Source organism: Cervus canadensis, chromosome 3, assembly GCF_019320065.1.
Source record: "Cervus canadensis isolate Bull #8, Minnesota chromosome 3, ASM1932006v1, whole genome shotgun sequence".
Classification (NCBI taxonomy): Eukaryota; Metazoa; Chordata; class Mammalia; order Artiodactyla; family Cervidae; genus Cervus; species Cervus canadensis.
This window is the reverse complement of record NC_057388.1, coordinates 33,533,159-33,605,247: the sequence shown is the minus strand read 5'-3', so window position 1 is coordinate 33,605,247 and position 72,089 is coordinate 33,533,159. Positions and strand designations below refer to the sequence as shown.

General features: G+C 34.8%; 1 long non-coding RNA gene across 2 annotated transcripts; it reads left to right on the top strand.

Annotated features, from left to right (window-relative positions):
• Positions 1-14,507: 14,507 nt before the first annotated feature.
• Positions 14,508-62,057, top strand: LOC122438242. 2 transcript variants are annotated; one of them, XR_006268495.1, is made up of 3 exons: positions 14,508-15,037; positions 51,378-51,516; positions 61,998-62,057. It is a non-coding gene; the product is annotated as an uncharacterized LOC122438242 (long non-coding RNA). The 2 variants fall into 2 exon arrangements; XR_006268496.1 differs by lacking the exon at positions 14,508-15,037 and adding an exon at positions 50,257-50,313.
• The last annotated feature ends 10,032 nt before the right edge of the window (positions 62,058-72,089 follow it).

The following is a 72,089-nucleotide window of genomic DNA, read 5'->3' as shown; positions in this document are numbered from 1 at the left end:
GTTCAATCTCTCAATTGTGTTGACTCTTTGGCCCCATAGACTGCAGCACACCAGGCTTCCCTGTCCATCACCAACACCAAGAGCTTGCTCAAACTCATGTCCATCAAGTCGGTGATGCCTTCTAAGCATCTTATCCTCTGTTGTCCCTTCTCCTGCCTTCAATCTTTCCCAGCATCAGGGTCTTTTCCATTGAGTTAGTTCTTTGCATCAGGTGGCCAAAGAATTGGAGCTTCAACTTCAGTATCAGTCATTCCAATGAATATTTGAGACTGATTTCCTTTGGGATTGACGGGTTTGAGCTTATTGCAGTCCAAGGGACTCTCAAGAGTCTTCTCCAATACCACAGTTCAAAAGCATCAATTCTTTGGTGCTCAGCCTTCCTTGCTGTCCAACTCTCATATCCATACATGACCACTGGAAAAACCATAGCTTTGACTAGATGGACCTTTGTTAACAAAGTAATGTCTCTTCTTTTTAATATGCTGTCTAGATTGGTCATAGCTTTTCTTCCAAGGAGCAAGTGTCTTTTAATTTCATGGCTGCAATCACCATCTGCAGTGATTTGGAGCCCCCCAAAATAAAGTCTGTCACTGTTCCCATTGTTTTCCCTTCTATTTGCCATGAAGTGATGGGACCAGATGCCATGATCTTAGCTTTCTGAAGGTTGAATTTTAAGCCAACTTTTTCACTCTCCTCTTTCACTTTCATCAAGAGGCTCTTTGGTTCCTCTTCGATTTCTGCTATTAGGATGGTGTCATTTGCATATCTGAGGTTATTGATATTTCTCCCAGAAATCCTGATTCCAGCTTCTGTTTAATCCAGTTTTGCATTTTGCATGATGTACTCTGCATATTAGTTGAATAAGCAGGATGACAATATACAGCCTTGATGTACTCCTTTTTTAATTTGGAACCAATCCATTGTTCCACGTCCGGTTGTAACTGTTGCTTCTTGACTTCCTTACAGATTTCTCAGGGGACAGGTAAGGTGGTATGGTATTCCCATCTCTTTAAGAATTTTCCGCATTTTGTTGTGACCCGCACAGTCAAAGGCTTTAGCACAATCAATGAAGAAAAAGTAGGTATTTTCTGGAATTCTCTTGCTTTTCCTGTGATCCAACTGATGTTGCCAATTTGATCTCTGGTTCCTCTGCCTTTTCTAAATCCAGCTTGAACATCTATAAGTTCTCGGTTGACCTTAGATTTTCACCTTAGCTGCTCACCTTAACTGCATCTGTAATATTTCCTGTGACCCACCGTTGTCTTTAGTGAGGCAGCACAAATGGAGTTGACCAAATTTATTTGCCTGAATAGGGCTTGTTGACCAGACAGTTGTTAAGCTGACCAAGGTAGCAGATGAGATTTGAGTATCCATCTAAATCCTCATTATAAACATTTTCAACCAATCTGCCTTACTGAGATTTATGGCAATCCATCTTCAAAAAACCTCTGTTTTCAATTCCTAAGCCATGCAGAGTTTTAAAGCAAAATCAGAGAGCTTTTGATTACTAATCTCTTACTCTGTTAACTGAAGGAGGATTTGATAGTTTCATCAAAACATTATGGTTAATAAGTCAGAGAGATAAGCCTGAAAGTAAGGCTTCTAAAACCTAGCAGGTACTTTACCACCCCTATTTCAAGACAGCCAGCTTCTTCAGTAGGATTTACCTAACAAATAGACCAATTCTAAACCACACAACACTAGATTTGGGTTTTCATGAGTTATTCTCTGTCATCCAAGTGCTTTTTCTCTGGAGCGCCACCTTTCAGAAAAACGTAAAACCTGTATCATTACCAACATTACTTACTAAACATTCAGTTACTGACTATGGCACGTGGAAAGCGTGTAAAACATACAGATACAAAGCAAATTAAGTATCTGCCTTAATTTGGTTTCTACCTTTCAGAAATTAAACTTAAAATATACCTAACCCTATCATATACATACTTTCTAAAGTCCCAGAAAATAAAGTAAAAATCTATGTTTAAAATACTATAGACAATTTTTTGTAGTGGGTACTGAGTAGTTGGAAGAAAGTCAGCATTTAAATCCTAATAGTAATTGTTTGGTTTCCCAAGTGGCTCAGATGGTAACGCATCTATCTACAATGCAGAAGACCCAGTTTGATCCCTGGGTCAGGAAGATCCCCTGGAGAAGGAAATGGCAACCTACTCCAGTATTCTTGCCTGGAGAATCCCATGGACAGAGGAGCATGGTGGGCTACAGTCCATGGTGTCACACAGAGTTGGACACAACTGAACTTCAATAATTGTTTGAGTCAGCATCATATAACATGCTGCAGCTTTGGAATCTAACAGATCATAGTCAAAGTTGAAATTATGCCACTCTTTCTTGAAACTGTAAAATGAAGTTGATAAGGGCATCCATAGTTGTGAGAATTATGAGAATAAATGTGCTGTGCCTAACGTTTTTCTGGTATATAGCAGGTGTTTTGTTAATGCAAGGTGGTATTATTTAATTCATTCAACAAATAGCCCTTCTGCAACTATTATTTGTCAGGCTCTGTGTTATATGCTAGGGGAAAGCAAGCTAGGATCGATGTCTAATCGGATTTCTTGCAGAAGATTCAATATCACTGATCATTAATTTATCATTTTATTTTGTGCTCTTTGCTGGGAATATGGTGCTGGATAAGAGAAACTGGTTTTTTTTTTCCCCCTACTGGAGAGGTATCAAACATGAAATTATAGAACTATGATAGGAAATTCAAACATAAACCCAGTGTTTAAAAGTAGGGATTTGGTATTAGAATCTAGGAAAGAATTCATTGGGAAATGACATTTATACTGGGTAATGTGAAAAAGATAAATAGGCATTAGGTAAGTGAAGGCAATGGCAACACAGTTCTAGAACAATACAGACAACTCAAATAAAAGTTGTACTGAGAGAAAATGCATTGTGCTTCAAAGAAAGCACTGGCATTTCTGGAGTCACTGGATTATAGAGGGGGTGTGGCTTGAGACAGAGATGCAGCAAGAGCCAGATGAGGAAGAAAAATGTACATCAAGTTAAGCACTTTGGATTGTGTTCTAAAAATAATACATAGTCTTTGAAAAATGTCCAAGAGGAGTGACATGATTTGATTTGCACTTTAAGATTGTTCTGTCCGCTGAGGGGAAAAAAATAGAAGAAACAAAACAAAGATGCAGGGAGACATGTGGAGAGGTAATTTCAATGTTTCAGGCAAAGTAGGTATCCTGGATGGTTAATGGCACTTATAAGTTCTGTGAGTTTGCAAACAAACTGTACGTAGGCACAAAGGAAAGTTAGAACTTCTGACTAAATTTGGGTTTGAAAGGACTACTTCTAACAGTGGGTTCTATCTAGGTTCCACTTAATATCATGTGGTACAGATTAGTTTGGATGTCATATTCCTTTTCCTTTTAAGACCACCCCCTCAATACTCTTTGGGGAAATTGTCTCACTCTAATTTTGTGAAATCATTGGATTTCAGGCAACATGCTGTGCCTTTGCTGACCAAGGTTAGAAGAACTGGACTATTTCCTTGAACTCTGACTCATTTTAGAATACTCAACAAAAGGAAGAGAAAGTTTGGCTACTGATTTTTCTCAGCGGTAACTGCCTGATAAAGCTACAAGTTAGCTTCCTCCACTTGTAGCCTTAAGATTGTGTACTGAGGGATGAATATCTTGTAGACTAAACTCAAGGACTTGCAGATAGAAATGTTGAAGATCTTGTTATAGTGCAAGTGACTCTTAACTTTCTGCAGATGTAAATGGCCATGATCTTCTTCCTATAAAAATTCATTTATGCACAAACACATGATACTTTGCATAAAATTTCAGGGAGTTCATGAACCTCCTGAATCCCTTCCCTGGAACTCCTAGGTGTCAATGGAGCCCAAATTAAGAACACCTGTCCAAATATACAATTTTCTCCTCAAAGTAGTAAAAGACTAAGATATGTTTCACATTTATTTAATTTTGAATCCGCTTTCACAAAGTAGGTGATGTAGGATGTGAATGAAACCATAAAATAGCGATTGACCTAAAACACAATAGTTTTAGGAGCAATTTTCATTTCAAAGGAGAATTTTAAAAAGAATTATTAGTAACATCTTTCTCCTTCTCCTTGAAAAATATTTGAAGTACTTGGATTTATTTTACATGATGTGCATATAAACTTTACCTGAAAGAGAAATTATTCACACTGCCTAGTATTATATCAAGGTCTTCACAGAAAAATGTTGAATATACTTAGAAACCACATGAAAAACAATGAGTGTGTGTAGAAATCTCTGTAAACATTATCTTCCATACTGAGTATTTTAAGTATAACTATTTTTAGCACCTCTGTATCAAAGAAGAGAAAATTTCAATTCTAATTGTCCTGTGCAGTTTAGGAGTTTTGCTAATCTCAAAATTGGAACTTAGAAGTCTATTAGTCATCAATAGAGAAATTTCTGACACTGTGGTGTAGTAACACTATTATCATTGCTATAATCTTTGAGACACCACATACTGCATTAAAGTATTTAAAAGATGGGCATTTATAAATTCAATAAATGACATTAAATTGGAGACTTGGAGAAAAATGAAGGTAGACTTTTCAGTTTTACGAAAAACTGGAGAAAACATTGTAGCAAAATATAGGTGGAAATTATTGTGTTCTTGATTTAGAGAAAGCTTTTTCAACCAATCTGTCTGTCATAGGCAAATCCAAATTGACAATCAACTGTGATCCCACCTGCAGAATTTCAGTGACATTTCACTGTCATATTCACAAAATTGCTATGAACAAGATGAAAGAAAAATCCAAGTATCTCAAAACTATACTTGTTCAATATCAAATACATTTGATATTTATATAAATGCATAGATATACAAATAAAATCTATGTAATTACATGTTCATATTTACAAAATTAAATACATTAGATTTAAGCATTTCTATCACAAAGAGAAGCATCGCCATATGTTTAAAATGCTTCTCATTTTTTGAAGATCATGAAAGTTGTCAGTGTTGTAATTCTATCACATACTTAAAATAAATATGTGAAATGCATTTCATTAGACATGCAACATATGCAGCCAATGGAAAATAAAGATTGTTTCCGTATGGGACTTTGTATTCTGACTGCCTTCAAACAGATAACTCAAATGAAATAGATTAGGATCATTTTACAGCCTGTATGGTAGCATTTGGATTTGAAACAGAAAAAAAAAAATTGCTTATTGAAATGACTACATTACTGCCACTGTAATTTGCACAAGAGATCTGAAAGCTTTGATGCTTAAGATTCTATACCTATTGCTTGAAAAACTGAAAATCAGGTTAATTATCTCCCTGCCTGCATAATTCAGAAGCATTTGGTCTTTCCACAAAAAAAAGATGTACTTATCAGGGTGATGATTTACAGGTTATCAGAAAACATCTAAGATTCATTTTCTTTTTATAGTTAAACTAAACTGTTATTCCAGAAATTCGAGATCTTGCAAATCAGCCCCTCCAGAGTCTGGGAAAAGCTTGTAAAGTTTTTTTAATTTTTTTCTCTTCACCTCTTTGAATTGAGAATGAGAAGCAAGTGTGAAAGTGCTTTAATATTTCAAATGTGAAAATCAGGACTTTGATCAAAAAGAAAATCTAATCAAGATACACAGAACTGAAACATGGTTAAAGGTATAATATTTTATTTGGAGCAGGTCTTGGACTAAAACTAAAGTTTTGCATGAAAGAAGAACATGAAAAACTATGAACAAGTAAGATATTTAATCTCTAGGCAGTAGGCAGGCATTCTTAAATTTAATAGTTCACCTCTAAGAATTCTTTATTCTGTTGTTCTAAGGAAAAAGTCCTATCATTTTTGCAACAGATATATTCCATATTTCATGAATATGTTTCCATTGTGCTGTCTTTAATCATGGATCTGGTCTCGGCTCTAGTCTGGGATTTCAGGAAATTGCACAAGTAATTGTCATCACAGACACAGCTTAATTTCTAGTGTAGTGATGACACAACAATTTGCCCAAGGCCAAACTGAAGCAGAAAAGTCTTTTATAAAATGATGGGTGGTTTGTTCTATAGCTTGATGGTTCACTGTAATAAGATTAGAGGATGTAAAAAATGGAAATTTAAGTTTATGTTGAGCTTCAAAATCTTAAGGCAATTGATTGCTTGAGAATTATTCAACATTATTATGATAAAATAAACCTATATTGCACCCTTCCTTACACATGTGAACTTTATTTTTTGAAAAAAGTAGATCTAGGCAAAAATAAAGGGGAAAAGTATACATAAAAGCAAGACATTGAAAATTAATATCTAGGGACTTACATACAATTTTAATCACATTTGGAAGTCAGAAGCACATGTTTCAAGTACTGCTTTGCCACTATTTAGCTGTAAACTCTTGATAAATTTATGAAATTCATGTTCTCAATATCAATCTTGCAAGGTTCTCATGATTAAAAATGAGATTAAAGGAAAAAATTGGTTTGTAAGATATTTAGTATAATACCAGTCACCTATTAAGGACACAGTAAATGACAGCTATTAAATATTTATCAGAAAGTGCTTCAAGTAGGTTTTTGAGCTATACTTACACTTAGCAGAATTTAGAGCCCTGAGACCATTAAAATTGGATGTGATCCAAAACACAACTTTTCAGAAAAAAATAATTATATACATAATCAACAATCTAATGTATTTTAGGGATAATAAGAAATTGTGTTCTTTAAACAGGAACTAATTCTGATTTTTATCATGTAACTTCAACCCTTTCTTTTTTCTTCAATGTCCTAACTCTGGAACTTCATTCCAATGCACATTTTGGAAACCTGAATGATGTTGATGATCTCTCTTAAACCAAGTCACATAGTTTAAAACAAATAAACAAAGGACAGACAAAACAACAACTGGGGAGAAGACTCATCAAAATCTTATGTTAGTAGAAAGCACTTAAAAATATTACCAGAGAGAAAGTTCTTCAAAGTTGGAGTTTACAAAAAGAAATGTCCATTAAGAGATTTTTGAAATCTGAAAGAATTATAGACTTGCAAAAAAGGCTGGAAGGTAATTTATTTCACTTTTCTACCTTAAAGCAGAACTTCCTCTAAACAATACATGTCTATCTGTCCTATTTTAAAAGACCTCCAATAGAAAATTTTCACCATTTCAATAAATAAACAGTTATTTCGTATGATAAATTTTGCACATATTTAATGTTAAATTTCAATCCATTTGTCAAATGACTTTGACATGATAAAATGACACTATTGTTTCTCACTAAATGGGGTGGTAATGTTAAAATTTTGAGGCTTACCAAATTATATTGTTTTGCTACATACTTGCATTGAAATTATCTGAGAAGCATCTTGGGTTAGTATTTTAGTATCTGAGAAGTCAAGGAGAAGAATATTTCAAGATGGAAGAAATAGTCAAGTGTATTGGAGGCAGTTGAGAGGCAAGTAAGGTAACGGGTAAGTTCCTCTTGGAAATTATTGGTAAACATATCAAAATCAGTTTTATGGAAAAGTTTGGGGATTGGGACAGAAGGTAGTTGGAAAAAGGGTTGAGAAGTGTACAGGAGGTGAGAGGAGGAGAGTAAATCTGCTGCTACAGGAAAGGTTTTAGTGGAAGGAAAAGTAGAAGATACTTAACAGAAAGGAAATGGGGAAGGGATGTGTTCCCAAGGGGACCTGGAGAAATGGCCTATGACAAAAGGAGCAATATTTCCTCTATGATTTAATATTAGCAGCTGAGAATGAGAGAGGAAGATGGGTCACCTTAGAAATTGGAAGATAGAAGTAGCTAGAAAAATATTAATTAAGATGTCTTCTAAGTGACAAGGAACTTGTTACAATTATGTGTTCTGATGGCATGTAGATAGGAAATGTTTTGATTTAAAATTTTATGAATTAGGATTTAATCATGCTAGGTTAGGTTATTTGTACACAATGAATCCCAGCTTGAAATCAAAGAGGATGTAGCAAGAGCACAATGGATAGGGAGAAACTGAACAGGTCAAGGGATCATAAATATCCTTTGGAGATGGAATATTATTAACAGTGAAAGATGATCAAGGAAGCTGCAGCTTATGGTCAGAGAGTGTGTTTATATGTACACATACATTTACATAATTGGGATACAGCTTAATATATGGCTTGGATCTTGTCACTAAAAATTCTTTGATCATATTTTAATGGCTGAAGTATCTACCATGTTGATATATTTAACCATTTCCCCTTTGTGGTTTTCCTGATTTTTGAAATTCTAAGTAATGCTGTGATGAACATTCTTGTACATAAATTTAAGAGCCATTATAAGCAAAAAGACAACTGTTTTTATTCTCAGTAGCTCAATGCTTTGCTTTTCAGTATCCAAAACCCCAAGAAAGGGAAAGAAAGGAAAATGCAATAGAATCAACATCAAACTCTAGTAGATCTTCATCTTAAATATAATTTTTGTAATGCTGACATTTTTAGCGTGGTAGTGAATAAGATTTACATATAAATTATTCCTGATTACATAATATTTGGTAGTGAATGAGATTTACATGTAGATTATTCTTGATTACATAATATGTTTGGTCTGATCACTACTTTTGGCCTGATTATGTATGTGCAGGCAGCAAGAACATTGCTTCCCTAGCAGCTCAGATGGTAAGGAATCTCCTGCAATGCAGGAGACCTGGGTTTCATTGCTGGGTTGAGACGATCCCTTGGAGAAGGGAACGGCAACCCACTCCAGTGTTCTTGCCTGGAGAATTCCATGGACAGAGGAGCCTGGCGAGCTACAGCCCATGGAGTCACAAAGAGTTGGACACGACTGAGAGACTAATACTTTAACTTTCAGCAAGAACATTAATGTACTATACAGTTCTGCAGTTTACTTTGCAAATCTAGAGTTATACAATACTTACAATTTCTGAGGTCACAGGATGAATGCTGTCTTGACAATTCATAATAAAAAATTCAGATTAGACTTTTAAAAGTCTCTAAATTACTATGTAAAGTCTAGGAAAACAAAACCCACAAATTTTCTCCAACTTGCTTTCACCTGTTATACTCATATATTAAGGCAAATTCTTCTCTTCACAAGGTTCCCCAAATTTAGTAGGTTCCTCGAATACCAGCCAGTGACCTTTGTTACTACCTATAAAGATGAGACCCAGTAAAGTCTGATAACAGACCAGATTTCCTGGGAGGACTTTGTAAGCATTGACTTCATAACTAAAACCACCTTTGTTCCATAAAAAGTGGTTTGTCAAACCTTTTTAAATGAGCATTGTTCTCAAATGGGACACTCCCACAAATTTCCTCGAAAACATCCTGGTTAAAAGGAAGACAGATTCTTATTAACCTATGTAAATAATTATTTTGCCCTGAAAGTGACTTAGTAAGAGTTTTTGAACTCTGAGGGAATCAGTGAGTATCTGATAGTTTAAAATGTTTTGTTTTATTTCACAAAAGCTGAGCTTATGATTTAGTAATTTTTTCATATAACCAGAAGATATAACATTAAGACAATGTCAAAACTATTCCAAAAAAAATCAATAAATGTCTCTATCAATTAACTATCATATAATTAATTCCTGTGCATTTTGGTTCAACAGTATTTTTTTGTGAAGCTATCTGTTTCTAGATAAAAATGGTCCTGGAAATCCTACCTCAATCGACTGGTAGAAGTCTGAAAGCTGTTTAAGAGATGCATGTTCAGAAACCTATACCCATGGAGTCTCATGGAAGCCTGTATCCAAGAGTCTGTTCTTTGAAGTGTTAATCATTTCCAGTTTTTTAAGGAATCTCCACACTGTTTTCCATAGTGGCTGTATTAGTTTGCATTCCCACCAACAGTGTAAGAGGGTTCCCTTTTCTCCACACCCTCTCCAGCATTTATTGCTTGTAGACTTTTGCATAGCAGCCATTCTGACTGGTGTGTATCAGTCATTGAGGTTTTGATTTGCATTTCTCTGATAATGAGTGATGTTGAGCATCTTTTCATGTGTTTGTTAGCCATCTGTATGTCTTCTTTGGAGAAATGTCTGTTTAGTTCTTTGGCCCATTTTTTGATTGGGTCATTTATTTTTCTGGAATTGAGCTACAGGAGTTGCTTGTATATTTTTGAGATTAATCCTTTGTCTGTTTCTTCATTTGCTATTATTTTCTCCCATTCTGAAGGCTGTCTTTTCACCTTGCTTATTGGAAATACAACTGCCATATGACCCCAGCAATCCCACTGCTGGGCATACACACTGAGGAAACCAGATCTGAAAGAGACACGTGTACCCCAATGTTCATCGCAGCACTGTTTACAATAGCCAGGACATGGAAGCAACCTAGATGTCCATCAGCAGACGAATGGATAAGGAAGCTGTGGTACATATACACCATGGAATATTACTCAGCCATTAAAAAGAATTCATTTGAATCAGTTCTAATGAGATGGATGAAACTGGAGCCCATTATACAGAGTGAAGTAAACCAGAAAGATAAAGACCAATACAGTATACTAATGCATATATATGGAATTGCAAAAGATGGTAACTATAACCCTATATGCAAAACAGAAAAAGAGACACAGATATACAGAACAGCCTTTTAGACACTGTGGGAGAAGGCGAGGGTGGGATGTTCAGAGAGAACAGCTTCGAAACATGTATACTATCAAGGGTGAAACAGATCACCAGCCCAGGTTGGATGCATGAGACAAGTGCTGAGGGCTGGTGCACTGGGAAGACCCAGAGGGATGGGATGGGGAGGGAGGCGGGATGGGGGATCAGGATGGGGAACACATGTAAATCCATGGCTGATTCATGTCAATGTATGGCAAAAACACTACAATATTGTAAAGTAATTAGCTTCCAACTAATAAAAATAAATGGGAAAAAAAAGGTGTTAATCATTTAGAGCTCCTTTCACAGTCCTTTTCCACAAGGCTCAGAGACTACCTTTTTTTCTGTGGAAGACAGAAATTCTGTCATGTTGCATATGTAGCACATGACGGAGCTTTCAGATAAGTATGAGAATAAAACTAATTCTACAGTCTCTACTGTCTGTAGATGACAAAAAGATAATGGCTATTGTAATTTACTACTGGTAATTTTTCAATATGGTCTGATGAGGAATTATAAGAATGATGCAATAAGATATTTTTATTAGAATAACAACAGAGATCAGGGATTGTATATAAGAATAAAATGGTTAGCTCTGAAAATTGTTGGCTGAATGAAAAATTATTGTTGTAATTATTAATATGAACTGATAAAATAAAATGACTATTTTGTATAGCTATCAATAGTTTTCATTTATATATGAATATATTTATTTATTGAATAATTGTTTATTTTTTATGTTTAGGTAAAAGAACAGAAGCAATCCAAATCATGATTTCTGGTATTGTATCATTTGGTTCATCTCCTTCTGAGGCTGCCACCTCCATAAAGTCTTAGCTATTACCTTAATGAACACCATCACATGTATGACAATGTTCTAAGAGATATGCTAAAATTCTTCTTATTTTAAAGATTCAATTCATTAAAGAGGAAAAGAAGATGTAATTTCAACTAATCTTCCCTAAACTGGCCCAACACAGTAACTTATATTACAGTCACTAAGTCTGACATTCTTAAAATCAATGGAACAGAAAAGATACGAAGATTTTGAATTTCATTTTCATTCAATTCAGTTCAGTTCAGTCGCTCAGTCATGTCTGACTCTTTGTGGCCCCATGGACTGCAGCACGCCAGGCCTCCCTATCCATCTCCCAGAGTTTACTCAAACTCATGTCCATTGAGTAGGTGATGCCGTCCAACCATCTCATCTTCTGTCGTCCCCTTCTCCTTCCACCTTCAGTCTTTCCCAGCATCAGGGTCTTTTCCAATGAGTCAATTCTTTGCATCAGGTGGCCAAAGGATTGGAGTTTCAGCTTCAGCATCAGTCCTTCCAATGAATATTCAGGACTTATTCATTAGTTAACTTCTAATTAGTGCAACATAACACTTGATATTTTTTAAATTATTGATTAAATTAGATACATTAATAAGGCTTCATTTTTTAAGAGCAGCTTTAGGTTCACAGCAAATTTGAGGGGAGGGTACAGAGGATACTCTTCTATTTCCTTCTCCTACATGTGCATCTCCTGCCCCATCATCAACCTTACTCAACAAAATAGTACACTTTTCACCAAGGATGAACCTAAACTGACATAGCAAATCACCCAAAGTCCATAGATTATGTTAAAGTTCACTCTCGATGTTGCACAGTCCAGGAATATGGATAAACACATAAAGACATATATCTATCATTATAATTTGTACATAGAATTTTTAGTGTCCTAAAATTTCTCTGTTCTCTTTTTAGTCTTCACTTTCTCCCTCAACCCTCTGCTTAATAGCAGAAAGTCATGTGTATTCATTATTTCCAAATTATCATTATTCATTTATTCTTTACTATTGAAATAGCAATGTTTACCTTCAGTCTTATTGATATTTTCTGTATTCCAAATGTAATAGCATTTTTATATAAAATTCATTGATTAGTAAGGCAAGTATTTCAAATAATCAAGAGAAAGTAATATAACTTCTTTCCCAATGGTTGTTATACACATTTATGATTAAATATTGGTGACCATTTGAAACTTTAGCTTTATAGGAAAAAAGAACTAAGAATTTCCTTAATGGGGTTCACTAAATTCCACAGATATTTTCACCACATTCAAAGTAATCGTGGAGAGATAAGGCAACCCTCTTCATTGACGGTAGATAACTCAAGTAATTGTCAATTGATTGTTGTGTGGCAAGCCCACATGTATGTTTGGCCAACTGTTTGGTTTCTTCCTCTGTTTATGGTTATAAATAGTATGAGGAAATTTAATCCTTATGTTTCTGACTCATTTACACTTGAATTGCGTTGTTTTAAAGAAACATACAAATTCAAGTAGGCCTTTTAAGTCTTTTAGTTTATTTTTGAGAACTAGGAATCCGTCTATCTGTATTCTCTCAGCTATAAATTAATTTAAGAAAAATGTAAATATTTTAGACTTTATATAAGACATTTTCTATCCTTGGAAGTCCCAATAATTAGTTTGCTTTTTCTTCTGTTCCTGAAAGCCAACCTACTTAGTTCCCTCTGAAGATTGAGCTTGTGCTGCTGCTCCATAAACAACCATATATCTGGAAGGATTTCAGACTATCTAAAGCAGGTAGAAATTTTAAAATGAAAGTATTAAATTTTATGAGCAAAATGAGAGAATACTACTTTTCTTCCAAATTAAAATAATTTATTTTTATCTACATAGAAAGTGTGTTTTATCAATGTGAATAAGTAATCAGATTCACAGTCCTTACATCATAACTTATCTGGCCTTTTCATCCTACATCTTCTGATGCCAAAGGAGAGGAATTATGAAGACTATTCTGTAAAAAGAGGTTAAAGAAGGAACTCTAAGTAGCAAATACAGCTTAAAAATATCTACAGGTTATACTCACCCTGTAAACACTTGAATTAAGTAATTATAAAGAGTGAATTATAAATTGGAAAACTCTGTAGAGATAAGCATTTAAAAGTCTCATATATGTGGACAAAGTAGTCTAGTTATTACTGTATTGTGATATGTGACATTTTTAAAAAATGACAATCATAAACCCTAATTCATTTTCTCATGTGTTCTTTAAATGCACACTTTAAAATGCCAATTAAATTAAAACATATATTTACTAAAAAATGCATATTATACTATTCTTGTTTGTAAGGAAAACATGGGCTGGCAGGGATAAAAACAAAAAATCCAATTTTTTAATACTTTTGAGTATATAATAAAAATAGTTATAGGAAAATAACTCCCTTGTGGCTAAAATGAATAATTTTCTCTCAAAGAATTAATTTTAATTTCAATATTTCTCTGCTGAACTTTCCAAAAAATGATGCCAATTGGTATTTTATATATGAATAGAAGTTTAGGTGTAAGCATTTATCTGGTAGGAAATAATAAGTTTCACTTGACTTTCTAGTAGTCTTCAGTGACCTCTAGTTATCCAGATGGAATTGAGCACCAAGATGCTTTTCTATTTCATGGGATAATGAACAGTTAGTTAAATGAGCTGTAAAGTACATAGCAATTGTGCCAGAACAAGTTTTATTCTTTAATGACTTTTGATATAGCAAAATTATTCATCATTTCTCCTCTTATCCCACACAATTTAACACTGATGTGAAAAAAGATAAATTGTTTTTCTATTTTTTTTTCAGTTTGTTAACATTACTGCAATGAACTCTTCAAAAAAAAAACCTAAAAGTACAGTATTTCACAGTAATGTCCCTGTAACTTCATGCAAAGTTGAGAGACCTGCAATGTCCAGCATGGCAACCACTAACCATATGTGGTTGAGGATCAGAGTTTTCAAATTGCCTACGTTGCTGCTTCCACCTAAAAACATATTCAAATTTTTAATCCTATGACTCATCTGTTGGTTGAATGAGTCTCCCCCCAAAGAAATGTTGAAGTCTTCAACTCCAGTACTTGTGAATATGATCTTATTTGGAAATAACGTTCTGTGCAGATATAATCAAGTTAAGCTGAGGTCTTTGTCAGTTGAAGTAGGCCTTACCTCAACTCTATGCTTGATATCCTTATAAAAGGAGGGTACTCTGGACACAAACAGATGTGTTTCAAGCAGAAACACAGAGTGAAGATGGCTGTGTGAAAACAAAGGCGGAGATGTGGATTTTCTGCCACCAGCCAAGGAATTTCAAGGCTTGCTGGCCATCAACAGAATCTAGAAGTAACATGGAAGGATTCTTCCTTAGAGCCTTCTTGGTTTTCAATTTCTACCTTCCAGGACTATGAGAGAATAAATGTCTGGTCCTGTAAGCAATGGATTTGTGGTAATTTATAATGGCAGCCCTATGAAACTAACAGAGAACTCTGACAGTTTATAAAGACTGATTCATTGAGAATCAACTTTGAAAGACACAAGGTTTGCCCCCATGGAACATCCTTAACTGAAGTATTTTCTTGACCAGCCCTAGAAGCTCTTCTGCCCTTAGAAATGATATAAGGTGGGTAAAGCATGACCTTATTTCTACTCATGGTCATCAATGTAATAAATTCAGTGAATATTAAAAATCTTAATTAAATTAACTGAATTTGATACTACTTTAATGTCTTATTATTTCCATTTGTATAGTGCTTCACAGATTTGGAAGCATTTTAATGTACATGTTCATTTGATCCTCACAAGAACCATATAAAGCAGACTAGACAGAACTCATTGAAAAAATAATAAATGTTCATTCCTTAAAGGCAGGGCTTTATATTTCTCTGTTTTCAGTGAAAGACATTAAAAGTACTAAGAAAATGTTTTCTTCTGCTTTGAATGAATCTCCATTTCTGAAATAGAGAACTAGGTTTTGAGAAGCTAAGTATATAATGGTAGACATGAAATTTGGACTCTGTTTATCTGACTCTATTTTATTTTTTGTTTATTTTTGTCTTCCTGGACTGCATTTGGGAGTAAAGGTGGTAATCTCTCATTAGAATTAGGCCATTTCTGCTATGAATTCATGGGTATCAAAAACAGCTTAGCTTCTTCCTCAGTTGTTTCCAAAACTTCTTTTAAATTTATTGATGAAATATAAAGTGAAAGGTCCACTAATTTTAATAAATCAAGAATGCTTTTCAAGCACAATATCTCCAACTCTCCTTTATTTATAAAAGACTAGATTTTGACTTTGGTTTACTTTTATAAAGTTCTAGAACAGGGATTACTAACTCTGGTCTTGAGACCTAAGGAATTTCAAAACTAAGCAAAATAAAGTTTCCTTAAATGTTTAAGACAATCCCATGCAGTGTTGTTTAGGTAACAAAAAGGGATATTTTTAAGTACAATAAAGAATTTATTCAATAAGGGCAATAATTATTATTCTAGGCATCTCTACGATCTAGTATTCATCAGGATACAATCAAATAACCCATATTTTGTTTATTTGCCTGAGGGAGCTTTCCTATCCTAACAGCAATTGTATAAAGGGCCTAAAGTGCATATTCTGTGCAATATAATTTCACACAAAACTAAAGCACAGAGGTCTTATTACAGCAGTGCATGGCAAATGGTAGGCTTTCTCTAGACATAAAGTAAATAGAAGTGGAAATAGATGAGAAACAGCTGGAGTTCAGCATTACATGGAGTCTATACTTCCATGCACCTTTAGGTGTGATGTTCTTTTGACTAGATCTTAGTATCCTCCAGGAACTTTCAGGTGCTTTGGCAAATAAGTGGCTGCAGAACCATAATAAAACAATGCACCAAGAAAGAATATGCTCAGACCCAAAACTAAGTGCCCCAAATTCAAACATTTTATTATGCCAGAATGACTTACAAATAAAATATAAGTCTAATTTTATAAGGCAACATAAAAGATGTTACTTAAGAGGCAAACTCATCTAGAAAGCTTTATTGCCCCCATAATTTATTATGGAATTAATCCACTCCTTGTTTGCACCGGGTCTGTTCACGGAAGGGAACCTGCATGTTATCCAAATCAGATTGAGAGGTATAAACTGAGACTCCCAAATGGAGTACTAAGCGCACTTCAAAAAGCCAACCATATGGACTGTGTTTCTGAATGTTTTCACCTGAGTCATAACATTAGCCAAAGGGGAGAAAAATCAACCAGGGCTATTTTTCTGACTAGTCTGTACATAATCTAGAAAGAAAAGATTGTTTTCGTTAAAATACAAAAATAAGTGCTTTTGTTTCAAAATATAGAACTCTTCAGGACGAGCTCTTGCTCTCTTTCTCTTGCTGTTCCTCATAAAATTACATAAAATATGTTTGGATAAAAATGTCAGAGAAAACATGCTAAGGTATTGATTCTTAGATATCTAGAAAGCTTTGTTGATTCTTGAGATATTACAGTTCTATTGATCAATTCTTACTGACAGCAAATCTAAGAATGCATTATCTATATGATTGAACATGTAAAAGCTACTTTTTTGGACACATAAGTTCTCATTATAAAGGTGAAAAGATTAGGTTAAACAGTCAGAAAAACTGAATTTGGATACTTTCTCTACCTTTTATTAATCATTTGAATAACCAAAAAATTCATCATCATCCACTCTGAAGTAGGGAATATGATGACCATAAGCAAAGTGAAGGTTAAACATTATTGAGAGAATCAAATGAGATGATGTTTGTGAAAAATATTTACATATCTAAATTGCATTAATATTAGACATTTTTATTAATAGATATATTTAATTATAAATTATTTACCCAGAAATGTTAAATAGCATTTTCAGCTTTGTGAGAAAATATAGATTTCTAGTTAACAGTGGTATCTTGTGATTCAATAATACCTCAGTATATCATAAATATGTTAATAATACATAACACTAATAATCATATTATCATTATTAATTCTAATAAATATCATGCAATAAAGTGATACAATATCTAATTTAGGTGATTGATAGATTTAAATGTGCAGTTAACATACATGACATTAATACACATCATTAATACATAATAAATATTATCCCATTCATGTATATGTATATATAGATTCACATTTTCATATCTACAAATAAACACATCTCCATGTATACATGTTCACTTTTAATTAAGAGACCCAAGTAGGATCAAGAGGTCACATCTATATGATAAAAAATCCATTTTTATAAGAAATTTATGTAGATGATAAACAGATCTTCCCTATAAAATTTCATCCTAAAAGTGAGTGTCAAATAATGTATTTCCTCTTAATACATTTATCTTAAATGTTTAATTTTCTTTTGAATAACTTGAACATATCATGAATGAGAAGACAGGATGATAAGATTAAATTAATATCCTCCAGGATATTAAGATAAAGTAAGAGGGGGATGTGTTTCCCTCACTCTTTGGTCCACATCCTGCTTTATCTTTCATGTGCCTTTGATATCCACCTCTCTTTTATTTTCTTTTGTGATTATTTTATTGACAAGAAATTTTAGGAGTTTTAACTTCCCTTTAACAATATTTCTTACTTATGTTAACTTATAAAATAGAGCATAGCTTTCAATCACACCATGAAGTATTTAATGTCTATGTGTACTTGAAAGTCCAGTAATTTATTTTTCTCTGTCTGTTATGTGCTACTGCAAGCCTGGAATTTGACCCATAACTTCAACTCAAGACCCCACTCACCTATCGCTTTTCGAAATGTTTAACCAAACACTCTTTAACTATTCACAAGTCAGCTATAGGAGAGCCTCCGACTGGGTATCCTCAGTGCTGCGTGGCTCACTGACAGCTGGCAAGAAGGCTCTAGTTAAGCATACCTGATTTGCCCTGGTTTATGTCTCCTCTGTTTTACTGGAAAAGCCGTCAGCAGGTCACTGGCTGTGACTTCACAGCTGAGCACTAAAGATACGAAGTGTAAACGATGATTAAGTGCCTGCACAATTCTCAGGTTTCCAGAGTTCTAGCCTCACAGGTGTTCATATTGCAGCTGGAAATAAGGTCTTATTTTTATCAAAAGTTAGGTGTCTATTTTAATTGTGGAAAGGAGAAGGTATTGATTGAAGTACACTGCTTTCGCTGACTGGTGCTCATGTAGAGAAAGCTAGTACATTGATCAAAATATTTTATAGATCATCTTCTGGACCCAGGTGAAATGTAAAGAAAAAGGCATATTTTCTTACAGATTAATAGCACTGATTTACCTATATCGTGCTGTAGCATGATGAGCAGTGTAAAGAATGGTGAGGGATATGAACACTTTGTTCAGTGACTTAGACAACTGAAGACGCTTCATGTGGAATAGACCTTTGAGGGTCACTTTAATCTTTGAAGAGCAGTCTGTGGAACAGAGATACATTTTTTCCTGTGTAATTCCAGAGGGCAGTGTCTTAGCTAGAGAGAGAAGGTTACAGGGCAGCAGATTTCAATTCAAAATAACACATTTCCTAGCCACTGGAACATACAAAAATTTAAATTAGAGTTGATAAAGTCTCCTTTCCCGGAAATGTTCAAGGAGCAGTGAACATTTCTTATAGTGGTTGCAGTAGTGATTCCCACATAGAATGCAATTTTGGATTAAATGAGATGTATGAGCTTTTTGACACTTTGATTTAATGATTTTAGCATCAAATGAGGTTTGGTCATACCAAAGGAATGCATCTTAAGCCAAACGCCACTGCCTTTGGTTTGAAAAACTAGAAAGAGTACAAGTTTTAAAGTTCAAAAGCCAGGACTTAAAGTCTAGTTATCTATTTACTGGTTATTTTAGCAAATCACTTAAATGCCATTACATCTTCCTCATCTCTAAAAAGGATTATGCAAAATTATTGTCAGGATTGAATTATTGGAAAATCCCAAAGTCAATGTTTGGCATTTACAAATATCTTCAACATATATTTGATGCTAACTACCATTATTACTATCACCACTTATGTTTAGACATTTGATGTGACTTTCAATGCATCACTAAACATGAAATCCATCTTAAGCAGCTCCTGTGCCTGTTTGTGTGTGTGTGTGTGTGTGTGTGTGTGTGTGTGTAATATTCACTGTTTCTACCTATCTTTCTCTTACCTACAACCATTAAATCCAAGCTCTGGCTAGGCTGTGCTGGAAATATTCTAACAGTTTAATTTCCTAGACTCTTCGTTTTCACTCCAAGCTTGTTTTTAATCTTTCAGCCAAATTACCTATCAAGTTCCATAATTTCTTTTTCAAATCTTCACAGTTGATTCATACTTTAAACATAAAAAAACTACTACTACATTGATAATAGATAACTGTGTTACCTTGAAGATTAAATCCAACTGCTTAAACACACACATGGATCCTTGTTGTGGTTATCCTTAACAAGGAATCTCTTCTGCAGCTACACTAGCTGTTTTTTTTCCCCCCAATTACAGTGAGTATGCATGTTTGTTTTCCCTTCATTAGTCCTCTGTTTGCAGTCCTGAAGTTTCTGCTACACTATTCAGTTACCATGAGGACTACCTTCTTTTATTCACTCAGCCAAATCCTCTTATTCCATCAATACTTTCTTTCTCCAAAGCAAATATTTTCCACGGATACGTTCTAGATGAATACCAAACCTCTGGACCACCTTGCTCATGAGTTGATGTATATCTTGTTTTATTGAATTTACGCCTATTGCTTGATATCTGCATAATTTTCCCTAGAAATTTAATTTATGCTCTATATTCCAAGTAATTCCTTTGAAATTATTGGAGTATACATACAATAAACACTGAACACATACATGAACCCAAGTCTTTTAAATATTTAATAAATTTTTGTTTGTGAGAAATAACTAGTTTTACAATTCACTAAATGATTAGAAAATTTGAATCTATTTTAAAAAGCAATTATGGATAAATGAAGTTGCTAGTGAAAATTTATTAACTGAGAGTGTAACAAAATATGAATTTATAAATGTATGTTTGTACATGTGTATCTAAAAAAAGAGTTATCATTCATATTGTATAGAAAGAACATATATGCCTCATAAATATTAGTTTTTAGGTGTTTCTTAGATAAAAGGCAAAGTTTATATGTAACAGATGATATTTGATGATAAAATGAAAACTCCTGCCTAGAGAAAACAAATAGATATCATTCTTATCTTACACTAAATTTGGCATCCAGTTAACTGGAAGTCTAGGGAAAATTATGTTTAGATAAATTTTAAGTCAGAAAATTTTGATGAGTATATGATATTGCCCATAGAATTAGAATAATCAGTAAAAAGTATTTGTACAAGAAGAACTACTGTATTAGGCAGACAGCACTCTGAAGATGTCTATAACCTAGTCTTATGAACCTGTACATACGTTAGTTTATATTAAAGGGGGACTTTGCACATATGACCTTAAGATGGGTAAAGTAGCCTGTATTATCCAGGTGGCCCAGTGTAAACTACAAAGTTCTTAAAAGAGTTAGAGTAGGATATGTGATGATGAAAACAGACTGCCAGAGTAGTGTGATATAGATTTGAGGGCTATTGGCTTTGAAGATGGAGAAAGGACTCATGAGGCAGCTTCTGGGAGCTAGAAAAGGCAAATAAAGAGGTTCTTCCCTAGAGCTCTATTGACATATTGACACCTTGATTTCCAGTTAAACCTGTTTCATATTTGTGATCTCTAGAATAGTAAGATAACAAATTCATGTTGTCTTAAGTCACTGTTTGAGGTCATTTATTATAGAACCAATAAGAAACTAGTACAAACACTAATTAATGATTTTCTTCCAATCATTAGCTCCTGCAAGTTAGGAAAGTGTATAAACAAAGCAACCTACAGTTCTGTTCCTGTGAAGAGATTTGCCCATGTAGAAATTGTCAGAAATTTAGAAGAAAAAGATAAAGCCAGAAATTTGTGCACCTCCTTTTGAAAGCTGCAGCAGGATATGGCTTCATAAGCATGTGACCTGCAGCGTCATATAAGACCCCATGCTTAGAAGGGCCCCATGCTTGTTTTAATACTCTGCTGTCACATCTCAAAATGTTTAACAAATTTTTAATAAAATTTTCATTTTGCACTGAGCCCTACAAATTATATTATGTAGTCTTATTGCTTAGAGTTATTTTTTTTGTCTTTTTTTTTCATTTATTTTTATTAGTTGGAGGCTAATTACTTTATAATATTGTAGTGGTTTTTGCCATACATTGACATGAATCAGCCATGGATTTACATGTGTTCCCCATCATGAACCCCCCTCCCACCTCCCTCCCCATCCCATCCCTCTGGGTCATCCCAGTGCACCAGCCCCAAGCACTTGTCTCATGCATCCCACCTGGACTGGCGATCTGTTTCACACTTGATAACATACATGTTTCAATGCTGTTCTCTCAGATCATCCCACCCTCGCCTTCTCCCGTAGAGTCCAAAAGTCTGTTCTATACATTTGTGTCTCTTTTTCTGTCTTGCATATAGGGTTATCATTACCATCTTTCTAAATTCCATATATATGCGTTAGTATACTGTATTCGTGTTTATCTTTCTGGCTTACTTCACTCTGTATAATGGGCTCCAGTTTCATCCATCACTTAGAGTTATTTTAACACTCTATTCATTCAGAAAGATAAGAGTGACAACAAATAAATATAATGAGGAGGAGGAGAAAGAAGAGGAGGGTAGGAAGAGGTGACTGAGGCATCGGGGTGAAGAAGAAAAGTAAAGCTATGCTATATCTCTCCTAATTTTTCTGCATATGTAATCCTCCCTTCTCTTCCAAATCTTTATATCAGAGTTTATATAATTCATGAATCATGGTTACTTTCTATTTACTGGAGTTAAGAAAGTGAAGTGTATTTAATATTCTCCCCCTTCAATACCAAAATATGTGTTTATTAGACTACAGAATTATGTGGGACAGTCAAAAAGCTCCAAAAAAAACCTTGAGAACTATTGGGTAGCAAGTAGAATTATACACTTACGGTTACAAATTGCCATCCTAGGAAAACAATTAGAAAATTTGAATTAAATAAAAAATCTATAAAAATGAATCAATACAATTATATAAAATCAGTAGAAAAAAATTAAACTTGATATCTCTATAACTATACATTACAAAACCACATATCATCATCAAAAACTTTCATAGCTAACTCCACCCTGTTATTTCATAAAACATTATTGATTTCTAAAATCCTAAGCCATGTTGATCCTTTCTATTAGCAAAGACTAAATCTCATTAGTCTTTTGGTGGAATCCATAATTCAGATGGAATTAATATTCCATTCCATTCCATTAAAGTCAGCAATGACTTTAATAAGTCAACTAGTCAAGAAAAAGTTCTACAAAAGTTGAATATGTGTGTACATATTCAAAAATCATGTATGTATCCATTAAGTGACATTTATTATATTTGTTACTTGTTTAATTGTAAATTTAAGTCAATAAAGAAAGCATTCATTTAGAATAACTTCTCAGAGGTCATGTAATCGCTGCTTTATTTTAAGAGAAGAAGGTGTGCAATAGAAACCACAAAATTACAGGCCACTGATATTTGTAATTAGCTTCACTGATATTACTTATAAGCCAGTTTTTAAATCAAATAATAATTAAAGGAAAATATTGTATTTGGCTTGCTGTTGTTCAGTGGCCCAGTTGGGTCCAGCCCTTTGCGAGCCCATGGATGTGGCTTAGCCTCATACAAAGCTGATATGTCAAAGTTGCCTTTGAAAACATGCTATAACTGAAAAATCATTCACTTAAGGTAAAAAATAGATCTGAGTTTGACAGGTTTTTTTTCCTGTGTGGCTCTGGGCAAGTTACTTTATATTTCTGGTTCTTGATCTGTTTTCTTCCAATCAAGAAGCCAGGATCAAATCATTTCCGAGGTGGGTGCCTCCCAACTCATTTCAATGTTGCTTCTAAAGGAATTTTCCAGAGAGGGAGTTGTTGCTACCAGTTGGTTTATGATTAAATATTAATTTATTAATAACATTAATAAATTTCCATGTTGTTAAATTGCTAAGTCCTGTCAGATTCTTTGTGACCCCATGAAATGTAGCCTGGCAGTCTCCTCTGTCCATGGGATTTCCCAGGCAAGAACACTGGAATGCGTTACCGTTTCCTTCTCCAAAATTTCTGTGGCTCTGTGGTAAAGAATCTGCCTGCCAATGCAGAAGCCACTGAACATGTGGGTTTGATCCTCAAGTCAGAGAGATCCCTGGGAGAAGGAAACGACAACCCACTCCAGTATTCTTGCTCGAAGAATCCCATGGACAAAGCAACCTGGCAGGCTACAGTCCATGGGTTGCAAAGGGTTGGACACGACTGAGCAATTGTGCACACCCATGCAATTAATCATGAAACTGAGATCCTTTCTTTTTGAATTTTATCACCTTTTGAATGAAAATAAATGTTAAACATTTCTCAAGTTCTGAAATTATCTAAAGGAAATGTTCTAAAATTTAAGATCCATAGAGACCCTTGTGATGTTATAATTTAGACTCAAATCTGCACAAATCAAATTATCTTTCAAATACACTAATAAGTAAAGAGTTGCTATTCTATTAAAAATAATTCCCCATTAAACTCTGAGAATAGTTTAGTCATTTGCCTTTTCATATTAATACAGCCTTATTCTAAATATCATCATCGCTGTGTTGTCCGAAATCTATTGTCAAAATGACTGTCATTTATTTTTCTAACCACAGGCAGGAAGGATATTTCTAAATGAATTATATACAACCTCATCTTAAATAAAAAGTCTTTTTTATGACTATTTAAAACAATTCTTACAAAACTGTTTATTTGACTTTAAGAGGTAGTTTACAATCTCCCACTAAATAAAGCTCATACATTTTAACCTATCACTCAAGAGACAACACAACCTGGCGCCAATCTAATCTTTTTTTTTTTTAACCTAATCTTTAGGGCTTTATCTCCTCTGACCTAGTTTGACACATCCCAAACTGCTAGCTATTTCTTTTCCTAAATATATTTTGTATTTTTCTGCTTATCTATCTTTGCTTAAGCTCTTCATTCTGCTTTGAATGCCTTCCAAGTTGTCTTTGTATTTCCAAAGACTATCCTACTCCAAGGCTCAAATCCAGTACTGGTTCATTAATAGAAACATTCATACCCTTGTCTTTCCTATATCCCCGTCTTGCCTTGCCACATCAGTGTCCAATTAGCTCACTTCCGTCTGCAATTCTTAAACCAACTCTTTTTTTTGTAGTTCTTAGAGTAGTAAGCACATCCAAATATATACTAAGGAAATTTGTATACATTTAGTTCCCTTATAAGATTGAAAGACTCTGAGACCAGACATCATCTTGTTTAGCTGTTTGTAATCTCCACATCATCAAGCATGTCGTAGTCTGAGAACATGCACACATGCAAAATAATACCTGAAGGAGTATATAATTAATTAAAAAGGCAAGGGAGGGTGTCCTATTATTTTAATTATAACGGTACTATAGGCTAACATGGACAGTCTTTTAACATCATGGTTCAATTACAATTATTTATACAGTCTTAAATTATCCAATAACTGTTTTTAGGCTGTCCTGAGAAGATTTTATATAATTGTAAGAAACAGTCAGTTAAAAAACTCCACTCTTTGAAATCTTTACAATCCTAAAGGACAAGTCATCACTCTTTAACCCCTGTCTCCTCTGACTTATCTCAAGGCTGTAATAATGTTTTATTATTAATATAGAGATTTATATTTTCAAAGCACTTCACAGCCATTAATTTGTTAAACCAAACAACATACAGTAGAACAAGGTGAGTGTGATTAAATGCATGTGACAGATAAGAAAACAGCAATAACATGAAAGTAGTCTTTTCCAAGCCAGTGGCAGTCTGGAGTTTCTTTGAGTGCTAGAACTGTTATTTTCTGATGATGAAAAACAACCAAACAATGGACCTGTCATTACTCACTTCATTTTCAATTACTCTTCATTTCTAGAGCCAAATAGTGTTAAGAGCAAATCTTATGTTAATCATCTTTACCTCAAATATATGACTAATTGTAAAATGAAGTTTTAAAATTTCACTGTTTCAATTATTGAGGGGAAAGTACTATTGCCTCTGTTTAAATCTGTGTAAATCCTTATCAATGATCAAGCATAATAATTCCTTAAATACCACTGAAATAGTACCTGAATAAATAAAATGAGATCTACCATTTTATGCTGTTTGTCATTTGTAATGGGTTGAAGACAATCTTTCCAAAAGATTTCAGATTTCTTTTGTTAACTCTAAAATTATGAGAAAATCATATACATGTATGATAAAAATACTACCTCTACAATATAAATGCATTTGTCTTCAGAGATATAAATCTTACCACAGAAAACTTTTCCCACCAAAGTTTTAGTTCCCTAAGTGTCAATGCAAAATTGATTTGAAAGTAGATTTTCTTCTTTTACACTCAAGGTTATGATTTGGGGATATGTGATAATAAATTATTTGAAGTTATTTTCTCTCTACTCCTGGACCAAGCAAATCTCCAAAGAAATTGTCTGTCTCCAGTCAGTATTTCAGGAATGTAATGTTATTTTATCCCAGTGGGGATGAAGGCTTTTCACCTTTATTTATGGCTGGCATTTTTATGCCTTTGACTCACGCAACCACTTTCTCACTGTGAAGTCATTCGTATTTCATAAGAAAGGTTAAGATAATTTACTATTGTTGAATATATTTTTCACTCACACTGATGCAAAGAATTAGACACGTGACTCCTGTTAGGGTCAATCTTAGTGATCTATATGCAAAAATCAGGACTTTGTATAAAAAGTATCAACTTCTTTTGATTCAAAACCTTAAAAGTTAAAAAAAAAAACCCTTAAAAGTGTTTGCATATGCCCATATACTCAGGCATACATGCACTACAAGCGGAAATTCAGACCTTGGGCAGAAGAGAGAACCAATTACATAATTTCAATATCAAGTGCTCACCTAGGTGAATGAAGGATCTTGATTAGCTGTTGAACCCAGGTATTTAAAACTTTCTGTTAACTTTTACTTTCACTTTATTATGTAGACCTAACAAAAATACTGAGGGTTTAAAATAAATGAGTAATTAGAACATATAGATTTGATCTAAATTGCTCATACTATTTAAACCAATTTCTTTTTTGCATTTCTGTTCATCATTTTCCTGTTAGCATAAGTTTTGTCATTTTTACATAGTCATAAAAGAAGTTACCAACACTTGGAATACTACCACTGACCTCAACTGTCTAAGAGAACAACTTCTTTGAAATGACTAATACAGGCACCTCTGGGTTAAAAACAAAGCTCATCCTCTAAAGCAACCAACACAGGTTAAACTTCTAAATGTCTTCAATTCACTCTCCTTTCAAGTATCTGGAGGGAAGTTAGGAGTGCAAGGGTCAAACCTACATCTGAGTTTAATTACAAGACACTGTATTGGAATACCACTTGAGACCTTTTTCCTTCAAGTTACAGCATATGTTATGCTCAAAGGTGGAAAGGCTATTTTCTACCTTCACATCACTGAAAATCCAGGCCTCTCGCCTCATTTAGGTACTTTGATGTTTTCACTGGGCTTGGGGCTACTAGAGGAATTGATTTAAGGGAGCCTTCTGTTTTAACATCATGATTTCTTTAAATGGAAAAGTAATTGACAAATGGCTGGCTCAAATGAAGTTTCTTAAAAAAGGCTTAAAACAATGCCATTTTTTTCAATCATTAAAAGACAGTGCAATTCTTCATAACTATGTTTATAAAATGTTACAGAAAGTAAAGTTAAATTAATGGACACATACAAATCCACTCTGTGTACATACAGCATAAGTAAGCATATACATGCATGTGTGTATGTATGTATATATACATTGTACATATATGTGTATAAATGCTAAATAAATACAAAGTACATAAACTGTGCAAGTCTCTTGAAACTGCATATACTTCTTCATGACTTTAGTGTTCAACAGCTGCTTTCATTACATAGTAAAATCCATGAGGCACTAATCACTAAAGATTACCTCTCGGTAAAGTAATAATAACACTCTGACCTATGTAGTTAGCCTTTCCACTACTTGTACCATACAGTGATTGTTTTTTTAATGCAAGGTGAAAATGAAACTCAGCATCTGGGGAGCATACCTGCCCCATCCTAATCAGACTTTCCTTCCACTCTCTATGCAGCAAAGCACATTGAATTGAGGTTTAAATGCACCAACATCCCTTGTCCTTCACTATCTATAGTGGGGAAATAAAGGTCACTGATTCCTTGCAAATCAACTGTATAAGAATTGACTTCAAACAAAATAAGCTACTAAAAAAAGAAACCCTTTCCTTTCCACTCCCTGCAATGGGTAAAGAGGTTCAAACACTTAATCTCAGAGAAGCAGTCACAAACATAATCAAGTGTATATACATGGAATTTAATTTAATGTACTGGATATTTTGTTTCTTTTATTTTAATAAATATTTTATTTTAGAATATATTTAGATCTACAGAAAAATTAACAAAGATGATAGAATTCTTATATATTCCACAGGTATTTTATCCAGTTACATCTTAAATTGGCATAGAATATTTGTTACAATTAATGACTCAATACTGATACACTATTATTAGCTAAAGTTCATACTCTATCCAGATATCTCAGTTTTTTTTAAAACCTAAATGCTTGTTTTCTATTTCAGGATCTTCTCTATAATATCATATTGGGTTTAGTTATTACATCTTTTTAGGCTTTTTTGGCTGTAACCTTTTCTCAAACTCTGATATTTTCGAGTAGTAGGGCTTAGATGTTTTGTGGAATATACCTCAGGTGGGATTTGGGATTGAAGATCAGAGGGGTCACTATTCTCAACAAATCATATTAAGGGTATACACTATCAACATGATTTGTCACTGGCTTTGACTTTGATCACCTGAGAGAAGGAGTTTTTGTTAAGTTTCTGTTGTGTAAAGTTACTCTTTTTCCCCTTTCCACATTGTACTATTTATTTATTTATTTATTTTTTTTTCCCTTTCCACATTGTACTATTTAGAGAAAGTCACTATTCACTACATACAGTCCACACCTAAGGAGTAGGAAGTTGTGCTCCATCTCCCTGAGATCAGAGTATCTACATAAATTTTTTGAAATTTTTCTTCATGAAATATTTTATACTCTCTAATTTATTTATTCAATCATTCATTTATACTGTATGAATTTATGTATGTTAATTCTGTATTTTGGATTATAATCTGGTACAACTTTATTTTGTTGCTTAATCTTCCAGCTTTAGCCATTTAAAATTCTTTTAGATAGCTTCTGTGACCTTTTGACATATATACATATATATGTGTGTAATATTTACATATGCATATATATGTATATATCTATGTGTATGTATATATCTATGCAAATTAACATGCTCTTATGACCATTTTAATCTTTAATCATAATATTTGTCTTAGTTTCTTATCATCATGGCAATGAAACTACTTAATGGAACTTCCTGATTCATGTGAGGGGAAGCAAAAATTAATTTTTTTGAATGCTGCCTGAGTGATGATTCTAAATTGAAAATACTTTGAAATTTCAATAATCAGGCAACCATTAAGGAATTGCAAATCATTTTAGGGTATGTTATAAACAACTTAAAGTTGCCATTTTCATATATGTATTTTTAAAAAGATTAATTACCACCAACTGCACAATGATTATCAATTCTACAGAGAAACTGTATTACTTTGAAAACATTCTCTTTATTCTTGAACACAGCAAGAAGGCAGGGAAAGAATAATAAACAAAGATGAACTTATCTTTTTCAACAAAGTCTTCTCCACTGGCAACCTGTTTCCTATCCTCATCTCAGTTCTTTCCTAACCTCTTTTTCATTTATTATAATAAAATCCCTCTTTCACATAGAACTGCAAGTGGTACACCAACATACTACTGCCTAGAGTTGATGTAATGTGTGATTTGCCCTGAAGTAGAAAACCTTCTAAGTGACATATCATTTTCTTCTCCAGCCCTAATTTTGTTACTGTTGAGTGGGGAAGCATTCCAGAATAACTCAAAAACATATATTTTATTTGGACCTTTTCTATTAGTCTTATTATTTAATCTTAGCATCTATGAGATTATTTAAATTTTTATAGTGGTCCTTTGTCCATATGAAGAAACCAAAGATCAGAGCTACAGAGTAATTTCTTTAGAAATTTAAATAGTATTAATGATAATTTTAAAGGTGTGTTCTCTTCTAGGGTGAGAGGGGAGGGGAATGATGACATATAAAGAACAGGAAATATTGCAATTCTTGGACATGAGAAAAGAGGAACTTCCTCTGCTCATAGAGTTGACCCAAGAAAAAGGAAGAGGTGGCTAAATCTGGGACAGCTGAAATCTGAAACTGGAAAATAATCAAGATTTGCCCAGACAAGTTGGGAAGAGAGATACTAGTGTAAGTGGAGGTACATGCAGAAGATGGAATACTTTGGAGAAAATGGAGTGTGCATGGTAAACTAAAAAGTCTTCCCTTACTAAAGTTGCTTGGAAATTGGAAATCTAGGGCATTGATGTGTCAACTATAAGTTGACATTTGTCATCTACCTCTAAAAGGATTAAATCATGTGCTACTGGAGGAGTTAAGGGTGGAGAGGAGAAATGAGGTACTCTATGCTCAGGGAAAAGTGGCGGGAAAGATCTTCAGATAGTTAGATATTTTCAGGAGCCGATTTTATGAGCCCAATTCTTACATCTCCCCATTTCTAGAAAAACACTAAAATCCTTCACAGTGACGACTGTTACTTGTGACTGGGAAAAGGTTCAAGAGACTAGCAGAAACCTGAAAAAATATATGCTTGATTGTATGTCTTCCTCCAACAAGATCACATATATACTGACCTTTACCCTCTGCTTCTTTGGAGAAGTTTCTCACAGCTATCTGAGGTGCTGTCTCCCAGGCTGCAGTCCTCATTTTGCCCCAAATAAAACTTAACTTGCAACTCTCATGTTGTTCATTTTTTAGGTCAACAGATGAATGACATATTAGCATTATATATTCTTTCCTCCACATGAAAAACCACAGCCTAATCACTGACTGCAGTGATATACTAGTTCACCAAAATGTTTTTGTTCTTTGAACAGGGCCACTGAAGCACCAGATTACCAGCCGTTAGAGCCGTTAGTGACGGTCATGTTCTGATCCACATTATCCAACATGTGACAAGAATCATACAGGCAAAACTATATCACCTATATTATAATACGTATATGTACTATATACAGATAACACAAATTTTCCTTTGTTTAAAGAGTGCCTGTGAAACCAAATTAATATGTCAATTTACATCTCAGAAGTACAATGAAGTTCCCTGCTAGGCATCTATATTAAGGTTAAACTTTATCCTTCAGGATAATATTAATTAAAAGAGAAATAAAGCAGATACTGGTGAGTAAAAACTTCATATATCTAGAATAGACCATAGTCTGTATAGACAGAAAGAAACAGATTTTTTAATTCAGTCTGAGGTTTATAGTCTAATTGACCCACTAAAAACACATATATTCTATTCTATATCACAGTTTTAATTTTAGCAACAGCTATACCTTCCCAGGTGAATGAATTTCAGTTTAATCATTTTTCAGAATCATATAAGTAATTATTCTAATATCCTTGCTACCATTATTATTCTATCAAAAGAATAACATTAATATTAGTTCAACACTAGAAAAAGTCACTTTAACTGTTTTATTAGAGAAGAAACTGATTAGTTTTTCTTCTCATTAATCAGCATATGAAAAGTGAAATGTTGGAGACGAAATAAAGAAAAAGGGACACTCGTTGTTGTAAACGTAAATTAGTGTTCATTGCAGCATTATTTACAATAGCCAAAATGTGAAACAACTTAAGGATCCATCGATGGATGAATGGATAAGGAAGACACACACACACACACATGCACACACACACACGGAATACTACTCAGCCATACAAAAGAATGAAATCTTGCCATTTGCAACAACCTGGATGGACCAGGCTATTATGCTAAGTGAAATAAGCCAGATAGAAAAGACCAAATACTATATGATTTCACTTATATGTGGAATCTAAAACAAACAAACAAAATAAAACAAAATCAAATCTATAGATACAGAGAGCAAATCAGCGGTTATCAGAGGGGAGGAGGCTTGGTAGCAAAATGGGTGAAGAGGGTTAAATATACAGTGAAGGATGACAACTAGGCTTGTGGTAGTAATCACTCTGTAGTATATAGAGATGCTGAGTTATAATATTGTACAGCTGAAGCATAATAGAAAATATATGAAAGCTTATTTTTTTCCTGTTGTAGCAGTGTAATTTTTATTGGCAAATTTAAAACTGGCTCTCCTAAAACTATTGGTTTTTATTTGCAAAATCTCTCAACAAAAAATATACTGAATCATATATATATACATATATATTGAATGTCATATTAAGCACTGCCAGGAACATAGAGATAACTGGGGCAACACTGTTACTCACAAGGAGATTGAGACTAATGGAATTCGATAATGCAAAAACCTCAGTCACAAGAATGAATGTAGGTATAATCAGAGAAGAACTTAAAGGAAAATCTCAGGATTTGGAGCCAGACCAATGTGAAGTCCAAGTCCCAACAATCACTAGCTTTGTGATCATGCAATCATTAAGAGTCTTTGAATTTCAGTTTACTGAGTTGTCTTGTAAAATGGGACTTTTTATGAGAAATCAAGGGCATACTTTTTATATAGCCCAACATAAATTGCAAAATTCTGCAGAAATGCAAGTTGATAGGGTTTCAAAAAATGGACAAAAGGACTGTATTCATTTCTTAAAATCAGGAATATATTCTCTCTTCACAGATGTTTACCAGTTTGCTAAGGAAGCGATACAGGAGGTTAGATGAACTGCACCTCCAGAAAATAAAAAAGGCATTTCCAAAGAAAGAAACAGCATGGGAAAGGCATAAAGATTGTTAAATTCAGGTTGTGTTTGACAGATTTGGAGGGATCGTATTTGTCTACAGAATGTGGATCATGGATACAGGATTAGTGGGAAATCCGGGTGAAAAATAGGGTAGGGTCTAAATGACAGAAGATGAAAGGTGTAGTGGTGTGAATGCCATTTTAAATATAATAGATAACAGGAAAATGATATTTGAAGTAGTGGCACAATTTGTTCTGAAAGAACAAAAGACACATCTGATGGCAGCACAAAGGGTGAACTGGAATTTAGAGCAGTTAGAGAGTGGAAGTGGAATCTGGGTGAGTTTGAACGAGTGTAGGAATAGTACGGATAGAACAGTGACGGAGTAAGAGACCCTGAAGATGATGAAATCCAAATCATTAGCTAAGGCCTCACTCCAGACCTCAAGCATCTGTGTTTAGTTATCAAATAAAATTTCCAACTCATAATCCTAAAGGCATATCAAACTCAATAAAACTTTTTCATTATCCCCTCTAAATTTGCTTTTCTTCCTTACATTCACTAACAGTGCCCACTCCTAAATAAGTCATTCCTTCATCCCCACATGCTTTGAGGATATTTCTTAATTTGACTGAAGGCATCTTCAATCTACTCAGCTTTCTTAGTCAGAACTATTGCAGTCATTCATAATAACTTTCCCTCGTTTCTTATATCCAGTAATTTGCCAAGTCTGGTCAATTCCTCCTTGTCTTTGCCATCTGTCCCTCTTCTCCCTTTTAGGCCGCAATCTTAAATTTAGACCGCAATCTTAAATTTAGACCTTCATCTCTTTCTTACATTATTACAAGTATTTTCTTGCCAACATTTCTTCTTTAAAAACTCCTTTGTAAATGACCGCCTTTTAAATGTCTATACTTACTGTAGAATCGGCTTGTTAATTTATGTAGAATACCCTTCTGGGCTTTTTAATAGAGCTGCATTATATCTATAGATTAATTTGGAAGATAATTGATATGGTGCAATATTGAGTTTTCCAATATTTGCATGGATTTTCACCTTTTCTTTAAGCTTCCTTGAAATTCTCTCAACGATTCCTAGTTTCTAGTGTAGAGGTTTTTTACACACTTTGTTAGGTATTCCTACAATGAACTGTTTTTCATGTCATTGTGAATTTTATTGTCTATTCATTGTCTATTATGTATATTAATATTGAATCTATGACTTTGATAAATGACATAAAGAACAGCACATTATAGCAACAGGAGTACTTTTCTACATGTACATGTGACTCTTAGATGAGTCTCACAAATGCATTTTGAATAAAAGAAGGCAGACAAAGCAAGACTAAGAGCATGATTTAATTTATATGAAGTACAAAGACAAATGACACAAACCTCTGTTGTTAAATGTCAAGATTATGTTTACTTTTGGGTAGATAATCAGTGGAAGAGTTTACAAAAAGACTTATGAACAACTGATACTATCCTGTTTCTTCATTTGGTTTCTGGCTACATGGATGTGGGCAGTAAGTTAAGAGTCAAAGACTTGTACTTTTATGTACAGTTTTTTTTTTTATATATATATTAGATTTTGAAGAAATAGAGATGCTTTTTACTTCCAGTTTACTTTTACTACTTACTATACTTCATGATTTAAGCCTTATACACAAGATAGGGAGTGAAAATGGGAGGAAATAATAATGTTATGCAGAGAAGTACAAACCCCAAGTGCGTTTTTGCATGACTTGTACATTATTTCTTAAAAAAGCCCCACCTATGACATCTTTTCATGTTTCATTGCTGGAACAACTTGGCTGTAGTTGAGTTCTTTCTGAATTCTAAATACTTTTTGACTGCCAAGTCCCTGGGGAGAAGGTAGGATGGAGCTGCACTAAAAACCTATTTGCTTTAAAAGTGACAGCCTCACAAACCCAGATTAGAAATGGGAGACAAGGCATTCCTAATTGGTGGCACACTGCTAAACAGAGGTAACACTACATGAAAACAGGTCATAATTAATGTGTCAAAAATACTAGCATATTTAATCCTAGTGTAACGTAGGCACTGAGATACCTTGTACTCTGAAAGTATGATATTTACCTCTTATTAACTGTCATCAAAGCATGCTAAGTAGCCGTGAGATACACACTAAAAATCCTATGTTTCAGAATTTCACTTTTATCCTAAAACATGTCACAAGATTATGCAAATGCATTTTTGTACTATGTATTTATTTTTGGTCTTCACTTAGTAAATACACCTATGTAATGTATTATGAAATGCTTAGGTGTTTAATAATGAAAAATGCCTTCCAGCAATGTCTCAATGATTTCAATTTCATTATTACAAGAATGCTTTTCAGCATCTTCATGTTTTATCCATATATATTTAGTAAGGCTGTAGAATTCATCTGAACTATACCACAGTACATGTCTCCATCAGTTTTAGTTTAGCTTTTAATGGATTTCCAGACTCATTAAAAAATCTTAACAAAATTATGCCCAAAGAAAATAAATACACTTTCTTGCTCCAATTACAGCCTTAAGAGCTTATGTTAACTCTAAATAAAAATATACTGATGTCTAACTTACACCATTCCAAGTTAAATAGAAATTCCTAGCAGGAAAAATGAACATTCCAAATAATTCAATTGTATTCAACACCTATGACTGAGAGCAATATACATTGTGGACATGCATATTCTTAGAAATTTAGAGTTGAGATTTTTAAATGTAAATTAACTGCAAAGAACCATGCAAACAAAACTGAAAGTTCTCCCTGAGCTCAGCATAATCATTTTACACATTAGCTAAATCCTTAAGCTATGGAAGCCCTTTAGAAATATTGAGGTATTTAACTTATTTTCAATTATTTACAACACCATAAAATAATAAAGTAGATATGAAATGGTTATAGATTAAGTACTATGTGATGAGAATATGAAGTCTTTATATTTTAAAGTATTGAAACTCTGTGAAAAATAAAATCAATATAAACACTGGTGAGTCTTTTCTAGAGAACAAACATGAACACAAATAAGAAGACATACAACTGGCTATCCTTTTTCATTTTTTTGACTATTGGAAGTAAAAAATATCTTATCAGTTTGTCAAGTAATGATGACAATAAAGAATAAGATGTCTGTTCAAATAATGAGTAATTTTTCTAGATTTAGAATTTTCAGTAAGGTTGTAATATCTTAATAGCTGTAAAATGTCTGCTTTTAAAAATAGCAGAAAAATTATCTGGCATATCTACTCAGAAAACAATCTTTTAAGCAAGTTAAATCAATTAAAACAGGGTGAATCAAATTGTTACTACTTTTAGCTTTAGGAGAAATGAACTACATATTTTCCTTTAATGTGAAATGTCCCTAGTTAATCAAGAAATTTAAATTGTCAAAATTATTTTCAAGTAGAACTCTGCAGGTTAAGGTAAAACTAAAATGTTCTTAAAGACCAAGCCTTTTACTTTTAGCAGTTCTTACTATGTAGAAATCATTACATATCATCTTATCTATCAATAAAGGAGCTCAACAAAAAGGAGCTAGGTCAGGGTGAAATCCATCCCATTTCAAGGAAGGCGACTCACAAAATGTACATGAACACTCAGACAAAAGCAGAATAAGTACAAAATAGATTCTGTGTGGGTTTGGAAGAATTAACTTATCCTGTCTGGCAGTAATCAATGTTTCATTTGAAAAATCAACTTCCTATTTGATGGACTGACTAAGGAAGTGGACAAAAATTCAAACTAATATTTTCATAAAAAGCATGATATCCTTATTCTGCCCTGTCTCATCTAGCTCCCTTTTATCCTCCATTTCTACTCTCCCACATATAGGAAATTACTCACTCTCACTGGGACACATTAAAGTTCATCTTAAAAAGAAAGAAAGAAAGAAATCTACAAACCAACACAAGACCATCAAGGATATAAAATAAATTTACTGTTGCTTATAAACACCTTGTTATAAGAAAATGAAGAAATGGAACGGACTGAGCACCACTAATCACCCTTAACCTATTTTGTTAAATTTTTCTCTTAAATTCAACAGTCATCTAGTAACTCATATATAATTTCCACATAATTAAAAGCTGTGGTCAGTTATTTCTAAGATTTAAGTTTCATTAACGAATGTGCCCTCTAATTTTTAAAGTTTAATCAACATTTTGAAAAATTAAAGTTTTATTTATAATCAGATACATTATTATTTGCTATATACACATAGTTTATATTGAAGGATACAAATTTATCTTTTTGTATATTTTTATTTTATTGAGTCTGTTAATTATTCAGTGTTGTTGTCGCAAAATAACTTTAGGGAATAATTTCTAAAAATGTGAGCCAGTATACAATATAACAAATATGTCACCCTAAAGACCTAAATTTTTTACTCAATAATATTTATATACCTAAGTTATGAGTTACTCAAGGGAGCTACATAAAGTCCTTAAGGACATACTCCTTTCACTAGTAAAACTGAACTCAGTCTTTTGAATTAAATCACTATGTCTATCACGAAATCTCTATGAAATCGAATCGTACTGATGTTTTTATTCCAATATTCATTGAAACACATGTTTTAGTAATGTATTTATCTGATCCAAGGTCTGGTTTTAGTAATCTTCATATGCTGCTTTTAACTGAGCTGTATTTTCAGCATAGGGTTATTATATTAAAGTTATATGGGACAAAAACTATATATTCACATTTTCCTAGAGAGTAATACACAGTTATAAGTACTTCAACAATTGTTTGACCTGAAAATGGCAATGTAAGTACTAGAATGTAGAGTGATCTTTACTGAAACCTGTAAAGATCAGTCCCAGAAACAGAGATGAGCATGAGAAGAGCAAGAAATTGGTCTGAAGTGTCTACAGGTTTAAGGCTTTGATTTAATGATTGAGCAACATGATCTGTGTTATCTTGTTGATTGCCGCTTCTTATGGCTACTGAGCTCCCTTAGCAATTTCTTTCTTTCCTTATTGTCTTATTCTTGTTTTAGAGTTCCATTATCTCAAATGTTCAAAGATAAAGTAGTTTTTGTTCCAAAGGTGTGGCAACAGGCTGCCTACCAGTCTACTGCAGAAGTGTTAAGAAGCCTTTGGGCCCCTTCTATCATTATCCTTTTCTAGTTCTCAGGAGTAGAGGATAGTCTACCCACCAGTAAGATCCTCTTTATCTTTCTTGGTACCAGAGGCCCCTCTTTGTCACAGAGAGTGGACCTTTCCCATGAGCATCCATGAACCTGTCACACTCATTTCAGGGCTTACAGTATGGTGACAAAACGCCTGACCAGCCTACCAGTAAAACCAGGAATCCAAAGGCTCCATTCCCACTCAATTGCCTGATAGCCCCAGGAACAGCTTGTTTCTAAAGAAGCGGATAGATTGGAGTTTGGGGTAAAAGAAAAGCAACAGCTATTCCAAAAGACATCTTTCCATCTTTCATTAATTTTAGCACAATTTTTCTAACAAAACTAATGTATAATAAATCTAGTTTTGTGGTCCATAATGCTTACTGACTTACTACAAATAAATTGCAGGCTACAAGTCATCCTCATAAAAGAATTTTTGAAATAGATTTCCTGATTTTTTAGTTAGACATCAGGCTATCCAATGAGCTTAAAGCAGTTATTACAAAGCAATTTAAATTTTCTAAATGGAAAATACTAACAACTGAAGAGAGTTGGATTTTTTTGAGTACAAGGGAAGGTTTTATTACTTATTTTCAAAGTAAAACAACTCCTAAAGGGATATAGGGCATGAAGAAATCAAAGACATCATTTTGTTTAACCCTGACACATGATTTTAGCAGGTGCAGGCAAGTTGAGAGCACAGAATACCAGACCTTGACCTTGAACAAAACTTAGCATGTGTGTGCCAGCAATAGGCTGCCTCACACCCTTAGAGACCACAAGCAGATGCAGCCAAGTCAGGGATTCAATTAAAGGGAAAAAAAGGATCGATCTGTAAAGGCCTTTTAGGTGTTAGCAAGCAAAGCATTATTTGTTGCTTTTAAATTTGCAAATAATTGAGTTCAGTATCCATTCAGAGCATTAAGGAGGGTCTTTATTTAGATTCTTCATGACAAAGGGGAAATGGTAATTAAGGCAGTTCGGAAAATTTTGGAGGTAGACAGAGAAATTACAAATAGGACCCTCTGACTGTGGCTGCCACTAAAGTAAATTGCAAAACTGCCCAAGAAAACAACAAATGCTATTCTCTGAGAGCTGAGGCTTTATGTACACATAAATGGCTATTTTCCCCAGACACGGTAAATGAATAGTGCCAACTTTTTCTCAACTCAACCTTGGTTCTCAGTTAGTGGATTCTGGGCAACTGTCAAAAACAACCAAGCATCCTGGTGAGACTAAACACAAGAATATATTTTGTATCTGCATTTCTCCAATCAGAGAGCATGTAACTCTTACTATGGTCTTTGTTAACTGTAATGGGAACAGAACCTGATTGTGCTAGGTACAACAGCTACTCAGAGCAAGATTAGCTTGTGTTCTAAATTTGGTAGTGGTTGGGCCAGTGCTGTGTTACCCACGTGGTGGTGGTGGTGGTTTAGTCGCTAAGTCGTGTCCGACTCTTGCGACTCCATGGACTGTAGCCCTCCAGGCTCTTCTGTCCATGGGATTCTACAGGCAAGAATACTGGAGTGGGTGGCCATTTCCTCCTATTTCCTATCAAATATGTGACTCTTTCAAAATAAAGCTCAAAAGAGACTTAGAATTGAACAAACATAACTTCTGAATATTTGAAGAAGCTATATTTGAATTAGAGACAGCCCAGGCTGCTGCTAAAGGAATTCCAGTACAGGTGAATTGAGACCCTGATTAGTGAATTACAGTTGTTTAGGGCTCCCTGGTGGCTATAATGGTAAAGAATCCACCTGCATTGCGGGAGCCCTGGGTTTGATCCGTGGGTCAGGAAGATCCCCTGGAGAAGGGAATGGCTAGTATTCTTGCCTGGAGAATTCCATGGACAGAGGACTAATACTTCCACTTTTCATTGACCAAATTGTGCCTTCCCTGACTCCAATTCGTGCATTGAAATCCCAACCCTAGTACCACAGAAAAAGACCACACAGGTTCTTTTCATAAGGGTGGGTAAGTTAAAATTCAATCATCAAGGTGGGATTAAATCAATATAACTGATGTCCTTATAAGAGGAAATTTGGACACATACATATATTGACAATAAACTGTGGAAAATTCTGAAAGAGATGGGAATACCAGACCACCTGACCTGCCTCTTGAGAAACCTATATGCAGGTCAGGAAGCAACAGTTAGAACTGGACATGGAACAACAGACTGGTTCCAAATAGGAAAAGGAGTACCTCAAGGCTGTATATTGTCACTCTGCTTGTTTAACTTATATGCAGAGTACATCATGAGAAACGCTGGGCTGGAAGAAGTACAAACTGGAATTAAGATTGCCAGGAGAAATATCAATAACCTCAGATATGTAGAAGACATCACCATTATGGCAGAAAGTGAAGAGGAACTAAAAAGCCTCCTGATGAAAGTGAAAGAAGAGAGTGAAAAAGCTGGCTTGAAGCTCAACATTCAGAAAACAATGATCATGGCATCTGGTCCCATCACTTCATGGCAAATAGATGGCGAAACAATGGAAACAGTGTCAGATTTTTGGGGAGGGCTCTAAAATGACTGCAGATGGTGATTGCAGCCATGAAATTAAAAGACGCTTACTCCTTGGAAGGAAAGTTATGACCAACCTAGATAGTGTATTAGAAAGCAGAGACATTACTTTGCCAACAAAAGTCCATCTGGTCAAAAGTATGGTTTTTCCAGTGGTCATGTATGGATGTGAGAGTTGGACTGTGAAGAAAGCTGAGCACCGAAAGATTGATGCTTTTTAACTGTGGTGTTGGAGAAGACTCTTGAGAGTCCCTTGGACTGCAAGGAGATCCAACCAGTCCATCCTAAAGGAGATCAGTCCTGGGTGTTCATTGGAAGGACTGATGCTGAAGCTCAAACTCCAATACTTGGGCCACCTCATGCGAAGAGTTGACTCATTGGAAAAGACCCTGATGCTGGGAGGGATTGGGGGCAGGAGGAGAAGGGGACGTCAGAGGATGAGATAGCTGGACGGCATCACTGACTTGATGGACATGAATTTGGGTAAACTCCGGAATTGGTGATGGGCAGGGAAGCCTGGCATGCTATGATTCATGGGGTCGCAAAGAGTCGGACACGACTGAGTGACAGAACTGAACTGAACTGAACGTGTATTGAGGGAAGATGACTTGAAGACACAGGAGAAAATCACCATCTACAAGCCAAGTGGAGAAGCCTGAAATAGATTCTTTTTTCATGGCCCTTAGAAGGAACCAATTCTGCTAACACTCTGATCTCGAACTTCTCGCCTCCAGATTTGCAAAAAAAAAAAAAAAAATTCTGCGGCTTTAGTCAGCCAGTCTGTGGTAGCTTTTTATGGTACGCTTAGCAAACTGATATATAGGCATTCATCTACTTTCCTTTTAATGGAAAACAATATATCGAAAATTCTGTACAAAGTATAATTGGTCTCTTTTGACTTTCCCTTCCACTTGACCAGTCAGAGGCAGAAAACTGAAAACTCAAAGTTCCCATAATCGTTGTTTTGTGTCCTCTGGAAGCAGGCCTATTTTCCTCTAATTTCAGACGTATTTTCCCAGCAATATTAGTGTTATTATAGTTCTTCACTTCTTGATTCTTTTGTTATTTTTTCAATTGTTTCAGAAATTAGGTGAGGAAGAGAGGTGCTTTGTACTCGCCCCTACAAGGGTTCTAAAAGTTTGCCTTGATGATAATGAAAGTTCGTGTGATGATCACAAATTCTTTTATTTTTTTTCAAATTTACAGAACCTATTCTTTCACTACCTTGCTCACTTCCCTGAGACAATGCCGTGTTCTATTTGAAGAGGCTGTGATAAACTGCAGATTTAGGGATATCACCCTGATTAACCATGCCCTAGAGTTGTTTTTGTTTCCAAGACTTTCTTTTGATGTGTATTATCCCAAGAACAGATGAACAAACCACACATTTGGAATTGTTAAACTATTTCTCAAAATATTTTTCAAAATTTTAAAAAGCAAAATGCATTCTCATAAACACTTTTCCCATTAAAGCAGTGCGTGTTGTAACACAAACTCTCTCCATATGGTTCTGATTCATTTACACTTAACTCATCAAAAAGTTGTTTGGGGGAAAAAAATACTTGATTGCCCAGTAAATTGTTTTCATCATTTTATTTTAAAAACAGGACATGTTATCCAAAGTAAACAAAATTCAAAGTGGACAATTGATGTCTAATTCTATCCTGTTGTTCTAAGACTCAGTGTTTTATATTCAAACATCCACATGGTCATTTCTAAGCCAAACAATCACTAAAATATTTACAAATACATATGGTTCTCTAGAAAAATGTGAAGATGTTGTCCTATATAGCTTTGATATAATAATTCCATGCCGAAATTGTAGCTCAATTAAAATACAGCATTATGAAGGCCTTGGGTCAGATAAACACACTGCTAAAACGTATAATACAAACACTGGTTGTACTAGATTCTACAGAGATTTAGAATGAAATTATAGTAATTTATAGTCCAAACTTGCACTATTTTGTACTGGTGACTGAGCTCAGGTTTTTTAGTGGGTAGAGTATTCCACAATGACTTTATTTAACTCCTTTGAATAACTTATAACTTGGAACAATAAATGTTACTGAATTACAAATGTATATTAAAAATTTTGAAAGAAAATAAAAACTGGATATTAAGTTACACATCCAGAATTAATGATGATTTTAATACATTTCTGAAGTTTGATATATCTAACCAAAGAGGCCTCATTAACTTTGTAGGTTTTCACCTTGTCATTGCTATAATATTTCATAGAAGACTTAAATTACAATGAGTTGTTCTAATAATTTTTAATATTAATCATAATTAAATAAGCCTATGAGTATATAACTATAAACTTCTAGTTTTAAATTGAATCAATTTTTATATCAATTATGTTATGTATGTTGAAAAAAATTTGTCATATTGAGATGACTACCATATACAGGCATATTGCTAGTGGATTTTAAAATTTTTTTTATTCAGGTTTTTAAACGTTGTATTCCTCTAGGTTGTTTTTAGCTATAAAGTAAGAACACCCAAAAAAATGAAATAAAAGCAGATGAATAAAACTTAAATCCTCAGCTAACAATGAATCAGTGATAGTCCATAACAGATGCTATAAAATATTTTCCTTTGAACAGAATTTTACAATAAAATAATCCTAAGATAATTATTATGATAGCTATGAACTACTGAATGACTTTACATATATTATGTTCAATCCTCACAATTATCTTAAATTTTTCAAATGTTTTCTTCAGAGTTTAGGTAAGGAAACAGAGGATTAGAAAGGCAGCATAACTTTTAAAACTAGTAAGAAACCAGGTCAAATTTAAACCAAACCTGATTTGTTCTAATAAATTAGTTTTTTCCACTGCAATCTTCATTCTCACAAATTTCTTAAGAAGAGTCTGTAATAATGTTCTGTCTGGCAGAAACTACTGCAAATTTTAAAAACTAATGTATAATGAAAATTTAGTAACATAAAAGTCTTTAAATACTGAGTCAAAAATCTGATTTTTTTCTGTAAAAGTCTAGTTCTAGATTTAATTATTATTAATGTATAAGAATGGACAAATTATAGTTTATGGAAAATCCAGTCTTTGTTTTTGCACAGGCTATGAGCTATATTAAAATGACTGAATGACTGAAAAAAATTAAAAATAATATTTCATGACATATGAAACTTAAATTTCAGGGTCCATAAATAACATTTGATTAGAACACAGCGACATATATTTGTTCATTGTCCGTGTCAGCAACAAAGACTGTATGACATGCAAAATCTGAAATATTTACTATCTGGTTCTTTACAAAAAGATTTGCTGGTCCATGACATACACTAATAAATAAGAGCTTTGAATCACATTTTAAATAATATGAATTAAGGCATTTTACTATATATGGTAAAAATAAAGTTGCAGAGAATGGATTAGAGTTGTCCCTATGTATTTGCAGGGAATGATTTTAGTATGCAATCTATGGTTGGTTGAATCCACAGATGTGGGCCCTGTGGATGCTGAGGGCTAATGGTAATTGGAAGAAAATGTTAATTAAGCCAAAACATAATGATATAGGTCTCTAAGGCAACATATTATATATTATGTAAATTAGTTGCATTGCATACTGCTTTACAATATTAAAACTATTGATTGCCAAATATTACTATGACATCATTGGTAGAGCGGGTAGTTTCCCAAAGAAAACTACCAATTTGGAGACCCAAAAGAATGAAAATAACTTAGGTTTTCTATAGGAAAAATGCCTTGCACCCACATAAAGGAGTTGTAAGAAAAGAAAGTTGTCCTTAAAAAGATTTATAATGTCTGACATGATTTAAGTTGTGCAGATAAAGTTATATGTGACAAATTAACTAGAAATCAAATATGTGAAATTCATGGAAAAAACATAAGAGAATTGCATAGCAAATATTTCAGTTAGAAAATAAACACTGTAGCCTTATGCTGCTCTTTTATTGTGCAGAATATGAGTTATGGCAGTAGGTCATCTTGCAAAAATGAAAATAATTTATTTTAATAGAAAGTATTTTTTGGTCAAAACCATATGCATACCAGCTTCCACAGCTCCTTTTGATTACAATGATATACTGCCATACAAATAATGGATACCATATAATACTTAGCATGAAACTGTCAACTTTTATCCTTTAACTTTTATTTAGAAACCACAAACATTTAGAGTCAAAATGTATGAACTGATATAAAATCTGCTGTTGTGATTTATCTAAAAGCATGGCATAAGGCAAACATACAAAGCTAATGGTATCAAAGTACAACAGAATCCCTTAACTATATTTCCTAGGGCTACCTGTGTCTAACACAGGAATTTGTAGAGAAAGGATATATGTATATTTCAATTAATTGATGCATTAAGACAATTCACATTTAAAAGAACACCCACTTGTACCATTGCCACTTGAAAAAGAAGCTCAGTTAAAAAAAAAAAAACAACTATAAACAAATGGGAACATATACCATACTTATGCACTGGAAGAAGAAAATATAGTTAAAATGACCATACTACTAAATGCAATTTATAGATAATGCAATCTCTATTAAAATACCAATGACATTTTTCACAAAATGAAAGTTCTAAAATATATGAAAAATTGTTAATAAGTAAGTTCTAAGAGTTTTCATCACAAGAAAAAAAATTTTTCTTTTTCTTTTTTCTTTTGTTTTGTATTTATAGCAGACAATGGAGCTCATTAAACTTATCATGGTGATCATTTCATGATGTGTGTAAAGTCAAATTATTATGCTGTGCACCTTCAACTTATACATCCTACATGTCAATTATATCTCAATAAAATTGGAAGAAAAATAAAGTATTATTGATATAGATGAATTAGAACTTACCATGTTTGCAGCTACTTCTACTTTTTTTTTTTTCTCTTGTTTTCTTGTTTGCTTACTTTTCCAGGTCTTTGGTTTTAATTGACTAATTTACTTGGCTGCATTTCACTTGTTCTTTTAGCAGAACATCTATAACAATGGCATTATTCTAACATCCATGCTTTATAAAAACATTCTATATTAATTTTTATAATTATAGATTAATGGTAAAAATAAAAGGTCTTACGTTTTAACTTAATTTAGTCCTTCTTTGACATTCTCCCTTTCATGGTAGATCTGACCAATAAAAGTTTCCCTCTCCCTGAAGAACTTCTTTTCATGTTTCTCTGATGGGAGGTCTGCTAGGGATATATTCCCTCAGTTTTTGTCTGAAAAAGTTTCTATTTAAGGGGATATATTAAAAAAAGCAAGAGAGTTCCAGAAACACATCTATTTCTGATTTATTGACTATGCCAAAGACTTTGCCTGTGTGGATCACAATAAACTGTGGAAAATTCTGAAAGAGATGGGAATACCAGACCACTTGACCCACCTCTTGAGAAACCTATATGCAGGTCAGGAAGCAACAGTTAGAACTGGACATGGAACAACAGACTGGTTCCAAATAGGAAGAGGAGTACATCAAGGCTGTATATTGTCACCCTGCTTATTTAACTTATATGCAGAGTACATCATGAGAAACGCTGGGCTGGAAGAAGTACAAGCTGGAATCAAGATTGCCAGGAGAAATATCAATAACCTCAGAAATGTAGATGACACCACCCTTAGGGCAGAAAGTGAAGAGGAACTAAAAAGCCTCCTGATGAAAGTGAAAGAGGAGAGTGAAAAAGTTGGCTTAAAGCTCAACATTCAGAAAATGAAGATCATGGCATCTGGTCCCATCACTTCATGGCAAATAGATGGGGAAACAGTGGAAACAGTGTCAGACTTTATTTTTTGGGCTCCAAAATCACTGCAGATGGTGATTGCAGCCATAAAATTAAAAGACGCTTGCTCCTTGGGAGGAAAGTTATGATAAATCCAGATAGCATATTAAAAAGCAGAGGTACTACTTTGCCAGCAAAGGTCTAGGTAGTCAAAGCTATGGTTTCTCCAGTAGTCATGCAGAAATGTTTGAGCTTTGCCAACAAAGGTCTGTCTGTTTGAGCTTTGCCAACAAAGGTCCATCTGGTCAAGGCTATGGTTTTTCCAGTGGTCATGTATGGATGTGAGAGTTGGACTGTGAAGAAAGTTGAGCGCTGAAAGATTGATGCTTTTGAACTGTAGTGTTGGAGAAGACTCTTGAGAGTCCCTTGGACTGCAAGGAGATCCAACCAGTCTATCCTGAAGGAGATCAGTCCTGGGTGTTCATTGGAAGGACTGATGCTGAAGCTGAAACTCCAATACTTTGGCCATCTCATGCAAAGACTTGACTCATTGGAAAAGACCCTGATGCCTGGAGGGATTGGGGGCAGGAGGAGAAGGGGACAACAGAGGATGAGATGGCTGGATGGCATCACTGACTCGATGGGAATGAGTTTGAGTAAACTCCGGGAGTTTGTGATGGACAGGGAGGCCTGGCGTGCTGCGATTCATGGGGTCGCAAAGAGTCGGACACGACTGAGCGACTGAACTGAACTGAACTGAGTGTTATACTAGAGTCACATTGGTGTTAGGCATGGAGGAGGTAAGTGTTCTATAATCTTATGTTTAAATCTCAGTCATTTAGTGGACTTGTGTCCCTGTATTATGACAGTCAAAGAGTTTCCAAACTTTCTCCTTCCCTGTAGTTGGGGCAGGAAGGTTATAAGGGTGTGAAATTAGGGAAATGTTCTTCCATCGGCAGTAAAGGATAAAGCACTGGCAAAGTCATCTGCAGAGTACAGTTTTTATTTTTGTTTTTAATAGAGAGAACATATTCTGGGTATATTTCACAACAATTATTCTTCCCCTTCTCTTGACAGAGCCAAGAGAGGAGAATGTTTCTTGACTCTCTACTCTGAGAAGCTAGTGGGATTCCTGGAGACAAATGCATAAAAGTGTGCTCACCATCACCACAAACTCAGACTACAGGACATTTCCCAGTCCTGGCATTTTTTAAATCTCTCAGCTTTTAAGAAATCAGAAAAATTAAAATTTAAATATTCCTATCAGTTGGTATTTCCAGAAGCTTCTGCTCCAAGTAAGCAGATCCCAGTTGTGACACTCTGTATTCAAATGTCTCTTCAGATTTTACTGTGGCAATTTGCCAAGCCAATGTAGTTCCCTGACAGGTTCCAGAAAAGTCACTGAATTTCAATTTGTTGAGAATTTTCTTGTTCTAAGGATGACCATTCCAAGCCTTCTACATTTTGAAGCTGAAGCCAGAACTGATTTATTTCTTAACATATATGTTTTATGGAGGTATAGTTGACTTACAATGATGCAGGTACACAGCGAGGTGATTCAGTTATTCATATACATGTATATCATTTTTGAAATTATTTCCCAATATAGGTTATTACAAGATATTGGCTATATTTCTCTGTGCTAAACAGTAAACCTTTGTTGCTTGCTACATGTCTATTTTTTTTTTATTAGAAATCTAGCATTCTATTCATACTAAGTCAAACAAGTGGAATCAAAATGTCATAAATTTTTTTAGGCAAAATTCATATATTTTCCAAAATGTATATATTATACATATTTATGTCTATATACATATAGAAAGAGACACTTATGTCTATATATATACATACATATACATATACAAAAACTTTTCTACTACATGTGATAAAGGTTTAAGAAAGAACATAAAAAAAAAAAAAGAGAGATTAAGAAATTGTAAACCATCAACTAAATGAAATGGAAGCACTGAATATGAAAAAGTAAAACAAACTAGATAAAAGTAAAAAGATCATCATATAGTCCAGATGTTTTTAACCATGACTGCTCATTAGAAACATATCTGGGTCTCTGGAGATATAAAAGCAGTACCTGGGCATTTGTATTTTTCAAAGACTTTCAAGATAATTCTGATATGCATCTGCATTTTAAAAGTGATTACAGGTTTTTCTATTAAATCATGATATAGAGTTCTATTATTTTTCTTTTGACCAATCATGATATAATGGTATTAAGTGAGTGCGCTGTGTGTGCTTAGTCACTTAGTCATGTCTGACTCTTTGTCACCCTGTCAACTGCAGCCTGCCAGGTTCCTCTGTCCACGGGGATTCTCCAGGCAAGGTTACTGGAGTGGGTTGCCATGCCCTCTTCCAGGGGATCTTCCCTACCCTGGGGTTTAACCCAGGTCGCCCACGTTGCAGGTGGATTCTTTACTGTCTGAGCCACCAAGGAAGCCCAAGTGAGTAATAGCTACATAATCATAATAGTGAAACATGTTTATCAGTTTCCACAATCAATAGCCAGACCAAAAAAAAAAAAAAAAACCCAAAAGGTAATTATAATTGCAAGCCATAAAGTGAACCTGAGTAAACTTAACAATATAAAATAACTACATACAATTTGGGGGGGGAGGTCAAGCAGAGTGATGTGCTAAGTGGAAGTGCATACATGCATATGTTTTCATCTGCCCAGCCAGTCTATGTCTTTTCATAGGTAAATTTAATCCATTTACATTTAAGGTAATTTTGGTTCAGGTTTCTTTTCTGCAGGTCTTTTCCTTCTCTTGTGTTTCCTGCCTAGAGAAGTTCCTTCAGCATTTGTTGTAAAGCTGGTTTGGTGGTGCTGAATGCTCTTAACTTTTGCTTGTCTGGAAAGCTTTTGATTTCTCCATCAAATTTGAATGAGAGTCTTGCTGGGTAGAGTATTCTTGGTTGTAGGTTCTTTCTTTCATCATTTTAAATATATCCTACCATTCCCTTCTGGCTTGTACAGTTTCTGTTGAGAAATCCACTGACAGCTGATGGGAGTCTCCTTGTATGTTATTTATCATGTTTCCCTTGTTGCTTTAATATTTTGTCTTTAACTTTTGTCAGTTTGATTACTATGTGTCTTGGTATATTCCTCCTTGGGTTTATCCTGCTTGAGACTGTCTGTGCATCCCTTGTGCACACTTCGTTGACTGTTTCCTTTCCCATATTAGGGGAGATTTCAGCTATTAACTCTTCAAACATTTTCTCAGGTCCTTTCTCTCTCTCTTCTCCTCCTGTGACCCCTAAATGTGAATGCTGGTACATTTAATGTTGTCCCAGAGGTCTCTCAGGCTGTCTTCATTTCTTTTCATTCTTGTTTCTATATTTTGTTCAGCCACAGTGATTTCCACCATTCTGTCCTCCAGGTCATTTATCTGTTCTTCTGCCACAGTTATTCTGCTATTGATTCCTTCTACTGTATTAGTCATCTCTGTTTGTTCTTTGGTTTTTGTAAGGTCTTTGGTAAATATTTCTTGCATTTTCTCCATTGTTTTCCTGAGATCTTGAATCACCTTCACTTTCATTATTCTGAATTCCATTGCTGGAAGGTTGCTTATTTCCTCTGCATTTAGTTGTTAAGCTGGAATCAAGATTGTCAGGAGAACTATCAGTAACCTGATATATGCAGATGACATCACCATTATGGCAGAAAGTGAAGAGAAACTGAAGAGCTTCGATGAAAGTGAAAGAGGAGAGTGAAAAGGCTGGCTTACAACTCAACACTTTAAAAGCTAAAATCATGGCACCCAGTCGCAACATTTCATGGCAAATAGATAGGAAACAATGGAAACAGTGAGAGATTATATTTTGGGGGGTTCCAAAATCACTGCAGATGGTGATTGCAGCCATGAAATCAAAAGATGCTTGCTCCTTGGAAGAAAGGCTATGACAAACCAAGACAGCATATTAAAAAGTAGAGATGTTACTCTGCCAACAAAGGTCCATCTTGCCAAAGCTATGGTTTGGAACATGTGTGGATGTGAGAGTTGGAGCATAAAGAAAACTGAGCGCTGAAGAATTGATGCTTTTGAATTGTGGTGTTGGAGATGACTCCTGGACTGCCCTTAGACTGCAAGGAGACTGAACCAGTCCATCCTAAAGGAAATCAGTCCTGAATATTCATTGGAAGGACTGATGCTGAAGTTGAAGCGCCAATACTTTGGCCACCAAATGCGAAGAACTGACTCATTTGAAAAGACCCTGATGCTGGGAAAGATTGAAGGCAGGGGAAGAAGGGGACGACAAAGGATGAGATCATTGGATGGCATCACTGACTCGATGGACATGAGTTTGAGCAAGCTCCAGGAATTGGTGATAGACAGGGAGGCCTGGCGTTCTGCAGTCCACGTGTCTCAAAGAATTGGACACGACTGAGCGACTGTACTGAACTGAACTGGGGTTTTATCTTGTCCCTTCATCTGCAACATAACTTTCTGCTTTTTCATCATGATTAACTTTCTGTAAAATGATTTTTGTTTTAGCCACTCTGGGACTGTGGTTCTTCTTGCTTCTTCGGTCTGCCCTCTGATGGATGAAGTTAAGAGGCTTGTGTAAGTTTCCATGTAGGAGGGACTGGTAGTGGGAAAAACTGGGTTTTACCCTGGTAGGTAGGGCAAATTCAGAAAATTTATGAGTACATATTTTAGAAACCCATTTAGCTTTACTCTTTATGATTTAAAAATGATGTTTTACCCTGTATATAATAAGACTATGTGTGCTGTGATGTGCTTAGTTGTTCAGTCGTGTCTGACTCTTTGTGACCACATGGACTGCAGCCCTACCAGGCTCTTCTGCTCATGGGGATTCTCCAGGCAAGAATACTGGAGTGGGTTGCCATCCCCTCCTTCGGGGATCTTCCAGGGACTGAACCCAGGTCTCCTACATTGCAAGCAGATTCTTTACCGACTGAGCCACTAGGAAAGCCCAAGACTATGTGTAGTAATAGCAAAATATATATAAAGAAGAAATCAACCCCTTCTATCACTGTGACCAATAAATAGCCTACCTTGAGTTTACAATTAAATTCTACTTTCTGATAAGTCATCAATGGCAGAGAATATGTTTCTCATTACTAAATGAAAGGTTGAAGGGAGTAATACATTTACTTAATGTATTAAATTATTAATTCAATAAAATTCATTTAGGATATAGAATGTCATCAAAGGGACAATGTGTGACATAAGTGTTTGTTTACATACCTTGTCTCCTCTCCTTCCTCCCCTTCCCAAATTCTTTGGCTGTAAATACCTTGAAGATAATGAATTAAGTTTAATCTACTTTGTATCATTGGTGCCTATTATTTTTTTCTTGCTAGACTTCCAGTAATGTTTAGTTCAAATGAATCTTAGAATGTTTTTAAAGAAGATACAAAATATTTTTTGTGTGACTATTTTCTATACTGACTTACAATTAAACCTGAATATACAACATTAAAATATGGATTGTTGAAGATGTTTTAAGTTGCAAGAGGAGTTAATGACTTCCAAGTGCATAGTTTTTGGTCACATAACTTGCTTGTGAAATAGAATTCAGAATACCTAGACAGGTGATATAATAGAACGTTCTTAGCTAATATTCTTTTTGATATAAATTCTTTAAATTGGTGTTTTAACAGAGTCCTGACAGCAAGATGTACAAGGTTATAGTTGGTGATGAAAACATGAAGTGAATATTATTGTCTGTAATGCTTGGAGATAATCCACATGTCTTAGACATGAGAAGAGGAAAACAAAGCCAAGTGTTGATAAAGAAAGGTAAAGAACCCAAAATGATTATGACAGTTTTTGAGTAGAATCAAAATTTGTATCAGGATTTCAAATTTACCTCTAGCAATAAAGGAATTTTGCCTATGGCTGTGGGGTTCAACAAAATGGGCAATGTAGAAGTAATTACTGTCAAATTAAGATGGTGTTTCAGAACTTAGAATTTTTTCTATTGGGAGGTGGATCAAAATAAATATGCAGAAAGCTGGCAAGATGCTTAGAGGCATTTCTATTTCCTGAGAAAGGAACTGACCAAACTCAAGAAGGGCACCAAAGATTCAAACACTGGTTGGTTGTCAGGGCAGAATTATAGGTCTACAAGAAAAGGAGTACAAGTGTAATACTATAGAGAGAAAATGTAAGCAGAAACTCAACCCTGGGGAGTGGGCAAAAATGTGGAGTGTATTCAAGGTCAATTTGAGGACTGTGTAGTTCACAACTCAGTGAACCTCAAGGAGAATTGCATGGAGATGGAGCAGGAGATGTATGCCAATAAGTCAGAGGCAACTGTCAGACATTGCTTCTGTTGGAGACTATGAGGAATTTGAAGAACCTTAAGCCTATCATTTGGGGACACCAAAGGATATAGGTCTCAGATGCCAGAACAAAAGATACAACATAAATAGAAACTATATCATAAGTTTTATATTGAAAAATGCAAGAAAGATTCCTCTCTTGTACCATTTATCTGTGAGAAAACATTTTGAGTTTCTGTGGATTTAGTTGAGCTACATTCTTCCTGACAGGACTCTCAGAATGAGGTCTCTGAAATACACCCCTTGTTACCAGGTGAATTGACTTATTGCATGATCTATTTTAGTATTTTCAGTTCAGTTCATTCACTCGGTCGTGGCTCGACTCTTTGCGGCCCCATGGATTGCTGCATGCCAGGCTTCCCTGTCCACCAATTCCCGGCGCTTGCTCAAACTCATGTCCCTTGAGTCAGTGATGCCATCCAACCGTCTCACCATCTGTCATCCCCTTCTCCTCCTCCCTTCAATCTTTCACAGCATCGGGGTCCTTTCCAGTGAGTCAGTTCTTTGCATCAGGTGGCCAAAGAATTGCAGTTTCAACTTCAGCATCAGTCCTTCCAATGAATATTCAAGACTGATTTCCTTTGGGATGGACTGGTTGTATCTTCTTGCAGTCCAAGGGACTCTCAAGAGTCTTCTTCAACACCACAGCTCAGAAGCATTTATTCTTCAGCATTCAGCTTTCTTTATGGTCCAACTCTCTTTATGGTATCCATGCATGACTACTGGAAAAGTCATAGCTTTGGCAAGACAGACTTTATTGGCAGAGTAATGTCTCTGCTTTTTAATATGCTGTCTAGGTTGGTCATAGCTTTTCTTCCAAGGAGCAAGTGTCTTTTAATTTCCTGGCTGCAGTCACCATCTGCAGTGATTTTGGAGCAAAAAAAAAGTCTGTCACTGTTTCCATTGTTTCTGATCTATTTGCCATGAAGTGATGGGACCAGATGCCATGATTTTAGTTTTTTGAAGGTGGAGTTTTAGGCCAACTTTTTCACTCTCCTCTTTCACTTTCATCAAGAGGCTCTTTAGTTCTTCTTTGCTTTCTGCCATAAGGGTGTTGTCATCTGTGTATCTGAGGTTATTGATATTTCTCCTAGCAGTCTTGATTCCAGCTTGTGCTTCATCCAGCCCAGCATTTCTCATGATGCACTCTGTATATAAGTTAAATAAGCAGGGTGACAGTATACAGCCTTGACGTACCCCTTTCCCAATTTGGAACCAGTCTGTTTTTCCATGGCTAGTTTTAAGTGTTGCTTCTTGATCTGCATACAGATTTCTCAGGAAACAGGTAAGATGGTCTGGTATTCCCAACTCTTAAAGAATTTTTCATAGTTTGTTGTGATCCACAAAGTCAAAGTCTTTGGCATAGTCAATAAAGCAGAAGTAGATGTTTTCCTGGAACTCTCCTGATTTTTTGATGATCCAATGGATTTTGGCAATTTGATATCTGGTTCCTTTGCCTTTTCTAAGTCCAGCTTGAACATCTGGAAGTTCACAGTTCACGTACTATTGAAGCCTGGCTTGCAGAATTTTGAGCATTACTTGTGCCTCAACTGGTAAAGAATCTGCCTGCAATGCAGGAGACATGGGTTTGATCTTGGGTTGGGAAGATCCCCTGGAGAAGGAAAAGGCTACCCACTTCAGGATTCCTGCCTGGAGAATTCCATGGACTGCATAGTGCATGAGGTCGCAAAGAGTCAGACATTACTGAGTGACTTTCACTGCTAGGGTGTGAGTTGAGTGCAATTGTGCAGTAGTTTGAACATTTTTGGCAGTGCCTTTCTTTGGAATTGGAATGAAAATTGACCTTTTCCAGTCCTGTGGCCACTACTGAGTTTTTTAAATTTGCTGGCATATTGAGTGCAGCAATTTCACAGCATCATCTTTTAGGATTTGAAATAGCTCAACTGGAAATCCATCACCTTCTTTAACTTTATCGTAGTGATGCTTCCTAAGGCTCATTTGACTTCACATTCTGGGATGTCTGACTCAAGGTGAATGATCACACCATCTTGGTTATCTGGGTAATGAAGGTCTTTTTTGTATAGTTCTGTGTATTCTTGCACCTCTTCTTAATAGCTTCTGCTTCTGTTAGGTCCATAACATTTTCAGTTTGGACTTTGATTTTTATGAACTTATGATATTGTTACTGGAATACTATTCGCTTGCATGTTCTGTCATTTAGTTGTGTCTGACTATTCGTGACCCCATTTACTGTAACCTGCCACACTCTCTGTCTATGGGATTCTCCAGGCAAGAATACTGGAGTGGGTTGCCATGCCCTCCTCCAGGGGATCTTCCTGACCCAGGGACAGAACATGAGTCTCCTATGATTCCTGCATGCAGACAGATTCTTTACCACTGAACGACTGGGGAAGCCCATTTTAACATAAATGCAAGGTGAAAAATGGGTTTTATATATATATAAATTGCTTGTATATAAATATAAACAAATATTTTATATACAAATATAAACAAACAAAATATAAATTGTTTATGTATATATAAATAACATAAAAATGGGTTTATATATACATATAAATGACATACAATTTGTATAATTGATTAAATATAGCAAATTTTTGATAACTCACTTTAAAATTAATCAAACTCATTATTCAATATTAATTTAAAGTGGTACGTCTCAACCTTGTTTCATAACTTTTATTCATTTAGGAAATTTTCCAATAAAAAGTACTTTGTAAACTAACTTCATAGTTAGATGTCTGAGATATCACAAATATCTTATTATTATAGTTTCAGATTTCTGAATCATTGTAATCATTATACTTGTTTCCAAATTTTATGTAATCAACAGGCATCCAGGAAAAGTGTAAAAAAAAAAAAAAACACACACACTGGAACCAACTTGAACACTTACTTCACCTATTTTTTTTTTTTTTGAGACAGAACTTAAGTTCTGCCTATTTAGAAAAATTTAACCTTTTAATACTGATAGTGGTAGTCACCATATTATACATTAGATCTTCAGACTTCATGCATCTTATAACTGAAAGTATTGGTTCACCATCCTCTCCCTATTTCCCCTATCCCCAGGCCCTGGAAACCACCATTCTACTGTTTCTATGTGTTTGAGCTCTTATTTTTAGGTCCCACATAAAAGTGATATCAGGTAGTATTTTTCTTTCTGTCTTGCTTATTTCATTTAGCATAATGCTCTCTAGGTTTATCCACATTGTCACAAATATCAGAATTCAGAATTTCTTTGTTAAGGTTCTGTATTATTTATATACATATATATATGTATATGTATATAAAACTTCTCACACATATAACTTCTCTTCACATCTTCTCTAGCCATTCAACTGTCATTGGACACTCATTGTTTACATATCTTGAATATTATGAAGAACATCACCTTCAACATGGAAAAGAAAGCATCTCTTTGAGAAACTGATTTCATTTCCTCTGGATATATATCCAGAAGTGGGACTGCTGGGGTCATAAATGGCTCTATTTTTAGTTTTTGAGGAACCTCCAAATTGTTTTTCCTAGATTCTGCACTAATTTACATTCTCACCAACTGTGCAAGGGTCCCTTTTCTCTACAACCACTCTGACATTTGTTTATCTCTCATCTTTTTGATAAAAGACATCCTAGCAGGTTGTCTGAAAAATTAATATCTCATTGCGCTTTTGATTTTCATTTGCCTAATGAGTAGTGATGTTGAGTGTATTTCCATGTACCTAGTGGCCATTTGTATGTCTTGAAAAAAAAAAATCTTCAGGGTCTTTGCCCATTTTTTAATTGAGTTATTTGGTTTTTTGTTAGTGAGACATATGAGTTTCTTGTATGTTTTGGATATTAACCCCTTATCATATCTGTAGCTTGCAAATATTTTCTCTCATTACATAAGTTGTCTTTTTGTTTTATGGATAGTTTGTTGTGCAGAAGTAAAATTTGATTCATGACATTTTTTACCTTTGTCAGTTATCAAATATCTATTTGATAGGTATATATTCTGTTTATTCATTTTTAAGTGGGAATTATGTAGATATTATATTAATAAATATAAAGTTATAATAAGAAAGGTAAGCATAACATTGGAAAAGAAAAGTGGTGGAAAAAAAATTACTTTTGCTCCCAATTTTCAAACTTTTTTCTTTGTGAGTGAAAAATACTGTTGCCCCACTAGCCCCTCCTAACAGAATAAGAAAGAAGCACTTTACAGTTCCCTTAAATAAAAAGTAATGAAGAATCAAGGTATATTTAAAGGTTTGGGATTTATTTAATAATGCATTTCTTTTTCATTTTAACATATAAAAAACACATTTTAACATTTAAAAATCACAAAAAGAATATTTGGTTTATTTTATCTAAAAAAAATTAAAATACTTTCAAGTTCTGAAGACAGAAAACTGCATGAGCTTCAAAGAAAACGGATAATTTATAATTGCATTGATTCATTCTATTATATGATTGTTGTTGTTCAGTTGCCCAATCTTATCCAGCTTTTTGCAGTCCCATGGACTGCAGCACTCCTGGCCTCCCTGTCCCTTACCATCTCCCGGAGTTTGCCCAATTTCATGTCCGTTGCATCAGTGATGTTATCCAGCCATCTCATCCTCTGACACCCTCTTTTCCTTTTGCCCTCAGTATTTCCCAGCATCAGGGTCTTTTCCAACGAGTCCTCTGTTCTCATCAGGTGACCAAAATACTGGAACTCCAGCTTCAGCATCAATCCTTCCAATGAGTATTCAGGGTTGGTTTCCTTTAAGATTGACTGCTTTGATCTCCCCACTGCCCAAGGGATTCTCAGAAGTCTTCTCTAGCACCACAGTTCAAAGGCATCAATTCTTTGGTGCTCTGCCTTCTTTATATTCCAGATCTCACAACCATACATGACCACCAGGAAGACCAAAGCCTTGACTCTACAGACCTCTGTCGGCAGAGTGATGTCTCTGCTTCTCAACACACTATCTAGGTTTATCATAACTTTCCTGTCAAGAAGCAAATGTCTTCTGATTTCATAGCTGCTGTCACCATCCACAGTGATCTTAGAGCCGAAGGAGAGGAAATCTGTCACTGCTTCCACCTTTTCTCTTCTACTTGCCATGAAGTAATGGGGTTGGATGCCATGATCTTAGTTTTGTTTTTTGTTTTTTTTTTTAATATTTAGTTTTAAGCTGGCATTTTCATTCCCCTCCTTCACCCTCATCAACAGGCTCTTTAGTTCATCTTCACTTTCTGCCATTAGAGTGGTATCATCTGCATGTCTGAGGTTGTTGATGTTTCTCATGCCTATCTTGATTCCAGCTTTTAACTCATCCAGCCCAGCATTTCTAATGACGTGCTCAAGTGTTAGCTGCTCAGTTGTGTCTGACTCTTTGCAACCCACAGACTGTAGCCTGCCTGGTTTCTCTGTCCATGGAATTCTCCAGACAAAAGTACTGGAGTGGGTTTTCATGCCCTCTTCTAGGAGATCTTCCTAACCCAGAGATCGAACCTGAGTTCCCCGTATGTAGACAGAGTCTTTACCATCTGTGCCACCAGAGAAGCATGGTGAAAACAGACAACCTTGATGTACTCCTTTCTCAATCCTGAATCAATCAGTTGTCCCATACATGGTTCTAACTTTTGCTTCTTGACCCACATACAGGTTTCTCAAGAGACAGGTAAGATGGTCAGCTATTCCCATCTCCTTAAGAGCTTTCCACAGTTTCTTATGATGCACACAGTCAAAGGCTTTAGCATAGTCAATGAAATAGACACAGATGTATTTCTGGAACTCCCTTGCTTTCTCTATGATCCAGTGAATGTTAGCAATTTGATCTCTGATTCCTCTGCCTTTTCTAAACCCAGATTGGACATCTGGAAGTTCTTGATTCATGCAATGCTGAAGCCTAGCATGCAAGTTTTTAAGCATGATGCTACTAGCATGGGAGATGAGTGCAATTGTCTGATGATTTGAACAATCTTCAGTACTGCCCTTCTTGGGAATTGAGATGAGAATTGATCTTTTCCAGTCCTGTGGCCACTGTTCAATCTTCCAGATTTGCTGACACATTGAGTGCAATACTTTGATAGCATTATCTTTTAGTGTTTGAATAGCTCTACTGGAATTCCATTGCATCCACTATCTTTATTGACAGCAGTGCTTCCTAAGGTCCACCTGATTTCACACTCCAGAATGTCTGGCTCTGGGTGACTGACCACACCATTGTAGTTATCTGGTTCATTAAGATCATTTTTGTACAGTTCTTCCATGTATTCTTTCTATCTCTTCTTGACCTCTTCAGCTTCTACTAGGTCTTTGTCATTTCTGTTCTTTATTGTGCCCATTTGGGCAAAATTTCCCCTTGATATTTCCAATTTTCCTGAAGAGATCTCTAGTCTTTCCCCTTCTATTGTTTTCCTCTATTTCTTTACATCATTCATTGAAGAAGGCCTTCTTGTCTCTCTTGACTATTCCCTGGAACTTTGCGTTTAGTTGGGTCTACCTTTCCCTTTCTCTCTTGTTTTTGTTTCTTATCTTTCTGCAGCTATTTGTAAGGCCTCCTCAGATAACCACTATGCCTTCTTGATTTTCTTTTTCTTTGTGATGATTTTGTTCACTGCCTCCTTTACAATATTATTGACCTCTGTGCATAGTTCTTCTAGCACACTATTGAAGTGAAGAAGTGAAGTGAAGTGAAGTGAAGTCACTCAGTCATGTCCGACTCTTTGTGACCCCATGGATTGTAGCCTACCAGGTTCCTCCGTCCATGGGATTCTCCAGGCAAGAATACTGGAGTGGGTTGCCATTTCCTTCTCCAGGGGATCTTCCAGACCCAGGGATCAAACCCGGGTCTCCCACATTGGAGGCAGACGCTTTAAACTCTGAGCCACCACACTATTAACTAGATCTAATTCCTTGAATCTCTTTGTTACCGCTACTGCATATTCATAGGGGATTTGAATTAAGTCGTAACTGGCTGGTCTGGTGGTTTTCCTCACTTTAGTTTAAACCTGAATTTTGATATGAGAAGCTGATGATCTGAGCCACAGTCAGCTCCAGATCTTTATTTTTGCTGACGTATATACATTGTCTCCATTTTTGGCTACAAAGAATGTAATCAATTTGATTTTGATATTGACCATTTGGTGATGTCCATATGTAAAGTTGTCCCTTGGGTTGTTGAAAAGGGTGTTTCCTGTGACCAGTGCATTTTCTTGGCAGAATTCAGTTAGCCTTTGCCCTGCTTCATTTTGTACTCCAAGGCCCAAACTTAGCTGTTACTCCAGGTATCTCTTGACTTCCTACTTTCGCATTCTAATCCCCATTGATGAATAGAACATCTTTCTTTGATGTTAATTCTTCTAGGTCTTCATAGAACTGATCAATTTCAGCTTCTTCAGCATCAGTGGTAAGGGCATAGACTTGCATTACTGTGATGAACAGCTTACCTTGGAAACAAACCAAGATCATTGTGTCATTTTTGACTTGTACCCAAGAACTGTGTCTCAGATGGTTTTGTTGACTATGAAGGCTATTTCATTTCTCTAGGATTCCTGTAGCTTCAGGAGAGAAAGTATGGTTATGTGGTGATCCTAAGGCCTACAGATTAATTTATCAACAATAGAAAACAAATTAAATAAAGTATTACATATACACTGGAAATCTATATTGCAATTAAGGACCATGTTATATATGAGCATACGAATTGGCATTAGGCTTCCCTGGTGTTTCGGCTGTTAAAGAATCTACCTGCAATGCAAGAGACCGCTTGCAGTGCAGAAGACCCAGGTTTGATCCCTGGGTTGGGAAGATATTCTGGTGAAGGAAATGGCAACCCACTCCAGCATTCTTGCCTGAAAAATCCCATGGACAAAGGAGACTTGCAGACGACAGTCCATTGGGTCATAAGAGTCAGACACAACTTAGCGATTAAATCACCACCACCACCAAATGGCATTATGTTAAATAAATACAATAATTGACATTGAAAATACCGCAATGCATAATAAAATGATAGAAGCAGATTACAAAACTGCTTATTACATATTTATTTACATAAAGAGCATATATGAATAAACCCAAGGTAGTGAGGCCTTCGGAAACATTCATAGAATCATGTGCCATTCTGATTTAAACTTTAGGCCTGAACACTAAATCACACTTGCTAAACAATTATCTTAGGGCTGAATCCCAGTAAACTTCATGTTAAGTTTTTTTCTATATTTTATTTATTTTTATTTTTTAATTTTTTTAAAGTTTTTTTCTATATTTTATACTCATGATACTCTAATTTAGGAAAGGAAGAAATAGATTTCAAGATAGTATATATATTTTGTTGTTCTAATTAAACAGATGTGTTAGTGACAACATCAGGGCTTCTCTGATATCAGGGCTCAGATGGTAAAGAATCCACTTGCAATGTGGGAGACCTGGGTTAAGTCCCTCAGTTGGGAAGATTTCCTGGAGGAGGGCATGGCAGCCCACTCTAGTATTCTTGCTTGGAGAATTCCCATGGACAGAGGAGCCTGGTGGACTTCAGTCCTTGGGGTCACAAAGAGTCAGACATGACTGAGCAACTAAACACAGCAAGCGCTCAGTGACAATACCAAGTACCTGAATGTTTAAGCCAATTCTTAAAGTTAGGGTAAGGTTTTATTTCTAATTCTTCTATTTGTAAGAAGTCTAGAGATGCACTAATATATTTTTAAAGTGAAAATAAAGTTTTATGAAAGTGGTAAAATACTTAAAAATATGATAACCTAAAATACATAAAAATATGAAGCCAATCTAACAACATTGTATCAACTCAGCCTGCTTTTACCATAAAATATTTTTTACAGGCTATATTTCAGCTACCCATTAACACACAATACACACAGAGCTATTTTTTACTTTCATAGTTGTATGTCATAATATCAATTTTACATGGAGTAAGACTGATAACTTTATAATAGCTTCCTTGCCTGTATGAAATCAGTGAATTAAGCAAGGTTTTTAATTGTTTTAAAAAAAAACTCTTAAATCACAACTTGATAGCAATTTTCCCTAACAACAAGTATAAATTACCTTCTAGCTTAATGAAAATTAATTGTTTTTCTGCCTTGACAATTATGCTGTGATTGATCAAGTTTAAAGGACCTGCAAGGTTCATTTGCTGTAATTCTATTGTAATCCATTAAATCTGCAGTGGAAGATGAGTTTTAACTTATCCACATATTAAGGAATTCTAATAGCAGCTCTGCATGTCACTGTTTACACAAAAGTGATATATCAAATTGCCTCTTTCTCTTAGCTCAATTAATGTTGTTTGGCTTTACTGATATGAGACATTCATATCAGTATGAGTTCTACTGTGGTGCCTTCATAACTAATGCATTTATTTCACATTTTTAATTCAAGCAACAAAAATTAAAGAAAAGTAATGAAGGTTTGTGGTCTAGCAGTAGCAAATAAATGAAATAGCTTGATGTAATAAAACTTCTCCATAATAAAAAATTATGTATCTCTTCAAACAAATTCTACTTCAAAAAAAAAAAAAGAGACAAAAATTTATACCTGTTAAAAAGACAAAAATGAAAAAGGTGGGTAATATTAGAAAGAACAAAACGAGATGGGAACTGTAGTGTACTATGGCTGGGACTCTAAACCTTAGAGTCCATCTAGAAAGTGGTGTATTTCCATAAATCTAGATGAAATTAAATATGGGTATCATATCCCAGAAAAATCCATAAAGTGAGAAGTATAGAAATGGTTGCTGAGTTACTATTTGTATCAGTAGGAAGTCTGGGGGCGATATCATGGTTCATCTCTAAGGAAGAGGATAAGTAAAGGATTAAAGAGAAAGAATAAACTATAAGACTTTAGATTGTAAAATATGAGACTGTATTTTCAGTAATATTCAGGCATAATAGTATCTATAATTTTATGTATTATTACAAAATGTATTATAAATGCTAATGTTTTGAACTGTGGTGTTGCAGATGTTTGAGAGTCCCTTGGAATGCAAGGAGATCCATCCAGTCCATCCTAAAGGAAATCAGTCCTGAAAATTCATTGGAAGGACTGATGCTGAAGCTGAAGCTCCAATACTTTGATCATCTGATGCAAAGAACTGACTCATTGGAAAAGACCCTGATGCTGGGGAAGATTGAAGGCAGGAGAAGAGGATGACAGAGGATGAGATGTTTGGATGGTATCTCCAACATTATTTTCAGCCCAATTATTATTTTCAGTCCAATTATTTGGACTGAATTATTTTCAGTCCAATTCATATCTAGTGGATAGTAGCCAAGTCAATATATTGAAGTCCTAAATAACACTATCCATAAAGAAACAAACTTTAAAACTTAATCATAAAAGATAAACTTCATTCAAAACATGAAACATTTAAAAAAATGACCATATATTAGAAAATGGAAAATTCTATGAGGCAAAACTAATAAAAACAAGATTTCTGATTATAACACAATAGATATATATACATGTATATATATACATATATATACATATATGTATATACATGACCTGACATAAAATACCAGACCACCTCACCTGCCTCCTGAGAAACCTGTATTCAGGTCAAGAAGCAGCAGTTAGAACCAGACATGAGTTTGAGAATACTCTGGGAGATGGTGAAGGACAGTGAAGCCTGGCATGCTGCAATCCATGGGGTCACAAAGAGCTGGAACTGAACAACATGAAAACTACAAACATTTCAGGAAAAACTAAAGATGGCCTAAATAACTGAAGAGCTATTTAATGGTTCAAAGATTGGAAGATACTAAATACTATTAGGGTATCAGTCTTTCCCAACTTGATTTATAGAATCTTCATGATGCCAAACATAATCTCTGTAAGTACATGTACATAAATTGACAAGATAAATCTAAAATTTATATGGAACAATAAAGGATGCCAAAACAACTTAGAAAAAGGAATATTTGGAGGACTATCTAATTTCAGGATTTACTATAAAATGACAGTAATCAAGACAACTTGGTACTGGCATAAAGATAAAACTACAGATAAATGAAAAAATAGAAAGTCCAAAAATAAACATACACATATGTGGTCAGCTTGTTTTTGGCAAAGATGCCAAGGTAATTCAATTAGGTGAACATTATTTTTTTAATCAGGAAACAGTGCTAAAACCAGTGGATATCCACACAGAAGAATTAATATACCCTTGTCTGATGACACCACAAAAATTAACTTGAAGGACACATATGGATCTAACTATAGGCAAGTGTGTATGTGTGTGTGCATTCGTGTGTGTGTGAGTATATACAATAAGATAAAGCAAATGTGGCAAATGTTAAAATGAGTGACCCCAGATGAAGATAAAAGGGATAGGCACTATATAGTTTTTTCAACTTCTCTGTAGCTTTAAAATTTTCAAACCAAAATTTTTGAGAAAAGTTCTGAGTCAAATATGAAAAATATTAATATTAAAAATAAAATGATTAATAGAAATATTTAATAACTTAGTTAATTCTATTAGGTTTAACATTTAAATGCTGCATTCATGAAGAATCTAATTGGCTAATCAGTACCTAATACTCAAATTGTTGCTTAAATAAGCTATCTTTGTTCTTCACTATGGGGGTATATAACTTGTTTATATACAACTTCATAAATAGGTCACACTCTATAAACTTCAAACAGGCCTAAGTGGCTGTAACTTCTTATCTCATCAAAACCATGAATGTGCTGAGAAGAAAACTTTAATAGGCTTGAAATTAAGACAGTTCTTCATCCCCATTCAGATTCTGAGATAGTTTATCAGACTAAATCCCATGACATTCTAGAACAACATTCTATTGCAGTCTTGCCAGAGATAAATCCATTTGTTACTCAGTAAAAATGTATCTGTTTTCATTTTAATCAGAAAGCAATACCCTTTTTTCTGTTACTGTCTTTCATCTTTGAAACACAAAATGTTTTAAGTATTATCCATTATAAAGAAAAGAGAAAGGAGCTAGAGATGGGCTGACTTTATTGCAGTGTCTCCCCCAAGGCCTGACACAAAGGCTAGAAAACTCAACAATCTCAGCTTCTTAGAAGTAGTGCAAGGTTACACTCACTGGAATTCAATGCCCTTTGGGTTAATAATCATGCTTCAGTAATGTTTCTCTTAAGTTTATTTTCCTGTAAAGCCAAACACAAATCTGCCTTTACAAGGGCATTATGTTTTTCAAAAGTGAGCTTTTAAACATTGATATGAGAACTGTGATAGTGGTGTTAAGGTACACATTAAGGGGAAACGTACGTGGGGAATAATACAAGGGAAAAAATAAGCAGGTAACAATTTGCCCAGTAATCTCAAAATCAAAGTTGTCCACTTAGAAATGCTCATTCTGTTTCACGAAATGATGATGAAGAGAAAACTCCAAAGTGGATGTAAATTGTATGCAGCCATTTGAAACCTTTGAAATATAGCTCATCTGCATTTGTAAAGGGGTATGTTTCTAAAAATTTTTTGTAAATCATTTGTTTAGAACTCAGAAAGAATTTCCCCACTGAAACTATATTGTTCATGATGTTTTGTAGGTTAGGTTTCAGAGCAAAACCACAAAAATCTGCTGTATCCCAAATGGACATATGTGGTAAAACTGACTACCTTTTCCTCTACAGCACATTCAGTCCCTCTGAGGCTTCTTATACAGTTACTGCAGGAAACAGTGGAAAGCCATGCCTGAAAAAGAATACCATGCCCTACAAACTGGTCACCAGGGTCAAAATGGGACTTTACAACAGGAATATCTGCTGTGAATTGAGAAGGTAAATACCCCAGACCCAGTTCCACACAGGCATGTTTTCTGAGTTATGATTCTCACTCAAAATGTAGGAAAATCCAGGTTGAGGAGAGTCAAGGCATGTGCCCAGAAAGAAACCATGCATGTGATATTAGTTCCACATTATCCCTCCTCCCGAATGTTTGTAATATTGTATGACTCACTGGAGCTTTATTTTTTCTAAGTGGCCTTATCTTTGATAATTACTAATTATCAACTAAAATTACAAATTATCATAATATACAAATGATTAACAGCAATGGATAATATTCTAAATCATTAATTATGACAGTTATTAATAATACACAAACATCTATTAACACTAGTAACCTTTTAATGAACACCTACACACAACAAACACTTAATTTGTTGACTTTTCATCCTCATAACAACTCTAAAAAGAAGAATACATTACACCAAAATACAGAAGAGAAAAGAGATGTTCACAGAGATTAAAACTAAAAACTTAGTCTTTTATCTCTAAACTGGTAGAGCTAGGATTGCAATTTAATTCCTCTGATCTTAACCACCATTCCCTAATTAATTGAGCAATTCATTCATTCATTCATTCATTCATTCAGCAATTGTTTATAGAGGGCCTATTATGTGGCACGCATAGTTTAGAGAGAGGTTTAACTTGAAGAGGCAAATGTGCTTTAGGGGATTTAGTGTAGCCAGAAGTAGAGGGAAGTAAACCAAGGGGAGAAACAGGAATAAGAGGGAGAAGTTGTAATTTAGAGAAATCAAACAAGAGAGGCAATTGTAAGTTTGTTATCGGGTGCCAATGCAGTTATATATCATATACAGTTTATATACTACATATAATATATATTTATTATAGTCATTTTCATCTCCTGATGATAAATCCCATACCAGATATTATATATTTTTACAGTTGAGCTCCACTAGCTTTGAATAATAAACTCACTTCTCCAACAGAGCATCAACCAGGAAAAAATGATAGTGTATATGTTTACACTATTTCATCTTTTCTGAAGATGTGAAGAATAGGCTGCAAGTCATGTAATGTAGAGTGCTATAAAAATATTAGCTTTATATGAGAGAAAAGGCTGAACTTCTGACTAAAAATGGGAAATAAAGGAAAATATTAAGTATGGATTTTTCAGATTGTATTATAATGGTGGTACACAAATGGCAGTTTAATGAATAAGAAAAATATTTCTGCCAATATATGATTAAAGTTTAGGATGATCTGTACCTGTGCATTGCTTTGGAGAAGACAGATATAGGTTACAATTACAAGGTACGAGAGTACACGGAAAACAAAACTGTAACAGTGGCCATGAAACTAGGTATGGGGATATTTTCTTTCCACTTATGTACATGTTATTAAAAAGAATCTGGTGAATATTCATAGAAAATTAGGGATACCTAAGAAAAGACCCTGATGCTAGGAAAGATTGAGGGCAGGAGGAGATGGAGACAACAGAGGATGAGATGGTTGGATAGCATCACCGACTCAATGGACCTGGGTTTGGGTGTACTCCGGGAGTTGGTAATGGACAGGGAGGCCTAGCGTGCTGCGGTTCATGGGGTCGCAAAGAGTCGGACACGACTGAGCAACTGAACTGAAGTCACAATATGAATACCACATTGCTAATATTTGCTGGTGGCATGATATTTCTACAAACCTTAAGAGTTCTCAGGTACAAAGAGTGGTCATATTTCTCTAAGTGTGATATGAGCTCCAGCCAAGTGAATGATAATTGGAATACTTGCATGCCTTCCACGCCTATCTGAGCCATTTGTGTCAGTGATATTTCCAATATTAAAGTTATTTATATACCAGACGGTTATGTTAATAAAATGTCTTTTTTTAAATTGAAGTATAGTTGATTTATAATATTTTATTATAAATGCTCTACATTGTCATGTGTAGAGCATAGTGGTTCAGTTATTTATTCTGATTATATTCCATTATAGGTTATTAGAAGACATTAAATATAATCCCATGTAATATACAGTAAACCCTGTTGCTTATCTATTTTATACATAGTAGTTGGTGTCCTTTAATCCCATACTCTTAACTTGTCCCTCCTCCCTTTCCTCTCCCCTTTGGTAACCATAATTTTGTTTTCACTGTCTGTGAGTCTGTTCCTATGAAGTGTGTAGATTCATTGGAATTATACTTTTAGATTCCACATGCTAGTGATATCATTTATCATATAATATTTGTCTTTTTCTGTCTGATTTACTTCACTAAGCATACTATTCTCCAAGTCCATGTTGCTGCAAATGCTGAAATTTCATTCTTTTTCGTTAATATTCCATTATATATAATATAAATTATATATATGTAATATATATATTATGTCTTCTTAAACCAATCATCTGTGGATGGACACTTGGGTTGTTTCCATGTCTATGTTCTACCGTAAACAATGCTGTTATAAACACTGTGGGTGCACAGTTCAGTTCAGTTCAGTTCAGTCACTCAGTCATGTCCGACTCTTTAATCTTATCAAATCAGAGTTGTTGGTTTTTTTTGGGTGTATACCCAGAAGTGGGATGGTTAGATCATAAGGTATCAGTGTTGAGCATCTTATTTGCCTGTTGGTCATGTTATGTCTCTTTAGAAAAATGTCTATTTAGGTCTTCTGCCCTTTTTTGACTGGGCTGTATTATTTTTTTATATTGAGTTGCAGGAACTGGTTGTATATTTTGGATAGTAACTCCTTGTTGGTTACATTATTTGCAAGTATTTTCTCCCAATCCATAGGCTGCCTTTTCCTTTTGTGGACTGTTTGCTTTACTGTGAAAAAGCTTTTAAGTTTGATTGGACCACATTTGTTTATTTTTGCTTTTGTTTCTTTTGCCTTAGCACTGACCTAAGAAAACATGGCTACAATTTATGTCAGAGAATGTTTTGTCTATGTTCTCTTCTGGGAGTTTTAGTGTGCCAAGTCTTATATTTAGGTATTTCAACCATTCTTAGCTTATTTTCATGTATGGTACCAGGGAGTGTTCTGATTTCATTGATTTTACATGTAGCTGTCCAGCTCCCCCAACACCACTTGCTGAAGAGACTGTCTTTTCCATTGTATATTCTTGCCTACTTTGTCAAAGATTGACAGTAGGTACACACGTTTACTCCTGGGCTCTCTATTCTGTTCCACTGACTTAAATGCCTTTTTGTGCCAATACCATGCTGCACTGAATACTGTAGCCTTTAGTAAAATTTGAAGTCCGGAAGGGTTATACTCCTAGTAGTGGTGTTAGTCAGGATCTTCTGTCCATGGGATTCTCCAGGCAAGAATACCGGATTGGGTTGCCATTCCATTCTCCAGAAGATCTTCGCAGGCTGGGGACTGAACCTGGATCTCCTGCATTGAAGGTAAATTCTTTACGGTCTGATCTACAGGGAAGCCCTTAAATGCCTCACTTTGTTCTTTTTGATCAGGAATGCTTTGTTAATTCTGGGTCTTCTGTGATTTCACATAAATTTTAGGATTAGTTGTTCTACTTCTGTGAAAAATGTCATGGGCAATTTGATAGGGTTCACATAATTCTTTAGATTGCTTTGTGTAGTGTGGCCATTTTAACAATACTAATTATTCAAATTTAAGAACATGGGATAGCTTTCCACTTCTTTGAGTCATTGTCAGTTTACTTTATGAATGTTTTATAGTTCTTAGAGATTAAGTCTTTTACTTCCTTGGTCAAGTTCAGACCTAGGTACTTTGATTTTTTGGACACATTTTAAAAGGAATGGTTTCCTTACTTTTTGATATTTCATTGTTAGTGTAAAGAAACACAACATATTTCTGTATATTAATCTTGTGTTCTGATACTTTGTCAAATCTACTTATTAGTTCTAATAGTTTTTGTTTGCAGTCTTTAGAGTTTTCTATGTGAAGTATCAAGAGCTTCACTGGGGGCTCAGATGGTAAAGAATCTGCCCACAATGCAAGAGACTCGGGTTCAATCCCTGGGTAGGGAAGATTCTCTGGAGAAGGAAATAGCTACCCACTCCAGTATTTTTTGCCTGAAGAATTCCATGGACAGTGGAACCTGACAGGCTACAGCCCATAAGATCACAAAGACAGACATGACTCACACACACACACACATAAAATACCATGTCATTTGCATATAATGACAATTTCACTTCCAATATGGGTGTCTTTTATTTATTTTTCTTGTGTGACTGCTGTGACAAGGACTTCCAATGATGTTGAACAGAAGTGGTGAGAATAAGCATTCTTGTCTTTTTCCAGATTTTAGCAGCAAAGCCTTCAGCTTTTCACTATTGAGTATTATGTTGGCTGTGGATTTATCATAAGTAGCTTTTACTATGTTGATATATGATCCCTCTATATCCATTTTGCTGAGAGTTTACAACCATGAATACTGAATTTATCAAATGAACTTTCTGCATCTATTGAGATAATGATGTGGTTTTTATTTTTTATTTTGATGTGATATGTTGTACCACATCAACTGATTTGCATATGTTGATTCATCCTTGTGACACTAGGATGAACCCAACTTCATCATGGTATATGACCCTTTTTAATGTGATATTGGATTCAACTTGCTAATATTTTATTCTTTTTCCATCTATATTAATCAAAGTGGAAAGAGTGACAGGTTTAATCTTCTTGGGCACCAAAATCACTGTGGACAGTGACTGCAGCCACAAAATGAAAAGACACTTGCTCCAGAAGAAAAGCTATGAAAAACCTATATAGCCTATTAAAAAGCAGAAACATCACTTTGCTGGAAAAGGTCCATCTAGTCAAAGCTATGGTTTTCCCAGTAGTCATGTATGGATGTGCAAGTTGGATCATAAAGAAGGCTGAGTGCTGAAGAATTGATGCTTTTGAACTGTGGTGTTGGAGAAGACTCTTGAGAGTCCCTTGGAAAACAAGGAGATCAAACCAGTCAATCCTAAAGGAAATCAACCCTGAATACTCTTTGGAAGGATTGATGTGGAAGCTGAAGCTCCAGTACTTTGGCCACCTGATGCAAAGAGTCAACTCATCAGAAAAGATCCTGATGCTGGTAAAGAGTGAGAGAAGGAGCAGAAGGGGGCAATAGAGAATGAGATGGTTGAGTGGCATCACTGACTCGACAGACATGAATTTGAGCAAATTCTGGGAGGTAGTGAAGGAGCCTGGCATGCTGTAGCCCATGTAGTCACAGAGTTGAACACAACTGAGTGGCTGAACAGCAATACTATTTTCATCAAAGATACTGGTCTATAATTTTTTGTATGGTTTTTGTCTGGCTTTGGTATCTGGGAGATGATGGCTTCATAGAATGTCTTTGGGAGAGTTCCCTCCTCTTCAATCTTTTGGCAGGGTTTGAGAAGGATCAGTACAAATTCTTCTTTGAAGGTTTGGTAGAATTCCCTAATGAAACTATTTGGCCCTGCACTTCTGTTTGCTGGACGTTTTAAAATTATTATTATAGATTCTTTTCCACTTCCAGTGATCAGTCTGACTAAATGATCTTTTTCTTCTTGATTCAGTTTTGGTGGGCTGTATGTTTCTAAAAAACTATTCACAGTATTCTCTCTTTTTTAAAAAAAATTCTGTACTATTGGTTTATTTCTCCTCTTTCATTTATTATTTTATTTGGTTTCTCTCTCTTTTCTTCTTGATGCTTATTTGCACACTTCTTGACCAGAGGTTTATAGATTTTGTTCATCCCTTCAAAAAAACCCAACTCTTGGTTTTATTATTTTTCCTATTTTTTTTTAATCTCAACTGTATTTACTTCCTCTCTAAACTTTATTTCCTTCCTTCTGTTGACTTTATGTTTTGCTTGTTCTTCTTTTCCTAATTCCTTTATTTGGTAGATTAAGTTGTTTATTTGAGAATTTTCTTGTTTATGAGGAAGGCTTCTATCACTATGAACTTCTCTCTTAGGACTGTTTTTGCTGTATCCTATGGGTTTTGTATGGTTGTATTTTCATTGTCATTTGGCTCAAGGCATTTTTAGTTTCCTCTGTGATTTCATTATTGACCCATTGTTTTTTAGTAGCATGTTGTTTAGTATTCATTCACCTTCCCGCCCCATTCTCTTTCTGTGCTTAATATCTAGTTTCACACTGTTGTGGTTGGAAAACATGCTTGAAATAATTTATATCCTCTTAAAAATGTCTGAGCCTTGTTTTGTGTCCTACTATGTGGTCTATCCTAGGGGATGCTCCATGTGCTCTTTGAAAAGAATTTGTATTTTGGTTTTTTCCAATGTCATGTCCTGAAAATATCAAATAAGTCTAACTGATTTATTATATCATTTAGCAACTCTGTTGCCTTACTGATTTTTTAATCTGGAAGAGCTGCCCATTGATGTCAGTGCAGTGTTGAAGTATCCTACTATTATTGCATTCTCATCAATTTCTCTCTTTATTTAGGTTGGGATTTGGTTTATATATTTAGGTGTTCCTATATTGAGTGCAAATAAGCTAGCAAGTGTACTATTCTCTTCTTGTATTGATCCCATCATCATTGTATAGAGCACTTCTTTATCTTTCTTTTTGGTCTTTGTTTTAATGTCTATTCTTTCTAATACAAGTATTGTTATCTGCTTTCTTGTCTTTTCCATTTGTATGAAATATCTTTTACCATCTTTTCACTTTCAATCTACGTGTGTCCTTCACCTTAAAGTGGGTTGCTTATAGGCAGCATATTATAAGTTCTTGTTTTATTATCCAACATGCCACTTTCTGCCTCTTGATCAGAACATTTGGCCCGTTGATTTTTAAGGTAAGTATTAATAGCTTTTATTTATTTGTCCTTTTAAACCTTGTTTTTCTGTTGACTTTATATTTCTTCTTTGTTCCCTTCTCTTTCTTTTTCCTTTTACGGTATGATGGTTTTCTTTTGTACTGTGCTTTAACTCTCTTCTTTTTGGTTCTTTCACTCTTTCACATGTTTTAGATTTATGGTTCTCTGGTTTTTAGGTATGTTAATCCATTAATATATCTACTTGTTTTCAACTGGTAATCTCATATGTTCAAATGCATTTTTTAATCTATTTTTTTCTTACTCCCTCACCCACATTTTGATTTTGATGTCCTATTTTACATCTTCATGTTTATCCTCTTGATGTTCATTATAGTTAAAATTGCTTTCACAAGTTTTTTTTAATCTATGTACTGACTTATTTAAGTGATCTATAATCTTTTTATAAATTTTCTTTTCCTATTTTTATTTTCCCTTTCCAATAGATTCTTACTTATTTTCTATTTATAAAAGACCTTTTAATACTGCTTTTAGGGTAGGCTTACTATCACTGTATTAGTTT